The 67,075-nt window shown below is 42.8% G+C and overlaps 1 protein-coding gene, 1 long non-coding RNA gene and 1 other non-coding gene across 4 annotated transcripts; 1 reads left to right on the plus strand and 2 right to left on the minus strand.

Moving 5' to 3' along the window:
* Positions 1–10,563: 10,563 nt before the first annotated feature.
* Positions 10,564–10,645, minus strand: TRNAS-GCU. The gene has a single exon. It is a non-coding gene; the product is annotated as a tRNA-Ser (tRNA).
* A 299-nt stretch (positions 10,646–10,944) lies between these two features.
* KNL1 (kinetochore scaffold 1) lies at positions 10,945–57,661 on the plus strand. Of its 2 annotated transcripts, none has more exons than XM_039537651.1 (26): positions 10,945–11,093; positions 15,187–15,241; positions 18,285–18,324; positions 20,242–20,301; positions 22,668–22,729; positions 23,237–23,286; positions 23,819–23,858; positions 25,680–25,717; positions 26,064–26,116; positions 27,944–33,547; positions 35,583–35,730; positions 36,882–36,949; positions 37,082–37,180; positions 39,174–39,289; positions 41,769–41,859; positions 45,697–45,813; positions 46,739–46,826; positions 47,410–47,490; positions 47,933–47,972; positions 48,099–48,200; positions 48,672–48,772; positions 49,084–49,152; positions 49,315–49,424; positions 50,084–50,202; positions 55,383–55,505; positions 55,638–57,661. In XM_039537651.1, exons 2-26 carry the CDS (start codon positions 15,207–15,209, stop codon positions 55,750–55,752), a joined length of 7,569 nt encoding a protein of 2,522 aa, XP_039393585.1. In that variant the 5' UTR covers positions 10,945–11,093; positions 15,187–15,206; the 3' UTR covers positions 55,753–57,661. The 2 variants fall into 2 exon arrangements, with proteins under 2 accessions (XP_039393585.1, XP_039393584.1); XM_039537650.1 differs by having other exon boundaries at positions 10,948–11,144.
* Positions 39,457–41,620, minus strand: LOC120404716. Its single transcript, XR_005598131.1, has 3 exons — positions 41,138–41,620; positions 40,685–40,782; positions 39,457–39,599 (listed from the first exon to the last, which is right to left on the minus strand). It is a non-coding gene; the product is annotated as an uncharacterized LOC120404716 (long non-coding RNA).
* Positions 57,662–67,075: the final 9,414 nt, after the last annotated feature.

Genomic DNA, 67,075 nt, shown 5'->3' on the forward strand with positions numbered 1-67,075 from the left:
GTGCAGGAAATATGGTTCTGTATTGTAGTTTGAATGAATTATTACTCAGTTCTGTATTAATATGCCTAATAAGGAATCTATTTGTCAAAAAACAATCCCTGAATCTTTTTTGTTGTCTGTATTGTTAGACATACTTGCTGACAGGTATTTTGGAATAAATTACCAAAATAATTGAAACTGGTGTGATTATATTGTGCTATATTGACCTAAAATATCATGATTTTTGCAGAATTTTAAAATATTGTGCACATAATTTCTAATTTTTTGGTACAGAATTCCTCCACGAGTAACACAGCAATAGCCCCTGCTGGCAGCTCTGTTAAACTCTTCTGGGAGCTTTGCTTTACTACACCTGACCCAGAAAATGCATCAAGGGCTGGGAAGCAGGAAGATAACAGAAACTGAAGCCCTAAAATGTGTCCGAGATATATGTAGTCATATCTTGCTTACCTTACTAACTCATCAGCCTGCCAAGGTGCCCGTTTGCATAGATAAAGCTATCGTGAATTGGCTGAGAGATTATTTTCTCTCTCTAACTTCCATCAGAATTTTTAGTATGGTTAACAACTCTTCAAATCTACCATTACGGTATGCACCTAAAGGTACTGTAAACAGTTTCATAGATTCATAGACTTAAGGTCAGAAGGGACCATTATGGTCATCTAGTCTGACCTGCACAATGCAGGCCGCAGAATCTCACCCACCCACTCCTGTAACAAACCCCTAACCTATGTCTGAGTTACTGAAGTCTTCAAATTGTAGTTTAAAGACCTCAAGATGCAGAGAATCCTCCAGCAAGTGACCTGTACCCCATGCTGCAGAGGAAGGCGAAAAACCTCCAGGGCCTCTGCCAATCTTCCCTGGAGGAAAATTCCTTCCGGACCCCAAGTATGGCGATCAGTTAAATCCTGAGTATGTTTGGCAAGACTCACCAGGAAAGAATTCTCTGTAGTAACTCTATCCCACCCCATCTAACATCCCATCACAGGTCATTGGGCATATTTACCTGCTAATAATCAAAGATGAATTAATTGCCAAAATTAGGCTATCCCATCATACCATCCCCTCTATAAACTTATCAAGCTTAGTCTTGAAGCCAGATATGTCTTTTGCCCCCCACTATTCCCCTCTAATGGTTAGAAACCTTCATCTAATTTAAAGTCCAAACTTCCTAGTGTCCAGTTTATATCAATTTGTTCTTGGTACTAAGCTTAAATAATTCCTCTCCCTCCCTGATATTTATCCCTCTAATATATTTATAAAGAGCAATCATATCTCCCCTCAGCCTTCTTTTGGTTAGGCTAAACAAGCCAAGCTCTTTCAGTCTCCTTTCAAAAGACAAGTTTTCCATTCCTCGGATCATCCTAGTAGCCCTTCTCTGTACCTGTTCCAGTTTGAATTCATCCTTCTTAAACATGGGAAACCAGAACTGCACACAATATTCCAGATGAGGTCTCACCAGTGCCTTGTATAACGGAACTAACACCTCCTTATCTTTACTGGAAATACCTCGCCTGATGCATCCTAAAACCACATTAGCTTTTTTAACGGCCATATCACATTGGCGGCTCATAGTCATCCTGTGATCAACCAATACTCCAAGGTCCTTCTCCTCCTCTGTTACTTCCAACTGATGTGTCCCCAATTTATAACCAAAATTCTTATTGTTAATCCCTAAATGCATGACCTTGTGCTTTTCACTATTAAATTTCATCCTACTACTCCAGTTAACAAGGTCATCCAGATCTTCCTGTATGATATCCTGGTCCTTCTCTGTATTGGCAATACCTCCCAACTTTGTGTCATCCGCAAACTTTATTAGCACATTCCCACTTTTTGTGCCAAGGTCAGTAATAAAAAGATTAAATAAGATTGGTCCCAAAACCGATCCCTGAGGAACCGCACTAGTAACCTCCTTCCAGCCTGACAGTTCCCCTTTCAGTACTACCCGTTGTAGTCTCCCCTTTAACCAGTTCCTTATCCACCTTTCAGTTTTCAGTTGTAATTATGTGTTTAAGCCATGGAACAGAATTACCTCATGGGAGCCCTTCTGTTCCATTAACTGCATATTTCATCTAAAAAGAGATGTATTAGAACTGGAAAAAAATACAGAGAAGTGTTACCTGCACAAAATTCTGTTATGCGCACACTCTAGGGGCACCCACCTTTACCCAGGGCTTAAGGCAGAACCCTCTTAATTTAGGCTCGCACACCCCTTCCCCGTTCCTAGAGTTCAGGTGTAATCTTATGCTCTAGAGCACCCACTCTTACCTTGTTCCTTAGGGCTCAGGTGTAACCCTGTTACATAGGCACCCATCCTTACCCTTCCTTTGGCTCAGGGCATAACTTTACACTCTGCAGGTTTGCGGGGTCTTTTACTGGTAAAAGAGCCTTACACAGTAATATCCTACTTAATCTCTATTAACAGTTACCAAAACAAAATACTCACGCTAATGCTCACCACTCCCAATAAGGCAGATGAACTCTTCTTGACGGACAATTAGGATCAGGTCATCTGGGGACTCCAGCTTCTGCATGGTGTGGGTGGCAGGGTGTTGAAGTCTGGCAGCTCTGATCTTGGGGCTGTGTCCTGGAGTTGGTTCCAAAGACCATCCTTTTAGATCAGTTTATATAGTGAAACTTGAGTCTTGCTTAGCTGTACCTTAACCAGTCATTTTACTAAAATATTACTAAACAATTTTCTAACCAATCCTAACATACTGTACAACAGTGGTCCCCAACCTTTTTGTGGCCAGTAGCACATTCATGTTTTCAGAGGAGTGTGGCGGGCGCCAACAATTTTTCAAGGCTTATTTCGTATTTGTACATTAAATAATACAAAAAACATATTTAATATTACATAATATATGAATCCAGAGAGAAGATGGAGCGAAGCCGCAAGGACAGAGAACACCGGTGCCCGCAGCCCCGGAGTACTCTGTCCCCAGCAGGCGCCGGGGCCCTGGATTCTCTCCCCTGCTGGGCACTAGGTGGGTCCCGCGCCTGCCAGGGACCGAGAACACTGGCGCCCGCAGCCTGCAGCCCCAGAGTTCTCTGTCCCTGGCAGGCACGGGGCCACAGCTTCTCTCCAGCTTAAGCCACTGCCCCGCGCTTGCCAGGGACCGAGAACACTGGCGCCTGCAGCCCCAGAGTTCTCTGTCCCCGGCAGGCACGGGGCCGCAGCTTCTCTCTCCTGCTGGGCACTAGGCAGGCCCCGCACCTGCAGGGAACAGAGAACACTGTGCCCGGAGCTTGAGTTCTCTGTCCCCGGCAGGTGCAGAGCCGTGGCTTCTCTCCCCTGCTGGGCACTAGGTGGGCGCACATAAATGCCCTGGTGGGCGCCATGGTGCCCATGGGCACAGAGTTGGGGACCACTGCTGTACAACAATCCTGTAACCAATCATACCCCACCACCATAATTGATTTACACCTAGCAAAATTAATTATGTAACAGACAGAAACAATCAAACCAGACAGAGCTCATGCAAACAATAAAGAAATGAGGATTTTACAACCACAACAATAAAGTGTTTTCTTCTCAGTCAGAATGCTATCAAACTAAGTTTTCTGTAACCATCTCAAGATCTGTTTCTTTATCTGGTGATGGTGGGCGCTATTAGGACAGGATTGCCACCTTAACAGCCTGATATTACATTGTTTTAATGTAATTTTAGGTGGGATGTGACTTTCTGCTTCTTAGCTTGTGGCTGCTGCTCTCCTAATATGGCCACAGACAAAGGCCTTAGGCCTTACAATATGACTGCAGGAAAAGGCCTTTTCCTTACAGAAGGGCAACAACAATGATAAGGGTATGGAATAGCTTCCATAGAAGGAGAGATTAAAAAAACACTAGGATTGTTCAACTTGGAAAAGAGATGACGGGGGGGAGGAAATAGGATAGAGGTGTATAAAATCATGAATGGTATGGAGAAAGTGAGTAAGGAATAATACTCAACATAAAATAAGAACCAACAGGTTTCAAACAGACAGAAGGATGTACTTCATCACACAATGTACAGTCAACCTGTAGAAAGCATTGCCAGGGGATGTTGCTATAAAGGCCAAAAGTATAACTGAATTCAAAAGAGAATTAGATAAATTAATGGAGGATAGGTCCATCAATGGCTATTAGCCATGGTGATCAGGGATGCAACCCCATGCTCTCGATCTCCCTAAGCTCTGACGGCTATTGGATTGGAAGATAGGGAATGGATCACTTGATAAATTGCCCTGTTCTTTTTGCCCTCTGTGACGCATCTGGCACCTGCCACTGTCAGAGACAAGATACTGAGCTAGATGGCCCATTGGTCTCAGCCAGCATGGCCATTCTTACGTTCACTTTTGAAAAAGCAATCTAATGATAGATTGAAAGGACAGAAGGAGCCAATTTGCTTTCTTGGATACAATAATTTATATTTTAAAATTTGCTTCATTTCAGGATAGACTGGACTAGTTCCAATAAATAAGCATTTGGAACAACAAAAAATTGTCTCCATGTCATTTTATTAATGGGATTGGAATCAATTTGCCTGAGCCCCTGACCTTGCAAGCCTTACCCAAATGAACAACTTCACTGAGGTCAGTAGGACTACTTGTATGGGGCTACAGTGAAAATGCTACAGCAGCACTCTAGCTGCACTCTTGTAGCTCTTCAGCTCTTCACCGCAGGGACAGGAGGGTTTCTCCCATCGCTGGAGTTAATCCACCTCCCCAAGAGGTGGTGGCTAGGTTGAAGGAAGAATTCTTCTGTTGACCTAGCACTGACTTCACTGGCTGTGGATTTTTCATACTCCTAAGTGACATAGCTGGGTCAACTTACTTTTTTAGTGTAGACCTGGCAAAGGCTGCCTGGAGTGTAGGACTGCAAGAATAGACTCAGGAGGGGCTTGCTCTAGGAGCCTGCAGTGCCTGCAATAGCAGAAAGAAATTGCTTTCTAGGGACTTTGATCCCAGTACAGCTTAATTTTCATGGTTATTCGTAGGGGGCACTTTATGACCTTGGGCCAGCCAAGACACTCAGGAAAGTGACTAAACATTACTTCATTTTTTTTACAATACAAATAGACTAATTTGCAAGGGAAACATGACAGAAATGAACATCGTAAGTAACAAGTTTATAATCAACTCCCAAATCCCAAACTTCAGCAGGCTGATACTCCTTCCCTTAGCAGCTGTGTGGGCTTCCTTCCAGCCCACACAATTCTTGTCTCAGCAGGATGAGTATAGGAAGGCTGTTTTGCCACAGTGGGATAAATTAAAGACATCCTGAATACCAATCCCTCATTTTTAGTTTGGTCTCACCATTAAAGGCTTTTGTGTGTCTTTGCAAATCCTCCATCACAAATGTCACTGCCTTTCAGAGGCGTATGAAGTGCTTTCTAAAAAGCTATGAAGCCTGCACCCCCAACAGATGAATCTGTTGTCTTAAGTAACCGCTTTGAGTATTCCTAAGGATTCTGCTTTCCTTTGGTCATAAATATGTCCACTTGGTCTAGGTGAAGACAGCTTCTAGAAAAATAAGTAAACAGAGAGGTGGCAGAGTTTGCAGATGATACAAAACTATTCAGGATAGTTAAGTCCAAAGTTGCCTGTGAAGTTACAAAGGGATCTCACAAAACTAGGTGACTGGGCAACAAAATGGTATGAAATGCAATGCTGATAAACGCAAAGTAATGCACATTGTAAAACATAATCCCAACTACAGATACAAAATTATGGGGTTTACATTAGCTATTGCCACTTAAGAACAAGATCTTGGAGTCATTGTGGATAGTTCTCTGAAAACATCTGCTCAAGGTGCAGAGGCAATCAAAAAAGCTAACAATGTTAGGAGCAATTAGGAAATGGACAGATAAAACAGAAAATATAATGACACTATATAAATTCAAAGTATACCCACATCTTGAATACTGTGTACAGTTCTGATTGCCCCTTCTCAAAAATAAAGATATATTAGAAATTGAAAAGGTACAGAGAAGGGCTCCAAAACTGATTAAGGGTATGGAATAGCTTCTGTATGAGGAGAAATTAAAAAGACTGGGATTATTCAGCTTGGAAAAGAGATGACTGAGGGGGAGTATGACAGAGGTCTATAAAATCATGAATGGTGAGAAGTGTTATTTACCTCTTCATATAACACAAGAACCAGAGGTCACCCAATGAAATGAATAGGCAGCAGGTTTAAAACAAACAAAAGGAAGTACTTCTTCACACAGGCAACCTCTGGAAGTCATAGCCAGAGGATGTTGTGAAGGCAAAACTATATCTGGGTTCAAAAAAGAATTAGAAAAGCTCATGGAGGATAGGGCCACCAACAGCTATTAGCCAAGATGGTCAGGGATGCAACTCCATGCTCTGGATGTCCTTAAGCATCTGATTGCCAGATGCTTGGACTGGACAGCAAGGTTTGGATCACTTGATGATTGCCCTGTTTTACTCATTCCCTTTGAAGCATCTGGCATTGGATATTGTCAGAAGACAGGCTATTAGGTTAGATGGACCACTGGTCTGACTCAGTATGGCCATTCTTATGTACAGCTGATTTTTGCTGTGCTCTAATGTGTTTGCTTTATATCAGGTTTCAGTGTGCTTAGTTTAGAAAGTGCTTTGGAACCCTTCAGATGAAAAGTATTATTTACATGTTAATTATTATCACAAATTTGATCTCTCCCAGTTTAATATTTTCTAAACACTGGCTAAAGCAAATCCATAAGTTTATCTGATTTCCAAGACATTTTGCTCTTGAAAGATAACCAGTAAGGATTTGTTTTAATTGGATGTCCATGTTTTTATTTTTGTGTTTTGTTTTTGCTGCTTTATGATGTATAAAGACCACTGAATCAGTTTGTTTTCCTGCTTCTATTTTGCTGTGGAAATATCAAGACTGTTGTCTTTTTTGGTTTCCTGAAATGCCTCTGGGAGATCTCTGTGATATTTATTGCAAGCTCTCAAACATTCATTGAAGAGGTGTGGGAGGTTGAATCTTCTAGCAAAGACATCGTCAATCATCATTATCATCACCACCAAAGCAAATCCCAAAGGAACGTAGCCTCCTTGCAGATCGAGCACCACTCCAATCAATCTTTAGTTAGGTTCTTAAGGACAGTCTGGCTGGATATTCAGTCTTTGTCCATCCCTGGTAATCTTATCACGTCACCAAAGCTTTTGGTAACCATATAATCACTGTCCATGTGGCAACATTCCTTAGTGAATATGCTTTATAATTTGTTGATCTTCCATCCTAATATTATGTCTGTATCAAGAAAGCTGCTGAAACAAAATCAGTGCTGATGGAGGTGGTTGGTGGGTTTGCCTACAAATATTCTAATTTTTTATCTTGTCCTGCCACTTAATATGGAACAGTTTATAGAGATGATGAGAATAAAAAATGCCAATCAACTGTTCTTCAGCCTACCTTAGTGCACAAATTTCACTGCCATACAACATAACTGTGACTGTAGAGCTGCAGGTTCATAGCAAGCTTGTTGTCACAACATCACCAGAGAGGCTGCTGAAGAGCTCGAAACAAAGCAGCAGCAGCTGCTATACAAGTGTCCACCTCTCTCTAGCCTCCTTCAGCACTGTCTATGATGCTTCCCAAGTATTGTACAATTGCCACCTGCCGAGTGTTCCATCTGGACAGGTTAACAGTGAGCTGATTGTAATCTGGAGTTGGAGGGTGCTTGATGGTAATGGTCAGGGACTTAGTTTTGTCTAGATTAATAACCAAGGCAATATGTGCTGCTTTTCACCTGACCTGATCATTCAAAGAAAACCTTTCTCCAAAATATGAGTTACTAATATTAAACAGTTGTCAATAAATAAAATTGGAGTTTTAAAGAATCTGACTAAAAATCCCTTCCACTGTCAATTGCTCAGCTTTCATTCTCTTGATTTGTGCAATTTCACTGGCTTGTAGTCTTCCACTCTAGACAGGAGATAAACCTCTTAATACACAAAAACAGGGCAAAAAACCTTTTTGTTCTTTCTTTTTTTTTCCCCAGGGAACTTTGTTGGCCTTTAAAAATAAGAACTAGAACAGCGGATAAGTATTTCCCCCCCATCCCTTCCTCCTTTATTAATCACCTTTAAAGCATGTAGCTGGGAGGATAGGCATATGTGTTAGTGTGAAACACATAGACACAGGCAGGTCGGCTCCAGGTTTTCTGCTGCACCTAGCAGCAAAAAAAAAAAACAAAAAAAACCCGCAGTAGTGCGATCGCGCCACTCCACTCTTGGGCGGCAATTCGGTGGCAAGTCCTTCGCTCCGAGAGGGACTGAGGGACCTGCTGTCCAATTGCTGCCGAAGACCCGATGTGCTGCCCCAATAGTGGCCGGAGTGCTGCCCCTTGGTATTGGCTGCCCCAAGCACCTGCTTCTTTAGCTGGTGCCTGGAGCCGGCCCTGGATGCAGGAAATATTCATGAAAGTTCAGCTGTTACTTTCTACTATAAGGAAGCACAGATGTCCATCCACTATAACTAGGCTTGGCAGAATTCAAATTTTTAAATATAATTTTTATGGATAATATCTATGTTTATTTTTAAGCTTTTTTTTCTTCAATTTTTTATCAGTTTAAGTTTTCACAGCTGCAGGAAATTATGAGAGGTGTAACATAATGGGGTCAGTCAATAATTATTTAATGACAGTTGATGTTGAGAATCAAAAGTTAAAGCTTTACACCCATTAAAACAAACATTGTCAATGTCACATGTCAAAAATCTACAAAGTAAATATCTTTAAATCAAACTCTAATTTCCTAGACACTACTGTGCTAATAAATGATGGTCACATAAATACCACCCTATACCGGAAACCCACTGACCGCTATACTTACTTACATGCCTCCAGCTTCCATCCCGGACACACCGCACGATCCATTGTCTACAGCCAAGCTCTAAGATACAACCGTATTTGCTCCAATCCCTCAGACAGAGATAAACACCTATAAGATCTCTATCAAGCATTCTTAAACCTACAATACCCACCTGCTGAAGTGAAAAAACAGAGTGACAGAGCCAGAAGAGTACCCAGAAGCCACCTACTACAGGACAGGCCTAAAAAAGAAAATAACAGAACACCACTAGCCATCACCTACAGCCCCCAACTAAAACCTCTCCAGCGCATCATCAAAGATTTACAACCTATCCTTAGAGATGATCCCTCACTCTCACAGATCTTGGGAGACAAGCCAGTCCTCGCTTATAGACAGCCTCCCAACCTGAAGCAAATACTCACCAGCAACCGCACACCATACAACATAAACACTAACCCAGGAACCTATCCTTGCAACAAAGCCCGATGCCAGCTCTGTCCACATATCCATTCAAGTGACACCATCAGAGGACCTAATCACATCAGACACGCCATCAGGGGCTCGTACACCTGCACATCTACCAACGTGATATATGCCATCATGTGCCAGCAATGCCCCTCTGCCATGTACATTGGCCAAACCGGACAGTCTCTACGCAAAAGAATAAATGGACACAAATCTGACATCAGGAATCATAACATTAAAAAACCAGTGGGAGAACACTTCAACCTCTCTAACCACTCAGTGACAGACTTGAAGGTGGCAATTTTGCAACAAAAAAACTTCAAAAACAGACTCCAAAGAGAAACTGCTGAACTTGAATTAATATGCAAACTAGATACAATTAACTGTGGCCTAAACAAAGACTGGGAATGGTTGGGTCATTACACCAATTGAATCTATTTCCCTATGTTAAGTTCTCCTCACACCTTCTATGGGCCATCTTAATTATCACTTCAAAAAGTTTTTTCCTCCTGCTAAGGATAGCTCATCTCAATTGATTAGACTCTGCCTGTTGGTATGCATACTTCCACCTTTTCATGTTCTCTGTATCAGGGGCGGCTCTAGAAAATAGGCTGCCCCAGGCAGCGCGGTGTGCTGCGCCGCCCTTCCTCCGTCCCGCGGCGGGTCCCCTCTTCCCGCGGCTCCGGTTGAGCTCCCACGGCAGGTCCACCGGAGCCCCGGGACGAGCGGACCTGCCGCAGGCACGGCTGCGGACGGTTCGCGGCTCCGCTTGAGCTGCCGCAGTCATGCCTGCGGGAGGTCCAGCCGAGCCGCGGGACGAGCGCCCCCTCCGCAGTCATGCCTGCGGCAGGTCCGGTCGTCCGCGGCTCCGGTGGACCTCCCGCAGTCATGCCTGCGGCAGGTCCACCGGCCCAGCCTGCCGCCCCCTAGATTTGGCCGCCCTAGGCAGCAGCTTGGTTTGCTGGTGCCTAGAGCCGCCCCTGCTCTGTATGTATAAATATCCCCTGTCTGTGTGTTCCATTCTATGCATCCGAAGAAGTGAGCTGTAGCTCACGAAAGCTCATGCTTAAATAAATTTGTCAGTCTTTAAGGTGCCACAAGTACTCCTGTTTTTTTCCAATCACTATAGTCACCCAGCGCCCTGATAGGAGATTGTGGTTGCGATCAGTGAACCTGGCGGGTATGTTAGGTTCCCTGCTAAATAATCAAGCGCCCCTGCCCGCCAGCAATAATGTAAATCCAACCAGTTCATTTATTAATTAAACAGAACGAAAAAACACTTTCCGACGAGGATGGGATTCGAACCCACGCGTGCAGAGCACAATGGATTAGCAGTCCATCGCCTTAACCACTCGGCCACCTCGTCACAGAAAACTCTAGTCTCCCGTAGTCTATAAGAAAGGACTCTAGCCAGGCTTAGTTCGTTTTGGGGATCCCTGTACAACATACACATACAGAGGTTCCCACCACGACGAACAATCCTCCCCGCCGCGCTTTTTGCCCGGGAGGGGAGCCCTGAGATAGTTTAGGATGAAGCATTGCAATGCAGTATGTAGAGCTGACTAAGCGGAGGCTGCCATGTTGTACGGAAATTCGGTGGCCGCCATGTTGTACGGCAGAGGGTGTAGGGGCCACCATATTGTACTTTCGGAGTTCGGTTTTCCGGGAGCCCAGGGCGCATGCGCAAGAACAGGCGGTTAGGTTTGAATAGTGAAGCGGCGGCCCCGGCCGAGCCTAATGGGCGCAGCGGGAGTAAGCGGCGGCCCGGAGGCGTTGGTGCCTTGAGGGCTGGATTTGGAGCGGAGCCGCGGCGGGTGAGGAGTCCTTAATGGCGGCGGCCCCTGAGCGGGGCGGCGCGGAGAGAGGTGGGACTGGAGGGCGCGGGCCCGGCCCGGGGACGTGCAGGAAGGGCGGGTCACACGAGAGCTCCCCGACCCCCGCGGGGGACCCGCTCGGACACCGCCGCGCCGCCGCTCTGTGTAGGGCGGGAGGGTCTGTGACCCGGCGTGGGGGGGGGCGCTCGCTCCCTGGCTCCCGATGGGCCCCTCTCCCGGCCTGGGGCTGAGGGCGGATCGCCTCCCGCTCCTCTGCGTGTCGTGAGGTGACGGTAACTGTCCCATCGAACCGGCTCAGTCTTGCAAGAGGCGTTGGGAGCGGGAGTGAGGGGGAAGCCGAGACCTCGGGGTCCCGCACGTGCAGGTCTGTGCGGTGCAGCTGTCCGCACATGCGAAGCGGGTTCGGTTCTTAAAACGCTTCTTGCTTCTTTTCCATTGCGAACACGGCATCACCACTGATCGAAACCTGCTCTCAGCCAAGCAGCAGCAGTTTGCGGGGTCCCCAGTGCAGCCTGTCCCATTAGCAAGTGTTGGGGCTATTTGCATGCTAAGGTTCTTAAGCACAGAGAGTTGTTTTTTACAGCTATTTTGTGCCAATATTTTGTTCCTCCCCTTTCTTAGGCCACATCTACACTAGAAACTTTTGTTGGTATGCGTTCTTTCTAAGCAGAATTGTGTAGCAGCAGAATGTCAGTAGCAAGGCATAGAGTCTTTATTACAAAGGATATTTTCAGCAGTGAGGTGGAATAGGAGAGAATTCTAATGCTTTTAATGATAGCTAAAAATAGCAGTATAGTTGGGGTAGCATGAGTGGGAGCTCCCAGTACAAGCCCACCTGGACTCTCTGAGTACGTTATCGGGATGTTAGCTTGAACCATTGGCCATGCTTCCTTGGCTACAATGTTATTTTTAGCGTGCTAACTCCAGCAGAGCTAGCATGGGTATATCTAAGCCAGCTGGGAATCACAGCTCTCAGCTCAAATGTAGATGTACCTTCAGGTAAAGGAGTTGTAAAAGGCCATAAAGTGGTTCTTAAATTCTACACATGTGGTATTCTTTCTAGGGAGTTGGCTAAGTGTTTGAGTGTAGGCCAGGATCTGGCACCTGTTGAATCTTATACTGCCAAGGGCCAGTGTGAATTTGAACAATGCCTCAATATTCACAAGGAGGGTAAAGGGAAGGTGATGGGGGGAAACCACCCCCTTTTGTCCTTTAATAGTGTTATATGGAATCCTGTGGATGAGAGAGAATGGGTTGTAAAAGGAGGTGAAGAGCTTGTATGTTTCTGCAACTGTGGTGTTGGCAGACTAAAAGTTTGTGTGTTAACAGGAGTAGATGAAAGAGGGAAGAATTAAGGTTGCATAGGCAACCTTAACTTAACATTTCCTGGCTTGCAGATGTTTGAGGTGTGCTCAAGTCAGCATTCTGCAAAGGGATGACCTACTGCAAAGCAACCTTAACCCCATGTTAACATAGTTTTTCGCCACTGAATTTCCTACTTCTTTAAATGTGATAAACTATGTTGTTGATAGGAGTTAGTAGTTATTTAAGTAGTTGAACATATCATATCCTGCAATTAGCATACTAAGCCAGCTGCCCTCTCACCCCAAACATGCATCACCTGTGCCCCACCAGTCCAGCTTTGGCACACCTCTTGAGCCAGGCCAGTTTTATGTTTGAGAGAGAGATTCTCTGACCTCTGTCCAATAGATGTACCCCATATCAGAGAAACACTGAGATATCAGAGCTTGTAATATTTCTATGCCATACAGTACACATATGCAGTCAGCCATGGACCCAATCAATATACTTCCAACACGTATTAATAACTTTCATCCTGTGTTGGGATGTGCTGACAGGGCTGTGGGATGCAGGAAGCTTAGGGTGCACTGGCAGAGCTTTGAGGTGCAGGGGACTGGGGTGAATTGATAATGCAGGAGGTTGGCGGGCACTGGCAGAGCTGGAGTGCAGGAGAGTTGGGTTGTAGGCTGGTGGGGCTCCACTGGCATCTGGGGGAGCAGGGTGGTTGGAGTATACTGGCAAAGCTGTGGGGTGCAGCGTATTGGGGTGCACTGGAAGAGCTGGGGTGCTATACCTCCCTCATCTTAGCCGGCAGCCTCTCTCGCCTTCCCTAGTGTTCATCCCTATTTATCCCCCTCTCCTTGCTGAAGCTCCAAACCCCAACCTGTTATTCCCCCACTCCTTTGCCCCCTAATATCTTTCCCTTTCTGTCCCAAGAAGCATTCATATGTCTAATTTCCTCCCCCAAAATGAAACTGCCACCTGTGATTCACAAATTGCAACAACCTCCAGCTGCTCAGTCCCAAACTCCTTTTCTTTTAGTTGGGAACTTATGATTTACTTTTCCTTAGTTCTGTTAATTGAAGGGTGGGCTCACAGCCATTAAGAGGTCTGTCATTCATCCAGTCATTGGAAAAAATAATTCCAATTACACAAATATAATGACGGGGTCTAAATTAGCTGTTTCCACAAAAGAAGGACATCTTGGAATCATGGTGGATAGTTGTCTGAAAACTTCAGCTCAATGTGCATCAGTGGTCAAAAAGTTTAATAGAATGTTAGGAACTATTAGGAAAGATATAGAAAATAAGACAAAGTACAATGCCACTCTATAAATCCACGGTATGCCCACACCTTGAATACTGTGTCGAGTTCTGGTCACCTCATCTCAAAAAGGATGTGGGACTGGAAAATGTTCAGAGAAGAGCAACAAAGATGATCAGGGGTATGGAATGGCTTCCATACAAGGAGAGACTGAAAAAAATTAGGGCTGTTCAGCTTAGAAAAGGGATAATTGAGGGGATATATGATAGAGGTCTATAAAATCATGAATGGTGTGGAAAAAGTGAACAGAGAAATGTTATTTACCCTTTCTCACAATACAAAAACCAGAGGTCCCTTGATGAAATTAACAGGAGGTAGGTTTACTACAAGCAAGAGGAAATACTTTTTCACACAAAGCACAATTAACCTGTGGAACTTAGTGCTATGGGATGTTGTGATGGCCAAAAATATAACTGGGTGGGGGAAAAAAAAACTAGACAAGTTCCTGAAGGATAGGTGCATAAATGGCTATTAGCCAAGATGGTCAGGGATGTAGCCCCTTGCCTGGAGTGACCCTAACCTCTGACTGCCAGAAGTCAAGAGAGGAAGGTGGGGTGGATCTCCCCAAAATTGCCCTGTTCTGTACATTTCCCCTGAAACTCTGGTATTAGCCACTGTTGGAGACTGTATACTGGGCTAGATGGACCATTGGTCTGACTTGGTATGGTAGCTCTTAGGTTTTTATTAGTACCTCTCAGTTTTAACAGTACAAGGCAGCAAAAGAAAATCATTTGGTAATGGGGGCTTTAATTCAGGAACTTCTGGGTCAAATGACCCCAAATTTGGATCACTAACACTACCCTGTCCTCCCTGGAGGCACACCAAATTTCAAAGCAATCAGAGTTACAATTTGGATTCTAGAGCACTTACAGAAGTCAAGTTTTAAGCATTTATAATGCAAGGAATTGAACTCTTAGCTGTTTTTTTAGTATTGGCACATGCACAGTGTAAAAATGTACATTTTCTTAAATACCACTCTCAACTTGGGTCCCCCAAAGATTTAGTGAATGCCATACAATACCTTGGGCAAAACTTGACAGATGGGACCATTTTGATCCACATTGCATCAATAGTTTGACCTATAGCTCTGGCAAAACAAAAAAATCCTAGAAACTTTTCAACTTTTCTGTAACTCCTGGCTTAAAGGACTCCAACTTTTTGAATCCCTATCCCTGCCCTGCACCTCCTGAGGCATGCCAAACTTCAAAGAAATCCAGCTAAGCATGTTGATTTTAGAGCAGTGGTTCTCAAAGCCGGTATGCTGCTTGTTCAGGGAAAGCCCCTGGCGGCCGGGCCTGTTTGTTTGATTGTGGCTCCCACTGGCCACGGTTCACCGCTTCAGGCCAATGGGGACCAGGGAAGTGGCGCGGGCCGAGGCTTAATGTGATTTCCCTATTGCTTGACTCTTAGCAGTTTTTTGGATTTTAATGTTGTTTGTTTGTTACAGGAAAAGCACGCCCTTCAGAAATGGACAGGATTTATTCAGAATCAAATGAGGAAAAGTAAGTGGAAGCTTCCAGCTGAGAATTTTAAGGTTCCATACATTGTTTTGTTTTAGTGGATAAAGATGAATTATTTCCTGTCCTTGGCTCTACACACAGCAGCTGTCCCCAGAGTCACTAACATCTCCATTAAACCCAAAGGACAGAGGGAGCTTTGTTGGTACAATAAGGGGAAGTTCTACAAATATTTCATAGCGGTAGGTTTTTGAGATGTGTTAGGGTTCCCTCCCCACTCTGAACTCTGGGGTACAGATGTGGAGACCTGCATGAAAGACCCCCCTAAGCTTATTTCTACCAGCTTAGGTTAAAAACTTCCCCAAGGCACAAATCCTTCCTTATCCTTGGATAAGTACTGCTGCCACCACCAAGTGAGTTAGACAAAGATTCAGGAAAAGAACCACTTGGAGTTCCTGTTTCCCCAAAATATCCCCCCAAGCCCCTTCACCCCCTTTCCTGGGAAGGCTTGAGAGTGACCAAGGTGAGTACAGACCAGACCCTTGGTTTTTTAGGACACTAAAAACCCAAACAGATTCTTAAAAAACACAACTTCATTATAAAGAAAAAGTAAAAGAAGCACTTCTATAAAATCAGGATGGAAGGTAATTTACAGGATAATCAGATTCAAAACACAGAGGATTTCCCCTCTAGGCAAAACTTTAAAGTTACAAAAACAGGGGTAAACCTCCCTCTTAGCACAGGGAAAATTCACAAGCTAAAACAAATATAATCTAACACAGGGGTCGGCAACCTTTCAGAAGTGGTGAGCCGAGTCTTCATTTATTCACTCTCATTTAAGGTTTCGCGTGCCGGTAATACATTTTAATGTTTTTAGAAGGTTTCGCTCTATAAGTCTATAAACTATCGTTGTATGTAAACTAAACAAGTTTTTTAAAATGTTTAAGAAGCTTCATTTAAAATTAAATTAAAATGCAGAGCTTATCAGTTTAGTGCAGTGGTTCTTAACCTGGGGTGCACCCCCACCCCTGGGGCAGGGCCGGTGCAAGGATATTTTGCAACCTAGGCGAAACTTCCACCTTCCTTCCCCCTCACCCCCACTCCCCCGCACATCAGTTCATTGAGGGGCAAATCCCAATGAGCCTTTATAGACCCCAGGGGACAGCCATGCCCAGGGGCTGCTCCCAGACCAGGTTCCCCCCTCCCCGCCCCCTGAACTCCGATGGAAGGTGCACAGCCCCCTCGTCGAGCCCTTCCCACCCCACCCTGGTGGCCCCTGCCCCGAGTCCACGCACTGGTTTTGCCGGGCTTGGGCCGCTGCAGCAGCTCAGCAGGGAGGAGCCACCTTCCGGAGGCACCGGAGAGCCAGAGCGTCCTGCTTGCGGCAGCAGCGAGCCCCAGCCATGGAGGAGCCAGCATAGTGCAGGGGGGCAGCAGCCCTGCAAAGGTGGTGGCGCTGCTAGCGGGGAGCAGCTGTGCCCTCCTGCCCCTCCTGCCCAGGCTGCGGCCCGGCACCCCCCCGGGGGCTCCTGCAGTGGATGTATGCGGGCGCCAGCCCCCATGCATCCCCCAGATCTCCCCTCGCCTAGGGTTACCATATTTCAACAATCAAAAAAGAGGGGAGAGCCCTGCCCTAGCCCCGCACCATCCACTCCCTCCCACTTCCCAACCCGACTGCCTCCATCAGAACCCCGAACCCCACCCTGCTCCTTGTCCCCTGACTGCCCCCTCCTGGGACCCCTGCCCCTAACTGCCCCCCAGAACACCAGCCCCTACCTAAGCCTCCCTGCTCCTTGTCCCTTGACTGCCCCCTCCTAAGACCCCCCTACCCCACCCTAACTGCCCCCCTAGGACCTTACCCCCTACCTGTCCCCTGACTGCCCCAATCCTTATCCACAGCCCCGTCCCCAGACAGACCCCCGGGACTCCCATGCCCCATCCAACCACTCCCCGCCCCCTGACAGGACCCCCAGAACTCCCGACCCATCCAACCCTTCCCCTGCTCCCTGACTGCTCCCCGGGACTCCCCTTACCATGCCCATACCGGTCAGACGCTGGCTCCATGTGGAGGCAAAACAGAGTGCTGAGGCAGTGGGAGTGGGGGAGCTGCGGGAGGGACAGCGGCGGCTTACACTTCCGGGAGCTGCAGAACCCAAGCGCAGTGAGTGGGGAGCCAGGGGGTGCGCCTGCCTGGTCTGCGGCCCGGTGCTGCCCCCCAGGGGGCTCCTGCAGCGGATGCATGCGGGCGGCGGTCCCGTGCGCCCCCTTGGTTCCCCCCTTGCCGCACTCGGGCTTTGCGGCTCCTGGGAGCGTGAGCCGCCGCCCCTCCCGCAGCAGGCTCAGGGCCTCGTTTCCCTGGCGGCTCACACTCCTGGGAGCTACAGAACCCAAGCACGGTGAGGGGAGAGCCGGGGGGTGCACCTGTCGCCGGTCTGGGATCCTGGCCGCCTGGCCTGCTCAGCCTCCTGCCGGCCTGGGGTTCCATTCACTCAGCCAGCAGCAGGCTGAGCGGGGCCGGCGGTCGGGACCCTGGCTGGCAGCCACGTGCCAGGCAAAATCAGCTCGCGTGCCACAGGTTGCCAACCCCTGAGCTAATGCATTTCCTTACTTACTATTTCTGTAATATTAGCTGCTTAGTTCAGATATGGCTTAGGGAGATGTATTTTCCCTGCCCTGGTTCCTCGCTGACCCGGAGAACACAAAGGAACACAAAACAAAAACCTTCCCCCACAGATTTTAAAGTATCCTCTCCCCTTATTGTTTCTTTTGGTCAGGTGCCAATCAGGTTATTTGAGCTTCTTAACCCTTTACAGGTAAAGGAGGGATTAACCCTTTACAGGTAAAGGTGTCATCAGAAAAAAAAAAAAAAAGAGAGAGAGGGGTGGGGGGAACAGCACTATATTTTCCAGAACTTCTTTTCTGCTCTGTAGTATTGGGATCAGCTCTGCCAAGAGGGCTTGGATTGAATTATTTTCTAAACATAAAAATAATGAAATCCTGCCCATTTTAGAAACTTGTTAAAGATAGTGTCATTGAAGAATGACATCCCTTGTGTGGGTTTACACACTAACAGATTTTCTTTTCTCAGTGATCATACAGAACGCATCAGAAGGCAAAGGCGTTCCTCGGTGAGTGTGACTTTGAATAAGTTTTATCAGTATTGGAAGCTGGTATAGATGAGCCTGTTTTTCTCCCTAGCATACGGAAAATCTTCAGAGTCAAAAAAGAGTGAGTCAGCTGGGTTTGCCTCCACATCTCTTTCTGGTGGTCATTCTAGTTGCTTTTATAGTGCAGTGTGGCCACTTACTCAGTAAGCATCTACTTTAAGATGTCATTCCTGCCAATGTAAGTCGCACACTACATCAATTTAATAACTCCACTTCTGTGAAAGTGGAGTGCTTAAGTTGATGTAATTAAGTCAATGCAGTGCCCGTGTAGACCAGGGATTGGCAACCTTTGGCACGCGGCCCATCAGGGAAATCCGCTGTCGGGCCGGGACAGTTTGTTTACCTGCAGTATCCACAGGTTTGGCTGATCGCAGCTCCCATTGGCCGTGGTTTGCTGTTCCAGGCCAATAGGGGCTGCGGGAAGCAGTGGCTAGCCCATCCCACGGCCCACACCGGTTCCTGCAGCTCCCATTAACCTGGAATGACGAACCGCAGCCAGTGGGAGCTGCGATAGGCCGAACTTGCAGACCCTGCAGGTAAACAAACCCTCTCGGCCAGTCAGCGGATTTCTCTGAGGGGCTACATGCCAAAGGTTGCTGATCCCTGGTGTAAGCACTGTGCTGCTTACATCGCCCTTTGCCACCAGGGGCTGACAGCCAGAGCCCACTGCTGCCCTCCCAGTGAGGAATTGGGGGTGGTGGGGAGGAGAGCCGGAACCTCACCTCCGCTTTCCAGTGATGATTTGAGGGGAGGGGGGGAGGAGAGCCTGAGCCGGGGTGGCCTCCCAATGAGGGATTGAGGAGGGGTAAGAGGGGAAGGAGAGTTGGACCCCTGCTGCTACTTCTTGGTGAGGGATTTGTGTGTGTGGGGAAGGACAGCCTGAGCTTTATCTGTCTCCCGGTGAGGAATTTGGGGAGGGTGGAGGGAGAGTCTGAGCCCAGGTGGTGGGGCTCAGGCTGTCAGTGGCCCCACACTGTCAGTTAAATCTGTGGAAGTGCTCCTGATGAGGACGCACACTGCTGACAAAGGAGCATAGTGTGGACATTAAAAATCAAATTAATTATTGTAGTGGCTGTATGTTGACTTAATTTTGTAGTGTAGATATGTCCTCAGTGTTCTCCACAGCATATTGAAATAGCCGTTCGGTGGATATACTGGTAGACAACTGTTTAATGGTCCATATGTTGCATCGTGGAAGAGGATGGAAGCATTGCTATTAACAAGTGACGTCACACAGTTTGACACGGTTTCTGTGGAAAGATTTATAATTTAAGAAAAAACCTACATGGGCTCATCTAGTATCTTTCTGACAAAAGTGAAAGAACTCATTATTGAAAGGGACAGCCTTATGTACCTTATTGTCTAATAGAAGAATTGGAAGTGCTTAAAACAGTGAAATGAAACATATGCTCAGAAATTCAGAATGAGCTCTGCCTGAGATGTACATCTTGTATGATTGCTTTAAAAATTCTTAAGAGGTTTTAAGAGTTGCTGCACTCTCATCTTCCTTTGGTCATTAACATCTCTTTAAAAAAATCTTATCTTCTGCACCAGTGTGTAATACCAAATTAACCTTACTGTCTCATCCATTTTCTAATGTCTCCATCCTGCACACTACTTTTCTCAGATGGAGTTCTGTACTGTCTTGCTTTTTGGAAACTGTCATTTGTGGTAGGTGAAGTTGTAGATATCAGGAAGCAGCAGCAAAATGTTTGCTTGATTAGCATTCTGATCATAGTAGAGTAGAGGAGAGAGATGGTCTGTATTGGAACATGTTACTCATTTGCTAGCTTTCCTGAATGCCTGATCTTTTGTAGGAGAGCAATTGTTGAAGCTGCAGAAATCATCTTCTCAACTATTATAAATATTTCTTTTTAGATTTTAAAAGCTCCGCGGAGTCCTCTCAAGGACCTTGGGAGTGGGAATGAATTCACTCAGGTAGGCATTATGCCTTTACTTGTCAATATTTTTAATGACTGCAGTCTGTTCCGAACAAATGTCATTGATTGAGTCACCTCACTGGTATAGCTGCACATGTAGAAACTCTTGTTATAACTGTTCAAGAATATGAATGCTTCAGTTGCTAAAATTCTGTGGACTTCCTGTAACATTTATCTGATATTTTGTAGGCTAACTAAAGTGTTTATTCCAGTCAGTTTTTTATTTTTTTGTGTTTAGTTAACAAAAAGCAAACTTACTTAAAGTAAAAGGAGAGGGAAGAGAACAATAATTAACAATTAGTAGATATTACTTGCTTTTGTTACAGTCCATAAGACTTACAGTTTTAAGGCTGATTAGTGTTTATAGACTATTGTGGCAGTTAAAATGATTTTACATATGTAAAGCTAAAATTAACTTATTAAAAACAAGGCAGGTTAACAAACATTAATATTTTCATTTTACACAGATTAACTTTTAGTACATGATTTAGTTCAAGTATATGTCTGCCTCCCCCATAGTACGTATAGAGGTAGTCCCAGCCATTCTGCAAGTTTGTAATGCACTCCTTTAAGTCTGTGCTCTAGGATATACATGGACTACACTGTTCATTACACTATGATAAATATGGATGTGGAAAATTTAACTTACTCACCAGAAAGCGTTTGCTGTGTATTTGTGATTTTCATTGATCACAGAATCTAAATTTTCAATTGTTTGCTTGTCCCATTTTTCACTGAGGAATACAAGAAAGATATACAGGATACCAGTATTTGACCTTTGAGCTTTTGAATGTGGCTAGTTAGTTTCTGTTTTGTACTTTTATGGTCTGTTTACTTAATCACTATGTTGGCCATTTTTCTTTGTTTCTTCAACTCCTGTGTACCCCAACAGTCTCCTCCTGTATTATGTAGAGTAGGGTTTTCAACATGTGGTCCGCGGACTCCTGTGGGTCTTCAGACTATGTTTAAGAGGTCTGCAAACAGTTGTTGTTACCATAGAACAGTGGTTTTCAACCTTTAGTTCATGAGCCTCTGGTGGTCCACAGACTGTCTAAGATTTCGAAAGGGGGTACATACCTCCATTTAAAATTTTTTAGGGGTCTGCAAATGAAAAAGGGCAAGGCACAGAGGCACTGTTGATCAGGCTGTTTATCTTCATATTTAGTCAGTGGCAAGAGCGATTACAATGAGTCTTAATGAATGTCATTCAGCATATGTTTACTGTAAGTGAACAAAAGGTGGATGTTTTCCAACAGTATATGCAAATAAGGCCTGAGATACTTACATATAGTACATATGCCAAATCTGGTTCCAGTGTGAAGAACAGCTCACAATCCACCATGTTAGGGATCTTCCCAACAACAGATGTCTCCTTAAACTATCAAGGTTTTTGTTAAGAGAGATGTTGATCAATGTAACTCCATCATTTCTTAGCAGTTTGACTTTACTCACAATTGCTCACGTTGCTGGCACTGTTGTCGATTTTTGAAATGCATTTAGAAGAATTCCACAGAATTAGTCTTGTTGCACGTATATATAGACCCTGTCATGTAAGTCTTCTGTATATTCCCTTAAATAACTGATCCTCAACCTTGCTGAGATTCAGAGCCGCTGGATCTGTGAATGGAGTCAGAGAGCCATAGAGCTGTGAAGTCCTAACATTCCATTGCACTGTTTACCCTGTGACAACAGTGACGCAATACGAACAGTGCTATTGCAAGACACTCTGTTGTGGTTATTTTGTGATTCTTTGATACGTCTCTTCCCACAGTAGTGAGGATGGTGAATCTTTGTTTCTTCCCATCCTTCTTGGCTACTTGGTAGGATTGAGAGAAATTCTGTAAATCCCTTGCTCAGCACCATGTGCATTTTCTAGTGTGTCAGGCAGTATGAGAAACACTCCTGTCAGTAGTGCTCTACTTACTGTGCCTGAGAGATGACTGATTTTTGAGAGGAAGACTCCACAATAGCTGGTTGCTCTAGGGTGGGGACCTGTAGGTTAGGGAAAGGGAAGTCTGAGAAAAGCTGTAGATGGAATTACTGTTCTTCTAGCTAAATTAGGCCTGGCTATATTGAAATCTGAAACTGTGCATCAGATATATCACAGTAGCATGGAGAATAGTTTAGTGCAGAAGATGTACTTTAAGGGCTGCATCCTTAAATCTAATTGGTTCTCTACTGCATAACTTTGTGGATTATATGTGAACTCCAGTTGTTGTGCTCTGATGAGCTGTTAAAGATGATAGTAAATGCATTCCATGTATTGTGCACCCATCTTTTCCAAGGAATGGTTTGCTGGCTTATATGGAATAAGATTAACAGTCATCTGTAAATCATATTGTTGTGTCCTCTCTCTATCTTTAGGATTATGACACTGAGAAGCGTCGGAAGAACTCTCGCCGTGTCAGCTTTGCAGATACCATAAAGTATGTTTAATCTGAAGGTTGCTGATCTACAGATTGTTTATGTATAAATGTACATCCCAGGCAGTGAGCTGGTGGCCAGTGAAACTGATAGGTTTGCATAAATGCATGAGAATTCAAGTGAAGGAACTGAATATTATTGGTGGCGGGAGTAAATTGAAAGTCAGACACCTCAGGAATTTGAAGAGATCCGTAACCCATTCTGCCTGTCTCGAAAAGAAGGCAAAAGGAAAGATTTTATAACTAGAATGTTTTGGTTGTGTCATTAATTCACTTTTGTGGCTTTCATTTTAAGTCCAATAATTTCCCATGGGAAGTTAGAGTAATTTCAGGAAGTTCTTGTCTTTCTGAGCACTTGTTTTCAGGTATTTTGTAGAACATACAATATAGAGAAGGGCTGAAACCAAAAGTGATTTTTTTTTCCTACTTGGTTTTAAACAGAACATCTTTTGCTCCAGTAGAGATAATTTTGTGTAGCTTATACAATGGCTATTCTGTTCTTTGTTTCAGAGTTTTCCAGACAGATCTTCAAATTAATGTGGTAGAGCCAGAAAATACAGGTAAAGACTCATTTCTCTTTCAATTACAGGGTCTACAGATCTGTTGGCCAGTGGGTTTTCAGCATGCATGCAGCTACGTAAGCAGAACTAGACCTATCAGTCACTGATAGGGAGGGGCGGGGCCAGCTGTCAGTGACTGACAGGTCTGATTCAGCCTATGTAGCTGCATGCAGGCTGAGAGCCCATTAGTTAACAGTTTTGTAGATCATGTAACTAAGAGAAGAAACTTTTGATAGATCAAAATAAACGATCCTATTTTATATATTTAGCCATTTGTATTCAATTTCTAGAGACCCAGCAGAATATCCTTCTATCTACTCCCAGCTCACAAAAGTTTGTGTAGCAAGTACCTGAAAAGAGTTAACAGAACATCAAGCTGTTCTGTTCCTCTGGTTTTCTGACTATGAGAGGGCACAACAAAAGTCAGAAAGTGTAGAACACCTTTTTCCTGAAGTTAATTCCTATCTCTGAATGTCTTGATGTTGCTTTTCATATTGTTGCTTTAATATTTGTATTCTCATTTTATTTTTAGAGAGAGCAGCAAATATAAGGAATCAAATCCTGTTTAACCAGTAAGTTTGGAAAATTGCTTTTTTTCACACCTTAAGAGCTCTGCTCTGAGGGAGGAAAATTCCTTGCATGACGCAACCATCAAAATTAATGTTTCTCTCAAAAACAAAATTAAACATGGCATACTCTTATTTTAAAAATTAGTTTAGGAGGTTTAGCTTGGTTATGGAAACGATAATCTTAAAGAAAGCACATGTTCAGTTCAGCCACTCAGAATAATAAGGCTGTATGGGTCATGGTATTCACCACTAGTCATAGCTCCCAAAGAATCTAGAAAAGTTTCTTCTTCAAGCTTTCTGCTGCTAGTGATGTTTAGTTCTATGAAGATAGTGGAAGTCTTTAGAAAATAACAAAGCCTAGATTTTTCCCAAAGATTTTTAAAGGATGGACAGACCTTTATGTTTCAAAAGCTTCCAATCCCTATGCAGTACCACAGTGGTGGTATTTGCACTTTAAAAGACAATTAATGGGACAGGGAAGATAGTTTGGATCATATCTATACTAGATAAAAATATGTTTAACATGTTAGCTCTTTGAGGTGAACCCTATTGAGTTTACTAATTCATGCTAAAAATACACCTCTTTTCATAGTGAAGACAAGCCCATGGAATCTGGGCTCTAAGGCCTTGTCTAGATGAGGGGGAATGTGGTGGTGTTTTTAAAAAAATTAGTGTGATTTTGATTAAAGCGTGTAAAACATATTGATGCACCTCGTCAATGTAGAGTTTGATGCCTTTAAAACATTTTAGTTGGTGAGGGAGGAGCTTAGGATTGGCTACAAACAACTAACATTTTTAAAGGAGTCAAGCCCTATCTAGGTGCTAACATGACCTATGAAGGAAGGTTGAAAGAATTGGGTTTGTTTAGTTTGGAAAAGAGAAGACTGAGAGGGGACATGATAGCAGTTTTCAGGTGTCTAAAAGGGTGTCATAAGGAGATGGGAGAAAACTTGTTCATCTTAGCCTCTAAGGATAGAACAAGAAGCAAGGGGCTTAAACTGCAGCAAGGGAGGTTTAGGTTGGACATTAGGAAAAAGTTCCTAACTGTCAGGGTGGTTAAACACTGGAATAAATTGCCTAGGGAGGTTGTGGAATCTCCATCTCTGGAGATATTTAAGAGTAGGTTAGATAAATGTCCATCAGGGATGGTCTAGACAGTATTTGGTCCTGCCATGAGGGCAGGGGACTGCACTTGATGACCTCTCGAGGTCCCTTCCAGTCCTAGAGTCTATGAATCTATGCTTTAAACCAACCCTCTTCCCACTTCTCCCCGCCCCCCATTTTTCCTTCATTGTGCAAAAGTCTATCAGTCCTGAAAGAGCAGTAAAGGACTCCGAAAAGAGGGGGCATCAGAAGTCACACTGAGAGGAGTTCACTTGTTACTCCCCTTTCCCTGAGATGAAATGACTGGAGCCTTTTAGTTTACAGAAGATTGAACTGAAACTACCTTATAGCTCGTTGGGATCAGAAGGGGATAACCTAAAGCAGAAGGTCTGGGCTTAGAATGAGGAATTAATTTCAGCCCTTCTCTCTTCCTCAGTGGCAAGTAATAATTCACCAGTACGCAAAATATTTGGGATGGGCAGTATCATCTTTACATGTAATGTTGCAATAATTTCTTGGGTTAAGGGCTCTCTTCAGCCTTATTGGACTGCAACTTTGTATATTACAGGTCTACTCACAGCATCTGTTACCTGCTGTTCAATACCTGAACACTGTTCCATGCCTACTGCTCACTTCTTGTTATACTACTGAAATAAGAGCCCTGTGTTTTGAAATCTTTTAGTAAACTGTTTGTGTAAAACTACTTTTTTTTTTTTTTAGAAATGAAGGACCTGAAACCGTTCAGTGCGAGATTACTGGTAAGTTTGAAAGTAGATTTCTTTATTAACAAGTTACTTTTGGCCAAAATTGCTTATTGTGAAAAAGGATGTGAGCAGTCCTGGAACAGTCTGTCTGTTAATGAAGAGAACTGTTGTGTAACTGGAGTTTTTACCCCATAAACTGCTTGGCAAGCGTCCTGCTGTAGGACCTCAGCTACTTCCTCACAAGAGATTGATGAAAACTTATTTCAGGGTATATTTGTCTTAGTTGGCTGTATTTTTGTTCAGTCCACACACAGTTACTGATATATGTAGAGTAAGTTCACAGATCCCCATTTCCTATGATCCCAAACTCAATGGATGCAATACTTTTTTCTCTTAAAAGGAATGGACACTTTGCTTCATGCCCCAATCCAGACACCGGTGCAGCAGACTGAGGTATGTGAATACTTTCACTCTTTCATGCTGAGAATATTTGGGTCCAAAATGTATTGCATTCATTTGTGTAGGAAGTTGTGATCTCAGGGTATGCAGAAGAGACTTTTGTGCCAACTGCCTTTTCATAGCTAGGAGAGCTCACCCATGCTTCTGTCATCTAGTGATCTTCTTTTGAAGATGGAGGCAAGAATAGATACATTAACCCATTATCTCTATGGCCACTGCATTGTTCCAGAAAGATAGTAAACAGTTGGTGTTTGAGCATGTCTCTGTAGATTTCCCTACTGACTCAGGCAGTGAAAAGCCCAACCTTGCAGCTAATCTTATTGTAATCATGGTCAGGTAAATCATTGAGCTTGTGTGTTGTTACACTTCACTCATGCATCCTGGGAGGATGTAATCCAGTGTTGTGGAACATGCTCGTGCTTCTTTTTTTTCCAGGCAGACATTTGCCAAGATACTTGCTGCTGTTGCAATGCCATTTGACTTTTTCTAGACTAGGGTTTAATGACGTGTTATCTAATATAAGCTAACTAAAATGTTCTAAAGTCTGGTGTAGACAAGGCAGTGTATACCTTAACACATGCTAAACTGGTCAAGTTAAAACCTAGGCTCCCAATTGTTTTAGAAAAGCCCAAACAGATTATACTTCTTCTAGCATACTGCTTATTGCTTGCATTGCATAAAAGAATTGTACTTTAAATAAAGTGTGTATAGAATATTTTTCCTTGATCTGCGCTTTATAAAATATGAGGATCCTGATCAATTGTGGATCATTATTGGTCAGTTTTCTTTCACTACGTTTGGTTGTCTAATCTTTTCTTCATTATCTTCTTGGTTGTGGGAAGAAGAGTTATATAACTTCCAGACCCCGTTGCTGATATGAGCATACATATGCCAGCAACAAGGCAGGGCTTTTGACTGCAGCCAGGAAGAAAGGATTAGGCCACAACATATGACTGGAAAGAAAAATGTAACATTTTTGATCCATAACTGACCCAACTTTATGAATAAGGATCAGTGATCCAGCTATAATCTAAGCAAGATAGATCCAACGTATCAGAAGTTTATATTTCACTGTAAAATTCCGAAGTAAACTCTTACTCTAAAATGTTACATAGCATTATGCTGTAATTATGGAATCCTGTCCCTTTCCTTGAAGGTGTGTAAGCTTTCATTTTTAGCTACAGCTGTGTCTGTACTTACTGCTCAACAGGGCTACCCGGGGGGGCGGTGGGGAGGGCAAGTGGGGCAATTTGCCCCAGGCTCTGGGCCCCTCAGGGGCCCCCATGAGAGTTTTTCGTGGCCTCTGGAGCGGGATCCTTCACTCACTCCAGGGGCCCCAGAAAACTCTCACGGGGCCCGGGCCCCCAGAGCTTCTTCCACTCCGGGTCTTTGGTGGTAATTTCGGTGGCGGGGGGTCCTTCCACACTGGGACCCGTCGCCGAAGTGCCCCGAAGACCTGCGGCAGGGGGTCCTTCCGCTGCAGGACCCGCCGCCGAAGAGCTGGGTCTTCGGCGGTAATTCGGTGGCGGGAACCCCCGCTGCGGGTCTTCAGGGCACTTCGGCGGCGGGTCCCAGAGCGGAAGGACCCCCCGCCGCCGAATTACCGCCGAAGCCGGGGGCCCCCGCCGCCGAGGACCCCAGGCCCTCTGAATCCTCTGGGCGGCCCTGCTGCTCACCCAGAAGGTCAGATACAAGTGTATTTTTAAATAAATAAATAAAACTGGCCTTTATGCCACATTAATTGAGCCTTGTATTAACCAGATTAATTGATTTAGCACTTCTTGTAAATGTCAGTAACTTTCATTTCCTGTCCTTCATTAGTGGCATGATACAGACAACAATCAAATGAATAGAAACAACAGAACACTTATCTTTTTGGATGAAAACGAAATGGATATGACAGCTAGTCACACTGCAGTGATCACACGTAACCTTAAAAGCAATGAAGAAATTGACAAACCTAGGAAAATAGACATCAAATCATTTTTAGCTGGGTTAACATCTAAAAATGAAGGGCCAGAAATGAACAAGGAATTTCGTTTTTTCTGTGATCCTACAGATGCAAATTATGCATGTCCGTCTCTTCAACAGAAGCCAGACTTTGACCCAGTAAAGAAAATAGATTTCAGTGAATTCTTGACAAGCCTGAAGTCAAGTGAAATGTTTGCCAGCCCTACTCTTGAAGGACCTGACAAGGAGAACCTGTTTTTTGTCCCTTCACAACTTCCAGAAAGTAATGCATTTCCTCCAGTGGAGTGTGTACATTCCCATGCACAAGAGAACACCGGCAATGTGACTAGAATCTTCAGAGGACAAGATGATGGAATGGATATTACGAAGTGTCATGTATCTAACATTAATACCATGTTCCCCAATACTTGTGAAGCCTTATCAAAGCAATTAGAATGTGGTGATGTAACTGTGGCTTGTGGAGATATGGATATGACTGCCAGCCAAACTGTAAAAATGTCCCTTTCCAAAAATAACACATTCAACATTGAGAAACACAGTCAGACCATCAGAATGGATTTATCATCCAGTTTTGTGTCTGACCATTCTAGATTAAAGAGAACATCTAACAATCAAATGATTGTTCCACAGGACCCCCAAAGGTGTGTTGAAAAGAAAACTGTAAGTGTAGAAGATGAGGAGGGTATTACTCAAAACCATACTATCTTGATAGACAGTTACAAAGCATCACAGACCTCTAATCAAGGTTGCAGAACAAGGACTGTGGTTCCTGGATGTGTTTCTTGTGAGCCCGTCTTCCATGGTGATAAAACCATTGTCTTTTCCAGCTGTAATGATATGGAAGTTACTGGGAACTGTACAGTTGTAAACTGTAATGAAACTTCCAAGGCAACTGGCAAGTCTTGTTATGAAGCTTTTCAAAACCCAGGAAATGCCATCTCTTTGCTAATGGAAAAAACAGTTTCAAGAGATGACGACATGGACATTACAAAATGTCAAATAACTTCAGATAATCAAGTTCTCAGGCAATGTACAAAGAATGCACACACAATATCTTCTGTGCCAGATAATGGAAGTGAAAAAGGGATCCAAAATCACAGAGCTGCTTCTGAGACTCTGGGGCTAGATTCAAATGCAAATCCTGGTTCTTGGACTTCTAAGGGCACATTTCGACACAGCACAGTGACCTCTCTGCTCATTTCATGGCCAACTGACAAAACAATAGTCTTCTCAGGGGAAGATATGGACTTGACTAGAAGTTATATTGCCAAGGATGTTGAAAAGGACATTGCAAGTCAACTTCCTCCTGTCTCTGCTGGTATGTCCACTTCTGTGAAATTCAAACCTCAAAGTTTTGGTAACAAATCTAGCTCTTCTAATTTAAATGAGCAGGAAGAAATGGAAATAACTAAATGTCATGCTGTAGTCATTGACAATCAAAACACTGGAATAACTACAAGCCAACAACATATGCAGCCTAAAACTATTCCAGGAGAGAACTGGAACAAAGAAGTGAATGAAGCTGTAAGTCTTCTAAACCTTGACAAGGAAAACCCTCTTTCAGGAATGAGTGATCACATGGATATTAAAAGAAGCCATCCCAATCCCAAAACCATTATTTTTTCATCACAAGAGCAAGAGATGGAAGTCCCTAAAAGCCACACCATTGCCAGCAATAACTGTGTGCTGAAACCTTTACAAAGGCAAAACTGTGAAATAGCTCAACAATTGAGGAAAAGTCTAGTCAACCCTTCACTTGCCTATACTAATGACAAAACTGTTGTTTTTCCAGATGATCAAAGTATGGATATAACCAGAAATCATACTGCTGCTCTTGACTTTGCTCCTATTCTAGTAGCACAAGAATATGAGAGTACACATATTCAGAACAGTGTAATATCTAAACCAAAACAACTACAAAATAAGACCCTCTTATTTTCTGGTGGTTCTGATATAGATATTACTAGAAGTCAGACTGCAGCAATAGAATGTGGGAGTCTCACAATAAACTCAAATCAAAAGGATGACACTCCTGGAAATAACCAAATTCCAGCCCTTGTTGCTCCAAGGTTTTCTTTCACTTCCAGTGATGAAGCCCTTCCCTCTGATATTAAAGGAAATGTGCATTTTGGGAAGACAGCGGGAATACACATTGACTCAAAAAATTCCAAATTGGAACAGCAAAGCCATACTATGGTAGCATTAAACAAGGTACTGTCAAACACTGCAAATTCTGAGAGACTTTCTTCAACTAGTAAAGCAGCTTCACTTTCTTCAAAACAGGACTTCACTAAAACAGCCAGAACATCGATGCCAGATATCAAAAATTCACAGATGGCGTCTCTTTTGGAAAAGTCAGTTGTTTTTTTCTCTGAGGAAAATATGGATTTGACTGGTAGCTGTGTAGTAAATGTTCCTGATACCGTTTTAACAGAAAGAAAAGACAATACATTATTTCCAAAGAAAAAGGACTTGACCTCATGCCCTACCATTATAGCTGCAGATAGTCTGCAGCAACAAGGATGTGACCAATGCCCCTTAAAGCCATTGTCTCTTTCAAATGAGAAGACTGTCATATTTTCAGTGGATGATGATATGGAGATGACTAAAAGTCACACCATGGCAACAGACCATAAAATTTACCTACAAGGCAAGAGGTCAAGTAATGTAATACCCTTAATCCCTGCAGATAAAACTGTTGTATTTACCTACAGTGATGACATGGAAATAACTAGACCCAACACTGTTGTAATTGATAAACCCATAGAAAAGGCTGCATCCCAGACTGTGCCTGAAGTAGGTAAAGGGACTGGAAGGAAAAGTCTGATTGGATCAACCAGTGAAAAGACTGTTGTGTTTTCACTGGGTGACGAGAATGACATGGAGATGACCAAAAGTCACACCATGGCAACAGACGACAAAATTTACCTACAAGGCAAGAGTTCAGGTAATGTAATACCCTTAATCCCTGCAGATAAAACTGTTGTATTTACCTACAGTGATGACATGGAAATAACTAGACCCAACACTGTTGTAATTGATAAACACATGGAAAAGGCTGCATCCCAGACTGTGCCTGAAGTAGGTAAAGGGACTGGAAGGAAAAGTCTGATTGGATCAACCAGTGAAAAGACTGTTGTGTTTTCACTGGGTGACGAGAATGACATGGAGATGACCAAAAGTCACACCATGGCAACAGACGACAAAATTTACCTACAAGGCAAGAGTTCAGGTAATGTAATACCCTTAATCCCTGCAGATAAAACTGTTTTATTTACATACAATGATGACATGGAAATAACTAGACCCAACACTGTTGTAATTGATAAAACCATGGAAAAGGCTGCATCCCAGACTGTGCCTGAAGTAGGTAAAGGGACTGGAAGGAAAAGTCTGATTGGATCAACCAGTGAAAAGACTGTTGTGTTTTCACTGGGTGGTGAGAATGACACGGAGATCACAAACAGCCATACAGCACCAATAAACCGTGAAATTGCCCCACAAGGTGAGAGAGCACCTCAAACCCAGTCTGTAGTTCATGGAGATAAAATGGTGTTTGTATTTAATCAGGCTGATATGGAAATAACTGAATCTCACACTATTGATAAAACTATGGAAAGAGTCATGCATGTGGATAGATTAAAACCAGATAAGTGGATTGGACAGGAAGCTTTTTCAAATAGCAAAACAGTTGTGTTTGCGATGGGTGATGACATGGAGACTACTAAAATCCATACAATGTCCTTAGATGATAAAATTGCCCTACAAGGTGAGCAGACCACCCGCATTGGTCCTGTTCTTCCTGTTAATGAAACCACTGTGTTTACGTGTAACCAGGATAAGATGGATATCACTGCATCTCACACTGTTGCTATTAATAGTAATAATCTTAAAGGATCTGAGAACCAAGAAATGTCAAGTAAAAGCCACCACCAGCAGAATTTATATAGAACATCGGCCCCTATCTGTGGAGAGAAAATGCGTTTTATGCATGCAGAAGATTTGGGTAATGGATGCCACTCAGATTTTAGGGACAAACATGGACCGGATTTCCCTGCTTTATCAGTTTTAGTATTTCCCTATAAAAAGGAAGAAACAGATACATTGAAAATCCACAACGTTGCCATGGAAAAGTCCATTGGTCCTGTTACTCTGTCACTTCCTGAAGTCACTTTGGATATTGTTCAGGAACCACAGAATGTTATTAACCTTCCCAAGGGCAACTCAAGTTCTGTATACTGCCAGGATCTGAGAAAACAAGTAAAACCTAAATCAAAGAGAGTATCTTTCAAGCTTCCAGAGAACCAAATAGAATCCCCGACTTACAAGATTGAAAGTCAAAGAAAAGTTGCTGAGAATAACCTCCTGGATTGTGATGAAGAAAATTGTAATGGTGTGTCCCAGGTTCAAATTCCAGTCCAGCAGTCTCACTTATCTAAAGAGATCACTGATAGTTTGAACAGGGGTGCAGTTAATGTGTTGGATACTGGAAGTATAGACTTGAAAGATGATCCAGGGAAGTTGACTTCATCTGGACATGAACGCAGGCCCACAGAGTTAGACATTGATGGATCAGACACTGTTCTACTTTCTTACAAAGAGACTAAGGAAAATGAGGGAGTATCTACTGAATGGGAAAAACTTACAACAGATTCCCAAAAAGACTCTGAACAGACTAAGCAGTTCTCCCAAGTCAATGACATTCCTGCAGAACAAGTAGATCCCAGCCTTGTGTCTGAATTATCAGGTATTGTTAATATTTGTTCAAGGCTAAAAAATTGTAGAAGGAAGTCTGAAGTTGTCCCAGTCTCTCAAACTGCTGCTGTGTCTAATCTTGCTGAAACTTTTCCCAAGTTGGCAACACAGCCAGAAGATCCTTTGAGTTTAGGAAAAGATGTTGAAAATATGTCTAATAATGCATTTTATATCAAAGAACAGGAAAATATATATCTTGAAACTGGAGATGCTCCTTTAGACACAACACATACAGATAAATGTCAAGTGAGAAAGCTACCCCTAGGTATCTTCCCGCCTAAATTGCCAAACAAAAGAAATTCCACTGTTCCAAGTGTAGAAGACCTCAATGCCAAATCAGTGGGCGGAGTAGAAGCTCAGGTTCCAGAAATAAATTTAGTCACCAGCAAAACCTCTGACAACATCTATCCCATTGGAAGGCAGAACTTGAGCCCTTCTCAGTATATAGATGAGGAATTGCTTCCTACATGCCCAGAGGAAATGGATTTAGTTGACTTTGTAAGTTATGAGCCCCTTGATGGAACCTATAATGAGATGAACAAAAAAGAGATCTTTCACAATCAAAGCTATCCATTAGAGGAGCAAGAAACTTTCAGCAACCAGAAGAGAGCTTGGGAACAAGAGGAAGAGGAACTCCAGAAAGGAAAGAAGATCAAGAGGGCTGAGAGCTGGGATGGTGATACCACAAAAGAACAGCGGGTGAGCCTAATCACTCAGTGATCAGAATGTGGTCAATTGTCCCAGGGCTTTGATTTCATTCTGCCTAAATTATAGGAATGTGAATTAAAAAGTTTCTTAGTGTAGTCTTTACTCTTGGGTTTCTCTCAATCACCAGTTTATTAATGTTTATGGTTCTCTGCCTTTCCCCACTGTCTTTCCTGTCTTTTGCCTTAGCCACAAAATAAATTGATGTGTCGAACTCCCTACTGAAGTGAGAGGAATTTGGGATAACAGAGAGAGTACTGATTTTCATGCCAGTTTTAAAGCACCCACCCGTAATAGTTTCATGCTAATTCTTTCTTTGGTATGTGTTTATAGTCATCAAACCATTTGACAGGGTCACATTACTTCGTTAGCTTTTCCCTACAGACCCAAACTTAGCAATATTTGTGTTTCTAGTAAGAAAGATGGAGCAGGATGTTGTTGATACTTAGAATTATGACCTGTTCTCCAGTAGAATATTTAACTTCATTCCTGCCAAATGCACAGGCAACCTTAATTATAGCATTTTTCAGTGCTTGAATTTGCAACCTTAATAATGTTCTTAGTTCTTTGTGTGTAATAGAGATTTAGCTTAAACTGATTCCTTATCCTGGCTTAAATTGAATTTGCTGTGTCCATACAGGATTTTGCACAGATTTAATTAAATTGGTTTAAAATCATACCTTGAGTTAAACCACAATGCAACTTTGAATGTAAACAAGGAATAAGTTATTGTCCTTGCCCTGAATAGCTTTATCTGAGATAAGGCTCAACAAGTGAGGGACAAACAGCAGGAAGAAGGGATAGGGAGAACAAGGATAACAGTAATGAGGTCATGTGGTTATATAGACTGGTTGTAAGTCATGCCTTTGTTTGGCTTTGTTTAATCCCTTAGCTTTTTCTGTTTCTTTATTTGTAATTCCTGTGCCTACTTTTATTTTTATAACTTTGCCTGGCTCTTTTCTAAAGTTGTATTTTTTAATTCCTTAGACTATTTCTATAATGAGAGCAGGTGGGAGGCATGAAACAGAGCAGACAAACAACAAAATAGTTAGCATTACCAACTGCATACAAAACAAGGTGCAACTGACTGGTTGTTCTTGGAGGAGTGACGTTCTGGAGTGAGACTGAACTGGGCTTTTACTTCACAAAGAGTAGTGAGAATGTCCAAAAGCTGAAAAGGTGACTGCAGCCCCAGCTGCCAGAAGAGCTGGGAGTTAGACAGGTGGCTGGTATGGCCTTATGGTGGAATGCCTTACTATTTAGTACATATAAATAGGACCCTACCAAATTCACGGCCATGAAAAATGCATCACGAACTGTGAAATCTGGTCTTTTGTGTGCTTTTACCCTATACTATACAGATTTCACGGTGGAGACCAATGATTCTCAAATTGGGGGTCCTGACCCAAAAGGGAGTTGCAGAGGGTCACAAGGTTATTTTTTGGGGGGCAGGGGGTGTCACAGTATTGCCAACCTTACTTCTGCTCTACCTTCAGAGCTGGGCAGCTGGAGACTGGCAGTTGTTGGCCGAGTGCCCACCTCTGAAGGCAGCGCCTTGCAGCAGCAGCACAGAAGTAAGGGTGGCAACACCATACCATGCCATCTTTACTTCTGCACTGCCTGCTGGCAGCAGATCTGCCTTCAGACTTGGGCACCCTGCCAGCAGCCACTGCTCTACAGTTGCCCAGCTCTGAAGGCAGTGCTGCCACCAGCAGCAGCATAGAAGTAAGGGTAGCAATACCGCAACCCCCCTACAATAACCTTGCGGACCCCCCCCCAACTCCTTTTTGGGTCAAGACCCCTATATTTCCAACACCATGAAATTTCAGATTTAAATAGCTGAAATCAGGAAATTTATGATTTTCAAAATCATATGACTGAAATTGACCAAAATGGACCGTGAATTTGGTAGGGCCCTACATATAATATGCTGACGCTAAACATGATTTGCTATGGAAAGTCAGAAGTTAGCCATTATATAGCAAGTGTCCTAATAAATATCTGTTTTCCTAACACTGTTTGATTTCAGGCTACCTCCAGCATCATTTTGTCTCATACCCAAGCAGAAACTCGAGAGGGTGAAAATCCTCCAAGTCTATCAGCTAAAAGCCTGGAGAGGACCAACTCTAGCAACAGCAGCTGTCTGGATTCTCTTAAAGCTGACATAGATCTTAGTAGTAAGACTCTCTTGGCAGTATTCACCTAAAACTGTTAACTTATTTCAGTTTTAATCAACTTAGTAGATAAGGGTCTCTTACCAGCATTTATTTTCTCTGGGAATGCTGCATGTCGTGTAAGCTCTGTATGGTAATGTGTATTAATCTTTTTCAGTTAAGATAGCTCTTTGATTCTGTGAATGAGTACAAATTGTAATGGCATTTTTCCTAAGAAGTGATTTAGAAAAAGCAGATTCTTGTTACTAGTTGAAGGAAGGCCTGCAATAATTTTTCTCTGTCCTCACCAGAAATGGTGGTTATATTCATAATAGAGAGGCTCAGGTGTCACAGATCAATTGAAATGACACAAGGGGAACATGTACTAGAGAGAACTGAAGAAAATATAGATAAGTTTATTTCATTTGATTATTCAGCCAAATAAGATTTGAAAGTTGGAAATATACTCTGAACAGAAAATCCAATTAACATGTAACTTAAAAACAAAAACATCCTTGAAATTTGAGAATGTTGGAGTTAAGATTCATAAGCAACTTAACTCTGATCCCGTAACCCTTTTTACCACATGCCTAATAAGTGATGTGAATAATATTCAAATTGTATTAGGATATATTCTAAAACATAAACATTAGAAACTTCATATCATTAACTACTAATGAACTTTCCTATTACCTCAGATTTCCCCAACAGTATTTCTTTTGCTGCCAAGCCCTGGTCTACATTATAAACTTATGTCAGTATAACTACATTACTGAGGGGTGTGGAAAATCCACAGCCCTGAGCGACATAGTTATACCGGCCTGTAACTCCCAGTATAGACAGCACTATGTCGACGGGAGGGCTTCTCCTGTCAACATAACTACTGCCTCTCAGGGAAGTGGAGTACCTATGTCGATGGGAGAAGCTCTGCCTTTGGCGTAGGTAGTGTCTGCACTAAGCCCTACAGCAGTGCATCTGTATTGCTGTTGTACCATACATGTAGACAAGCCCTGCGTAAGCATATTTTTTAGGCAGAAAAAGCATTGTTCATATGATTTGAAGGTCAAACTCTGAATTATATGAAAATTGTTCTTGTAATCTGAACTGGTATGGACCTACAGTCATGACTTCATCAAGTTTTATTTTTGAACCACAGCAGTCTGCTTTCTCTCTAGTGCAGCGAAGCAGTCAGATGGAGTCTCAGCTTCTCATGGACAGTATTTGCGAACAGAATTTATTTGAGGTATGTAGATATCTAAAAGGCTTTTAATTTTTTTCCTAATAAGAAACATGTTGCCTGTCTTCTCTTTGGATATCTTTTGGATGCACCCTTGCTAATGAGCATACTCTAATTAGCACTTTATTTACTCTGTAGAAATTTCAGGATGGTGTTATCACAGTAGGGGAGTTTTTTACGCTTCTCCAGGTCCATATTCTAATTCAGAAACCCCGGCAGAGTCATCTTCCAGCCAATGTGAGTATCTAACCTCTCAAATGCATACTCATCACTGCCACTTAAAATGTGTTTCTCGGTCTTTATTTCAATTATTTTATAGAATCTGACTAAAGACAGCTAAAGAAGTTGAGTTGTAAAGATCTTTGTTATCAGGCCCACAGACTAACCAGCCCCTTTCCCTTTTCCCCAGTTTACTTCTGAATAAATATGGAGAGTTTATTTTCCAGCCCTGTAGATCAGGTCACCTCAGAATTATTACACACTAAGGGCTTACCTACATGAACACTTAGTTTGTGGCATGCCAGGGTGTGAATCTACCCCCACTAGCCTGCGCGCTAAGTATCTGTGTGGGCACTTCTGACTTGCACTAGCAGTTCTTTTGTGTGCATTGATCTACTCCCGATCCTGTACTCTGCTTTGAAACTGGCTTTGTAAATATATTCTAGAGTGCAGCTTTTGTTTGGTAAAATGGCAATGGTTACATTGGGGCTGGTCTAGTAGTCCAATTTCTGTTTCTGATCTCTTCCTTGTGCCAGTAGGAACTGCTCGTTGTGCCAGAGATAATACACACAGCACTCCTGGAAAGTGGGAACATTTAGCTTCTTACAACAGCAATCTCTGTCTAGTTTAGGAGTAGCTTTGGCAGGATATTTTATTGTATTTTATTATATTACTCCTGAGGGCATTCTGCGCCAAAAAAATAAAAATTATGTGCACAATATTTAAAAATTCTGCAAGTTTTATTTGTCAATAAATAAATGCAGAGGCTCCAGCACAGCAGTGTGGGGAGCACAGGCCACTGGCTGCACAAAGGTGGAAGGTCACCCTGCTGCCTCTCCACCCCGAGGACACGGACTCAGCAGTGAGGCTGCACCCGACCCTGACACAGCACAAGACCTGAGTCTGCCCCAGAAACACCCTGGGGCCATGCCCCTCTGCACCAGGTGTGGGGCAGGTAGGCTCAACTAGGCAGGATCCAAGTGTGGAGGGGCTCAATGTGGGGGGGATCCACATGTGGGGTGAGAAGATTCTGTGTGGGACAATCTGAGTACAGGCAGCTCAGTGGGGGGGTCTAGGTGTGGGGGGATCTGGATGCGCAGGGGCAATGGGACTCTGTAGGGGCTTCCAGGTGAAGGTTGTTGGGGCTCAGCCAGAGTGGTCTGGGTGTGCGGGTCTCAGGAGAGGTATTTGGGTGCTGGGGGAGTTTGGCTTGGTGGGGTTAGAGTCTGGGTGCAGCTAGTTGGGGGTCTGGATGTGAGGGCTCTGCGCGGATACAAAATTTGTATCCGCATCCAATCCACGATCCGCAAAAATGGTCTGTGGATATCTGCATCCACGTATGCGTATATCTGCTGATATAAAGCGGATATACACAGATTTGCAGGACTCTAGCCATTTCACTAGTGAATGAACAGTCAACAAAACCAGAAGCTTCCTTCGTCCATCCTTGCTTCATAAGTTAGAACAGCCTACATAAATTCTTGTCTATGAATAAAATTTTCAAAAGCATCCAGTGACTTAAGCACTTAGGAGTCTGTCTGATTGAAAGTCAATTGGACTTGGTCTTCTAAGTCACATGAGTGCTTTTGAAAATTGTATCCTACATGGTTTACTATAGCAATTTTCCTGAACTGTAACCTGTGTACAGATACTCTAGGGCTGACCTTTAAGAATAAAAATACTTGGCACTCATATAGCATGCTTCATCCCTTGATCTCAAAGTGCTTCACAAAGGTGAGTAAATTCGAGGTACAGAAGTGATGAGTCTTACCTTAAGATGCATAGTAAATCTGGTACAGGATGGAATAGAACTAGAACTTCTAACTCCTAGTGCTCTGCCCTTTCCACTAGGCCATGCTGCCCCCCCAGGAACTTTCTCTGCAATAAAATTTCTGCTAAATAACTATCTCAATCCTAGTACTACTTTCTGGATGTGGATTTGACTTGAAGTTGGTGTTTCTGAAATGCACTGTTTTGGATTTTTCAGTTTCACTCCTCTTTCCCTCTCTAGTATGCAGTGAACACAGCTCCTACTCCAGAAGACCTGATTTTCAGCCAGTACATTTATCGCCCCAAGCTGCAGATTTATGAAGAAGATTGCCAGGTTCTTTCTCAGATGATAGAAGAGTAAGAGAGGGGTTGTTTTTTTTTGTCATTCACGGGGAATATTAGTTTTTTGTTTGTTTGTTTGTTAACCCATCATCTTAGATTTGGCTGCATGCAGGATGACCTGAAGGGAGTAATTCCATTATTTTCCAATGAACAGGTGGAAAAAGTTCAAGACTGTAGTAAGCCTGTTTAATTTTAAACAAGTAATCATTTAAACCTATGTATTAAAGCTGAATGTGGGAAAGTCTTGGTAGGACTTGTGGGTCTGGAGGTGGGTAGAGACAAATCTGCCAACAGTGATTTTAAGTTGTTCTTTATCTCATTAGACCTGTAAATGTAACTTAATGTTAGCAAAGGTAAACATTTTTGGACACTTTTATCAAAGCCAATAAAAGATAGCAAACAGAAGAAAGAGCATGATGGATTACAATCTGCCATTATCTGTTCTAATTCTCCAGAATTTATCAAGTTTAAATACAGACAGTATGATATCTTAAGTTTTCTTGTTCATGATTGATTCTAGTACACCTCTACCCTGATATAAGGCGGGTTCGCATACAAGGCGGTAAAGCTCTGATGGGCCAGGCTGGGGCCGAGGGGTTTGATAAGGGGCAGAGGGTCTCAGGGGCGGTCGGGGGCTCTCCCCCCGCCCCAGGGTCTGGGGGGCAGGAGCTGTGGGAGGGCACTTTTGGGGGCCCAGGGGATTAGCAGGAGGCCGGGAGCAGCCCACTCTGCTTCCCTCACCCCGGCCCCAGCCATGCCCCTCATGGGAGGGGGCTTAGGGGAAGGGATCCCCCCCCCCCCCTGCACTCGCAGCAGCGGGAAGCAGAGCAGACCGGCCCCAGCCCGCTCCACTTCGCCAGCTCCCAGCTGCAGCGCTCCGCTTCCCGCCGCAGGTGAGTATAGGGGGCGTCCTTTCCCCAACCTCCCCGCACTCACCGGCGGCAGGAAGCGGAGCAGCCCAGCCCCGCCCAGCCAGCTCCACTCCGCCAGCTCCCAGCCGTGGCACTCCACTTCCTGCCGGGCAGGTGAGTGCAGGGCCTTTCTCCAGCCACCCCCTAGCGACACGGCTGGGGCCGGGGCAAGGAAAGCGGAGCAGGCTGGGGCCGCGTTACTCCACTTCCCGCCGCAGGTGAGTGCGGAGAGGTTGGGGAAAGGACACCCCCCATACTCACCTGCGGCGGGAAGCAGAGCGTTGAGGCTGGGAGCTGGCGGAGTGGAGCAGGCTTGGGCTGGTCTGCTCCGCTTCCCGCCGCTGCCAGTGAGTGCCAGTCAGGGGGGTGGATAGGGGTCGGAGCAGTCAGGGGACAGGAGGATTGGATAGGGGGTGGGGTCCTGGGGGTGTCTCTGGAGGGGGCAGTCAGGGAACAAGGAACGGGGGGCCAAAGCAAGTTCGATATAATGTGGTCTCACCTATAACACGGTGAGATTTTTTGTCTCTCGAGGACCGCATTCTATCGGGATAGAAGTGTATCTGATTCTTTAGTCTCGCTGCAGTTAAACTGCTAAAACTAAACATAGGAAATAGAATGTAAAAGCTCTCCTAAAAACTTAACAACCATAACACCAATTGCATTTCCTCCTCCTTTGTTCCCTGAATAACTCTGCCCTGCATGCTCAGCCTTCCCTCAAAAAAAACCCAACCAAACAAAAAAGACAGCTGGGGAAAACATGAGCTTTGCATCATATTCTATAGGTTACCAAATCTGGGCTTGTGCAGATCTGAGATGGAAATAAATTCCAGGTTGCCTCTTGTTTAAACTAATGGATTGTTAGATTGTCCATGGCAGTAAAGCTAACACAGTATCTCACAGGGAGAGGCAGTCTCTCAAGTAATTAAGGAAAAAGCCACTTGGGAATTTATACCTCAAAAACACCACCTTGAACTTCACCTGGAACACAACTAGTAACCAATGGAGATATCGGAGCAGCAGATATTTAATGTGCTTTCAGCATGAAAGCAAGCTGCAACTTTCAAATTCAGCTTCTAGATTTCAGTGCAATAATCCAGCCTCAAGGTGACAAAAGTCTTGATAACCATAGCATGGTCCATATAAAAAAAAAAGGTACAGCCTTTATGCCACAGGCCAAGGATAAAAAAAAAAATCACTCTTGGCAAATTTTTACATGGATATCCAATAAAATCTCCAAGTTGTGAATAAAACAGTAGGCTTATCCTGTTAATTGGGGTAGGTTCTGATATAATGTGAATCACTTCTGGATGCCTTGCTTATCCTGTAAACATTATGGATGAAATCTTGGCCCCACTGAAGTCAAAGGTAAAACTCCATTGACTTCAGGGGGGCCAGGATTTCATCCTAAATTACCTTGACCTTATCCATGCCCCAATCTTAGATACCAAATAAGTCATTGCACTGCACCAGCCAGTTCAGATATGGAAATAAGTTGAATTATGACATCATATGTGCTGGCTTACATATATGCTGTCTTACATGGCTACAACAAGACCCTTCTCTGACCTTTTTTCATATTTCAGTTTAAAGTTGTGTGCAGGTGTCCAGGATAAACTTTTGGTGGATGTGAATAAGAGCCTCTGGGAGGTGATGAGGACCTTCTCTGACAAAGAGGTAATGCCAACTGTTGCAGTCTTATTGCATGTAGGTATAAAAGCTTGAATGGTGACTGGACATGACTAGCTAATTGTGGGACAAAAGGCAAATTATTATTATAGATCCAAAACTGGCTAAGAGACAGGAAATAAAGTTCTGGAATAGACAATGGTCAATTTTCATCATGGCAAAAAGTTAACAGTAGAATGTCTCAGGATTGTGTATTAGGTCTTGTGCTTAGTATATTAACAATCTGGAAAAGGGGAATGAGTTGTAAGGTAGCAAAATTTCATAGGTCTAAGGCCAGAAAGGGACCATTTGGATTATCGTGTCTCACTTCTTGTCTAACAGGCTGTAGAACTTCCCCAAAGTAATCCCGAGAGTATAGCTTTTAGAAAAATATCCAATCTTGATTTAAAAATTGTTAACGATGGAGAATCCACAGGACCCTTGGTAAATTGTTCTAATGGTTAATTAGAACAACGGTTAAAAAATTACCCCATATTTCCAGTCTGAATTTGTCTAGTTTCAATCTTCAATTTGATGGTGATACAAAGTTATTTGGGTTAGTTGAGTTAAGAGAAGAGTTAGGAATTTCAGAGGGACCTAACCAAGCGAGGAGAATAGACTACACAATGGCAGATGATGACCAGTGTTGATAAATGCAAAGTAATGCACATTGGATGGAAAAATTTGAACTACTCATATACCTTTCTGGATTCTAAATTAATTCATCAACTCATGAAAAGAATCGTCATGTCACTGTAGATCACGCAATGAAGAATTCTGCTCAGTGCACCCCTACAGTCAGAAGAGCAAACAAGATGTTAGGATGTGTAATGAATGTTATGGATAAGGCTGTGTCTGTCACAGAAGTCACTGATTCCATGAGTTTCTGTGACCTCCGTGATTTTTGCAGCGGCTGGTGCTGGCTCAGAGGCTGCCCGAGCCAGGCAGCCTCTGGGCCAGCAGCAGCAGCAGTTTGAGTGTGTGGGAGGGGGCTCAGGGTTGTGGCAGGGGGTTGGGGTGCGGGGTGGCGCTTACCTGGGGGAGGGGCACCCTGGCTTCCACCAGCATGTCCCTGCAGCTCCTAGGTGGAGGGGCCAGAGGGCTCCGCGCACAGAGCAGTGCGCGGAGCCTCCCAGGTTGCCCCTCCCCTAGGAGCTGCAGGGACATGCTGGTTGAAGCCAAGTAGGGAGCCTGCCAGCCCCACCAAACCCCGTTCCCCTCCCCAGCACGAGCAGGGGTCACGGGCCATACGCTGCCGCCTGTCTCCCCCTCCGCACCAGCACCAGCGGGGGTACTGGGCCATCTGCTCCCTCAGCACCCACGGCCTCCTGGCCCAAGTTTTAGTTAGGGGTATATAGTAAAAGTCATGGACAGGTCACGGGCCATGAATTTTTGTTTACCGCCTGTGACCTGTCCATGACTTTTACTAAAAATACCCATTACTAAAGCATAGCCTGAGTTATAGATAATACAGAAAATATTATGCCATTATATAAATCAGTGGGCCTCCTTCCATCTGGAATGCTGTATTCAGCATTGGTTAGCCCATCTCAAAAAAGGGTATTAGAGTTGGCAAGGGTTTGGAGAAGGACAATGAGAATGATTTGGGGCATGGAAAAATTCTTATATGAAGAAATTGAAAACATTTGGATGTGAAAAAAAGGGGACACACTAAAAGTATACACAGTAATTAATAGTATCGAGAAAGTAGATCAGGAGCTTCACTGTCTCAATACAAGAACAAGGGGACATTCAATGAAATTAGAACATGGTAAATTCAAAAGTGAATAAAGCAATACTTTTTCACACAGTTCATAATTAAACTGTGGAACTCATTGTCACAGGATGTCATTGAGGTCAAAAACTTAGCAGGATTCAAAGATGGATTGGACATCGTTATGGATAACAACTCTTGGATATTTTTGTTATAGTTAATGTTAACAAACGTTGCAAGGGATACTAAGCCAATCTCTATTAGGGATTAGAATGAAACCTTCATGTGGAAGTAGATTGTCACGCATCTGCGTGTCTAGAGTGTGGATGGTGTGTGTCTTTCACCTTCCCCTGAAGCTTCTCGTGTTGGCCACTATTGGAGCCAAGATATTGGACTAGATGAACCACAAATGTGATCCAGTATGGCAATACCATATATATATATATATATGAATGTATGTGCTGAAAGCCCCTCTTTTCTGGTTATTTGACATAAGTGTCCAATGCTATTGGTGTTTTGATACTTTGTGTGCTCCTCTACTTTTGAATAAGGGATTTCCAACTTGCTAAGTCTTTGCAAAGAATAAAGTACTAAATTATACTGAGCCTAATTAGCATTATGGAACTTCCTGACCCAAATTTTTGATTCCTGGTGTGTAGAGCCCTGTGTGGATACAAAATTTTTATCCACATCGGATCCACAAACATGGTCCCTGCCCCAAAGAGGATTGTGATGGACTTCCCTGGGATGCAACCTGGGACTTGGGTACCGCTGAGCCCTGTGGCATACCAGCCTGGGCCCCCTCTCGCGCTGTGAGGCAGAGACAAGCTGAAATCCTCTCCAGACCTTATACTTACACAGCCATACACAAGAAGGGACACCCCAAGATGCAGTTACATGAATGTTTCTCCTAGCCACTCATGAACCAAGAATAGAGAGGCTACAGCCAGTCCACAGCCTAGGACCCCAGAGCTGTACCATCTTGCCCTGGTCAAAAGCCTGACCAGTGTAAGTTTATTTCCCAGTCCACCCCTCAGTATGGAAAGAAAAATGCACCAGCCCCTGTTCCTGAGCAGATTTACCTCTGCACTTCTAACAACAAACTCTTTTAGTAAAAATATAAAACAAATTTATTAATTACTGAAATATTTTAAGTGATTATAAGTAATAGTGTATAGACCTAAGAAATAAAATTGCAATCTAAATTTATTAAACTAGACAAGATTTGAAAAAAGCAGTGTCTTACCTTGATGGTACCAACAGTCCACCAATCTTCCACACACAGGCAGTGCTTTCTTCTTTCTTGCCTGGGACCCCCATCCCCAGATCAGTCTTTCTTCCTTAGGTGTTTCCAGGTTGTGTGTTGTAGGGGGATTGAGGCCAATGGTGATGTCACTTCCCCCTTTTATAGCTTTTTCCATGTGGAGGGAACATCATTGTTCCAAGCAAAGCCCCTAGCCCAGTTAGTGGAAAAATATAGACACAGGATGAAGTTTAATATCACATGATCTAGTCACATGCCCTTGTGTGCTTCAATGAGTCATAGCAGCTATTATCCGTATATTGGCTCAAGCGTCCACAGGAAAGCTCATCAGGTGAGGCTAAGCTTTTCCCATGGCCCATTGTTTTTGTTGCTGGGCGATTACCTTGAATAGACCCTTCACAATTTGCTGGTTAGACTGGGTGTAAATTAACTTATGGGAGTTACCCAGGAGCAAGCACATTTGAAATACAGATGCATAGTCAATATTCATAACTCCAGATACAAAAATGATACATGCATACAAATAGGATAATCATATGCAGCAAACCACAACTTTTCCATTGACACCTCACATGACATATTTTGTACCAGATGCCTCATAATTGTATCACAATCATATCATAATCCTATCACAATGGTGAATATGGCATGCAGAGTTTCACAAGGATATCTGCAGATTTGCAGGGCTCTGGATATAAAACTTGGATCCGCATCCATCTGTGATCCACAAACATGGTCCATGGATATTTGCAGGGCTCTACTTGTGACTCATATATGCTGCTACTAGACAGTTGAATCAGTCCCAAAGACTAACATTATGTAACTTTCTAATTCACCTTGCCTATGTTGTTGTTCCCATCCATTGCAGCTGAAGAACTTTGGAACAGAGTTGAATAAAATGAAATCCTGTTTCACCAAGAAGAGTAAAGTCCTGGCTCACAAGGGGAAAGTGAAATTGTATGACAATTTGGTGCAGGACACACAGGTATTAGGGTTGGAGAAGGGAAGAGGGTGGTAGAAGGCCATTAGGGATTCCTGATTTATTCATTTAATTTATATTTAAAATGTGTAAGGTGAGTTCTGACTATCAAGTTATGCACATAACCTATGTAAATATGCATCCTGTTACTGTTAATCTCCTACTTACTCCCTCATATTGTTGCATCTTATTTTAAATTTGATTGTGAACACTTTAGGGCAGGGGTAATATCTTTCTATCCACTTACACAGTGGGGACCTTGCTCCTGATTCAGACCTGTGGATGCTACACACTACAAAATATAAAAGGGGAGGGAGAGTAGCAACGACATGGGCACTGCTATCTTCTTTCAGTGTGATCATGTTGCCTTACAAGTAATGAGAGAGTGGGATATCGGCATAGGCTACCAGTCAGAGAAATAAATGGAGCATTTGTCCCATTGTGAAGGACATCTCAGAATTTGCTTATTTCTTAAAGGGTCAAACAGGTTAGCATTTGCTCAAAAAATATCTTCTCAGTTAGCACCCTGCATCATCTCTCCTCTTCTTGAGAAAAGTGATTGAAAGATGATGGCAAAGCAGCTCTGGTGTCATCTGAAATCCTGTGATTATCTTTAAAAGCAACAAAGAATCCTGTGGCACCTTATAGACTAACAGACGTTTTGCAGCATAAGCTATCGTGGGTGAATACCCACTTCTTCGGATGCAAGTGGGTATTCACCCACGAATGTGGTTATCTTAACTGCTGTCTATCTGGTTTTAGGTCTAAGTATGATAGATTGCATTGGTTTCATTGGTCCATCTCCTGGCAAGCAGAGATCAGTGTGAGAGTCCTAGCAAACACAGAACTATTATTTAAATGCAGCCATAGATTTATGCGAAAATATATTACTAAACAAAAATGAAACATAGTTGTCCAATTTTACCCTTAGATCCAATGGGAGAAACTACAGTCAAGAATAGCAAAAGTGGATGAATTCCTCAGGGAGATGGATAGTTGTCTTTTAGCTCTGGAAACAGGTAAGTGTTTCAGATCCCAATTCAAGAATTTTCATTTACTGGAGTGTAAACACCTCTTAACTTATTTGGAACAGCTACTATTCAAATGATCACTTACAAGCAGAAACTAGAGAAGGGGTGTTTAAGCATTACAACTCCTGTTCTATGAGTAACTTGTCTGTATGAGGCTGGTTAGATAGGCCTGTGATTGTAGATTTGGCTTAGGGGAACCCTGTAAGTAGGACATGGAGACTAAGTGACCAGTTTTTGTTTTTTTTCTAATATATTTCAGTGCTCAAGACAAATGTGTGCCATGAGTTTCAAAACTACTATAATGGGATAGGATTTTTTACCCATCATCCACTGCTACCTGTAATTTTCTGTGTAAATTGTAGAACTACAGGCTTCTTGTCATATGTGTTCATATTGTCATTTTTGACAAAATAAAACTGCAGCTCATTATTATAATAGCTGAAGACAACTGAAACCTAAACATTGAGTCTGACATTGATACAAAGAGAGGCTGCATTCCTGCAGGAGTCACTGCTGTGCCTCAGAATAGTGTGGTGGGTAGAGAGTGGCTTCTAACGCTTCTTTCCTTTAGTTACTAAGTTGGAAGAATGTGAAGCAGATATCAGTGATCCAGTGGCAGAGTGGGAGTCCAAAGTGAGAAACTCTGAGAAAGGTAATGGGGCCAGCTGAGGTGCATTTCTATTAATGAACTCTGGGGGTGGAAAGATTTGTGGCCCAGAGTAGGAGATATGTACCTCCAGGCTAGTGCGAAAGCAAACACTGAAAGTGGGCATCTTACCACCACAGTTGTCTTCTCTGGGTTGGGAGATGGCTATCCACATAAACCATCCTTTCTGCATTTTATTGCCTTTTTTCTAGAAAATCAGAACTTGGAATACAATGAGCTGAGAAGATCATGAGCTGGCTACAATGCATTGTTCTCCAAGTGCTGAATAATTGCCCATTTCTACTGATATCCTAGCAAGGATAATTACCATCACCCTGGGATCTCTCCTGATGTTGAGAACCAGGGCTGCACAGCCAGTCAGGGTTTTTTTTTCATGCTTCTCATACTGCTTGCAGATCTCTTTCATAGCTTTTTTTAAATTTCTTAGAGCTTGAAAACCTCAAAGCCCAAGAAGAAGAGCTTCAAAGGTAGAATTTTATACAATGATTCTTTTACCTTTATTTAAAGCCTGCATGCACACTCAGGTTCTAGAGATTGTGTCAGGGTGCTTTGTCTTCCCAGGAGCATCTGATTTTGTTGCTATATTTCTATAGGGATCTGTCAAATCTGGAGGTTCAGAAGAAGCAGGGGTTTTCTGAGATAAACTATCTGCAGAATAAAGCAAGTGATTGTGAGGAGCTCCTCGACAAATACAAGTAAGGGAAGGAAAGGGTCTTCACCTTTGATTTTTATCCCAGAGATCAACCAGTTCCCTCTCCTCACATTGGTAGTGCTAATGTATTTTTAATTGATGCTATATTTAGGAGCCTGTCTCCTGGCAATATAGGATTAGCAGTAAAGCTTCTGTGAGTTTAGTGCATAGTAGGATGAACTGATTTTATATACATAAGGGACATTGCAAAATCTCTTCCTATAGCAGTTTCATCCCCTTCCAAAATGAGTATTTTTGTTTTAATGTTTAGTGTTACCTCTTAATAGAATACAAACTTTTCAATATTTCCTGGAAGGTCATGCTACTGTTTCCATCTGACTTGATGATCCAGAGGGACAAAAAAGTGCTAGCTACCATTAGCACATTTATGTGGTGGTAGATGTTGTATGTACATCTAGTACTTTTATCTTTTTCCACTTTTTCTTTGGTTGTAACTCAGGTTTTTCTTCTTTAGCTTCACTGAATGGGAGATCAGTGAATGGAGCGATCAACAGGCAGTGTTTACCTTCCTTTATGATTCTATAGAACTGACTATCACATTTGGACCACCAGTGGGTGAGTGGCAAATTTTGTCAGGACCTTTTTCTGGTTTACAAACCAAAAAGTTTACATAATATAAATCCGTCGGATCAGGCTGACATCTTTAGACCTTATACTAGTAGAAGAAGGCAAACATACTAGAGTGGAAGCACTCAAACTGTGAGTTTAAGGTAGTTATGGATTGGAGTCCAGGCCTGATTTTTTTTTAACAAAAGGATTAAATTATACAACCTAGATGTCTGCTCCTGGAGAGAGATTTCTGAGGCGTTAGGAAGTGCGCACAGTCTGGAAATACACACTTACGGTTTGTTTTTGGTCTCTCACAGATGGTGCGGTTTTCAATGAAAATCCCTGCAGAAAGATTGTTGATATGAGCTTTGAATCTCTGTTGGATGGTAAGGCTCTGAAGTGGCTTGCTGCTCTGGTCCTTGGGTTTGCCTATTTATGGGAAGGTATCTTCACACTTGCACTTTATCTGCAAGTGCATTGCCTGACAGTCCCAAAAAGATTATTGATTACAAATATAAACAGTTCTGAAAAATAATTCTTTCTTACAGAAGAAAAAGCTCCACTCTCATCATGTCTAGTCCAAAGGCTCATCTTCCAGTTTATTGAAAGTCAGGGTTCCTGGCAGACAAAATGCACAACAATGCACCACTTGCCCCAGGTAATGTTCCAAGAAGCTAAACTACAGAGCCCTGAGAAGATGATCATGGAATCTGATCTGTTCACCAGAATAAGGATGATATTCTTTAACAATGATTTCTTAAAATAAAGTTCAGCCTTGAATTAATGAATATTCTGCTGCTTAAGTGTTTGCCATAAGGAAAGTAATTCTAAAGCTGTAGTTTCAATCAATCATAAATCATACAGTAAAGTATGTGGTTCTGCTCTGAATGGTGACTCTGTATAAGTGTAGATTTCTCAATCAATAGATCTGTTCTCTGATTGATGTCTGCTTGCTTTACGATTGGAATAAGTTTTACTACTACTATTAGCACTACAGAGCCAGCACAACTATCCAGGACAGAAATTCTATTCTGGTTCCTACATAATTAATAGAATAGTGGTTTTAATTGCATAACCAAATTTGGCCTTCCCACAAGGATGCAGAGGTATATTTGAGGGCAGAATTTGGGCAGCAGAATTTTTATCTGTGGTAATACTTGACCAGTTTCATTTTTAGATCCCAGACTGAGTGTAGAGCTAGCAGTTAAGATTATGGGTTTTTTAATGTACTTTCTAGAATAGAATTGCAATTTAAAATGTTATGTAGCTTTCAAGAGTGAACTCTAATGTGATTACTTTTTCTGATTGTCCACTTAGATGCTGCATGAGGTCTCATTAGTGGTGAATCGCTGTCGACTCTTAGGAGAAGAGATTGAGTTTCTGAACAGATGGGGTGGAAAGTTTAATCTTCTGAAGATAGAAGTGGATAATACAAAGTGAGTGATTAAAGATCAAACCTACTCCAATTCAACCCCCCAAAAAGTGCTGTTAGTGACTACTCACAAACAGAAGACTTTGAAACACATTTTCCGTCTAACTTTAATAATGGAAGCCAGCTGACGTCAAAAACTTAATTGTTTTTGTTTGTTGTTGGTGGTTTTTTTAACAAATTCAGCAAATTTTTAAAAAAACAAAACTCTAACTTCAGAATAGCAGAAAATGAACAGTTCATGGATTCTGTCAGCTTCCTTATTGACATATCTTTCATCACTTGCTACCTGCCACTTTGACACATACCTCTATCCAAAGCATTAGATCAGGGTGCAGCAACGTACAGGGAGTCAGGACCAAGAGTAGTTCTCCAAGTAGATGTAGCTGTGTATTCCTCTTAGGTGTGTGCGCACCCAGCACACTGAAGCTGGAGAATTTTGCCTAGCAGTACCAATAGAGGGGCAGTGCTCATACTGTGTGGCCACAGCCCCTCCCTGGCTATATGGGGCAGCGTCACCCCGAAACCTGCCCCTCCCGCCCCCCCAGTTCCTTCTTTCCACTTGTCGCTGGAGTTGGACTTCTGTGTGGTCTTAACCTCTCACTATTTTAGTGTTTTTTCTAGTTGTATATAGTTAGTTAGTACCCTTAGTGGTAGTTACATTAGTGTTAGCTGTATTTAGATAAGTACTCCTTTCTGATGCCCTTACCAGGGTTTAAACATTGTCTGTCATGTCGGGGAGCGATCATTTGGATGTGGAGTTTGCTGTGTTTGGGTGAGGCCCACATCAAGGAGCAGTGTTCGATCTGTAAATCAATCACAAAATGAACTCAAGTGGCTAAGGGCCTTTGCCTAAAACAGCACCTGCTTGAAGAAGTCAACAAAGCCCTTGTTGGATCAGAGGTCGTCCTCGGGTTCTGAGAGTGCTGCCACTTTGTGCCCTGGAGCAGGTGTCTCTCCGAAGAGACAGAGGAACCGTTCCCTGTGGAGTGTGCCAACAAAAAGGTCGCATAAGACCAATCAAGACTACTCTAGATCTTGTGGGGACTGTTTTGCCTCTTCCAGGAAGAGCACAGAGTTAGTGCGAACCTCCCTACCGCTCCCCAGGACTGAGTAGGGAGGTTAGAGACCCTGTTAGATTGTTTCCATGTCGGTAGCCTGCCAGGTGGCTGCAGACCTCCTTTGCCTTTCTGTCACAACCTCTCCTTTGGTCCTGGACTTTGCCACGGCTAAGTCATTTTTAGCCTCATTGGCTGGATAGGCCACTGAACCCTTAGGTCTCTCCGATGTTCCCCTTCCACAGTCTGTGGAACTGGGGAAGTACCAGGCTCAATGCAAGAGACCTTGGCACTGGGAAACTCCTTGGCACTGTTGCAGTTGGCGCTGCAGATGTTACTGTGGTGGCACTCATCACCTTCCGCTTCAGCACCGTCAGTCACCTCGGTACCAGGGCCGATGTTGGGGTCAACTCTGCTTCCACCACCAGAAACAACAGAGGTGTACTCAGTACCAGCGATACCATTTCCACCGTCGGTGTCAGTTTCCTCTTCGGTGTGGGCTACAGATGAGTCAGACTGGTTGCTCGCATCCTCAGGGCTGGCTCCACCTTTATCCCCTTAAGCTCAGTACTCATCAGCATCCAGATTGGGATCTTCCTCCTATTCTCCCACTTTCCATTGCCTGACTCACAGCGGGGGCCATTTATGGAACTCTGTTGCTATCAGAATTTGTGCTTGTCTTGCAGTCAAGAAGCCTATTGGCCACCAATGCCTTTACCCATACCTGTGGAATCTGTGGATGCTCCTCATCTCGCCCTAAGGCGAGGTCACCGGGCAGGTCTGTGGCGGTGAGCATCAGTCCACCACAGGCCCAGTTACTGGTAAACCTTCCCATCACCTCCAGTCTCGTCCATCCAGGTCCATTGGTCCTGGAGCAGGATCTGGCTCTGGCACAGTTAACCACTTCCTCTTTATCCCTAAACAATTCTGCATTGCCAAGCTCTTCCTCTCCTTCAGTACCAGAGGATGTCAAGGCATACCAGGACCTCCCTCAGTATTCAGGAGAAGTTCCTCTAGAAGAATACCCATATGTTGTTGGATATCCTGCAGCCATCTGTCCCTGTGAGTCTCACCCTCCCTACTAACAATGCACTCCTAGAGCCTGCTACGGTTCTCTGGAGTACTCTGGATTCAGTACTGCCTAATGTGAAACCCATGGAGAAATTCTACTTCATTCCAGTGCAGGGATTTGAGGAGTTTTAGTCCCACAATGCCCCAAACTCCATGGTTGTAACTGCAGTGAACAATAGAGCCCAGCAGGGCAGGTTTATTTCCACTCCCAACAACAAGAACTCTAAATGGATCGTCCTGATGGGCAGGAAGATTTACACCTTCTCTTCCTTGCAGATGTGCATTGCTGACCAGAAGGTATTGCTGTCCAAATACGATTTTGTGAACTGGATGGCTATGTCTAAGTTTGCAGACTAGCTGCCCGAAGCCTTGAGGAAGGACTTCCAGGCATTTATCACTGAGGGATGTTTGGTGACTAAGACTTTGTTGCAGTCTGCACTGGATATGGTGGATAGTTCAGCCAGAGTGATGGCCTCGGCAGTGACTGTGAGAAAAGCATCTTAGCTGCAGAATTTGGGCATTGCTCCCAACATGCAACAGGCCATAGAGGATTTGCCCTTCGATGGATGAGTGCTTTTTTTTACAAGATGAATGAGACTCTGCACTCTAGAGCTACCCTACAGTTCTTGGTGGTGTACATGCCGGCAGTGGAGAGGCACCATTGCTGTGGTCAATAGCAGCAGCAGTATCATCAACAGCATGCATTTGGGCAGCCTTTCTCTCCCCCAGGACAGTGGGACCTCCCCAGAGAGGGGCATAGGTCCCAGAGGAGGAGGCATTCAGGTCTGGGGGTTGGCCAATCCCATACACCTTCACCCGGCACCTCCTGAGCATCTGTTTTGACTCCTTGGTCCAGAGCAGTGTTCCAGTGGTCACTCCCTTCTTCCCGTCCCCTTTGTTGGGGACTGGCTGACTCACTTTCACGATGCTTGGGGTTTGCCCTCCAGAGACAGCTGGGTCCTAAGCACCATCAGATTGGGCTACACCATCCATTTCCTTTCCACCTCTTCCCTGACCCTCCCTCCCCATTCCTCTTTAAGGACCCATCTCACAACATACTGCTCCTTGAGCAGGTTCGCTAGCTACAGGCTTTAAGAGCGGTAGAAGATGTTCTGCCAGAACACTGGGGTCAGGGCTTCTAATCTCAGTCTTTCTGGTGTCCAGATCCAAGGAAGAAATAAGACCTATTCTTGACCTTCACGGCCTCACAAATATATCAGATACATGAGGTTCTGAATGGTCACTCTATTAACTAGTCTCCCTGTGTTGTCTCAGAATGTCTGGTTTGCTGCTCCAGACCTTCAGTACATGATTCATGTGGTGATTTTGCCGAGCCATAGGATATTCCTTTGGTTCATCGTAGCGGAGCACCATTTTCAGTATACGGTGCTTCCCGTTGGCTTCTCTTTCGCCCCTGGAGTTTTTACCAGCTGCATGGTCATGATGATGGTGTACCTCAGGAAATAAAAATAAACATCTTCCTGTACCTGGATGACTGGTTACTGAGAGGCAGGTCCAGAGAGGAAGTCCTTTCCCACGTCGAAGCTACATTGCGTTTGCTTGACTGTCTGGGTCTCATCCTAAATACCAGTAAGTCAACTTTGGTTCTCGCTCAGAAAATCGAGTTCATTGGGGCTCTATGAGTTTGAGAGCATTTTTGCCTATTGAGAGCTTTCAGGTGATTTGCCACCTTTGCCTCAATCTGTAGTCTCAGTCTTCGACAACAGTTCGGACATTTGCAGGGCTGCTATATGGGCATCCATACATACATTTACGAATCATTATGCCATTACCTCATCTTCCAGGGTATAAGCAAGCTTTGGTAGGGCTGTCTTGTAATCTTTGTTTGGGTAGGCTATAAGCCCTGCCTCCTTGGGTGGGTACTGCTTGTGAGTCACCTAAGTGGAATATACGGCTGCATCTACTCGAAGAAGAAATGGTTACTTACTGTAACTTTGGTTCTTTGAGATGTGATGCAGACGTGTATTCCGTGACCCACTTCTGTCCCCTCTGCATCAGAGTCTACTCTCTGCATGTTTGGTGTGAAGGAGCTGAGGGGGGTTGAGGCACCCCACCTCATATGGCCAAAGTTGGGGCTGTGGCCACAAGACACAAGCACTCCCCATTTACAGTACTGCTAGGCAAAATTCTCTGGCTTTGGTGCGCTGGGTGCGCACACATCTAAGTGAAATACACAGCTGCATCACATCTCAAAGAGTCACAGTTACAGTAAGCAACTGTCTCTTTCTTACAGTTGGTCTTCAGGGGGAAAAAAATCAAAACAGCAAAGCAAAGACATCTTAAGTTTGCTTCAGCCAGGTAGAAATACACAGTGCTTAACTTAAAGTTCATATAAAGCACAATAATCCTTCATTTTACCCAGTTCCCACTTTCCCGTGGTGCTTCCTTGTCCTGTGGCATGGCTGGGCTGAGCTGGACAAGTACTTATTCTTCACTGCAGGATCCCTCTTCCAGATTCCCACTGCCTCTTTGTATCCCTGTTCTAGTTAACCTTTTCTCTGTGTTCCTTAATGTGGGGTATATACACATCATCACAGGCTGGGGTTTTTTGGTAATATCCCTCGCTAATATCCTGTGTCCCTCATCACGACATGACATAACAAAAGAAAAGGCAGAACTCTTTAGTGAGGTCAACAAAACAAATGTGCAGTTACAGATTTGGAGAAATTAGGTTTGTTTGTTTTTTATGTATTGAAGAAATCCAGAAAAGGAATCTTTCCTCTCCCTTCCTGCCCTAGTCTTTCCAGAACAATTCTGCCCTAAGACAAAATGGAACATATTAACCTTTACGGAGATTGGTTTCTTCTGAGGGGAACTTGGGCCTTATTACGTAAAATGGGAAGATTGCTTCAACCTTGCCTACTGCTACACGATAAACAAATTCTATTGATGCGCTTCAAGAATATAAAGTGAGGCTGTGTATAATGTCTGTGTTAAGACACTAGGCTTTCACATTTGGAGACACAATTTCAAAGGAAGCTGTATTATAGGAAGCCATGACTTAACCCTCTGCATGTACATTTTGTTTTCCATGCAGAGTGAAGCTCTTGTTCTCCACTTCCACGGTTTTTGCAAAGTTTGAGGTGATATTCTCCTTATCTGCCAACTACCCATCAGCCCAACTCCCTTTCACTGTCCAAAAACGGATTGGGAGCCTTGGGTGAGTAGCACAAGCATAAGAATAAAGGACTTTGGGCATACTTTTCACTTCAAAGCAGGGAACAGGAAGTTAAACGCTAATAAATATACTGTCAGAAGTTTATCTGAGATAATTTCTTTTTGTCTTTCCCAGCCATGATGAAATTTCTGCTGTTCTGTCCAATGTGCCACTGGGCACCAACTACCTGATGAGAATGGTCAAAATGATTCATCATAACTTGCTGCAAGGTTCCCTGATTGTTCACTAAATCCACTCAGGTCAATACAGTTCTGAAGCTGGATGTCTGTCCTCTTCAAACTTACAAGAGTTGCCAGCTTCTTTTAGTGCTGTGAGAATCTGATTTAGCAACTGACTGTGAATTGTCCAATATTTAAACCACTGAAATGAAATCTCAGTAAGCCTATTACCAAACACCTCTCCTATACCAAAGCATGCGGAGGGAATGCAGAAATCTCTGTAGAGCCAAGGAGGAATTTCAGATGGCTTCCATTAACTTGTCCCACTTTTCTCATATTTGTTTTCCTCTTCCCCAACCCTTCTAGCCACTGCTGGTTGTGGTTTCCCTTTTGTTACACTGCCACATAAAAGAAATTCTAGCTCCTATAACCACCAGAATTAGCCTGATAATTTATCTCTGGTTTGTTATTACCCAGGGCTATTGTCTATCTTCGAAGGCTTGCATGACTGGAAGTTACTATCACTAACTAGCCCAGATTTTAAGTTTGATTATATCAGCTGACTGGAATGTCTCTCAGATCACAGAAACTATAATTCTGGTTTCTGCTGCTTGACAAAATTATAACTTATGAAATTCACAAGTGGCATGCACAGTTAGAAGTTTCTCTTTAAGGTTACAGATCCCTGTTTCTAACCATTGATTTTGCAGTGCAACAGAACCCAAAGTCACATGGATCAAGTTGTGAACTTTCCCTTGTGGAATTTGGTTCTAATCATTCTGCATGTAGATCCTTTTCTATTGCTACGGTGTTAAGCTATTTGATGCACTTACTTAGGCTAGGTTCCCTATTTCTCAAAGGGGTAAGAAGGCTAAATTTGTAAATCTGCTTTTGCTTAATGTGTTCAACAGGTGACATGGTAGGAGATGTTCAAAAGGGCTGGATCTAGCAGGCACACTTCTAGCACTGACCATTTAATTACTGTCTTGCTTGAGGCAGCTGTTTCCTTAGAAAAAAGCTCTGTGATGATTTTCATTAAATAGATGGACTTTTCTCTGCCTAAACAGAGTCCCAAATAGTGTTTGCTCTCTTTTTATCTGCAGTATTAGTACAAATGGTTATAATAGAAACAACAAATCCAGCTAAACAAATTCCAACTATCTGAATATGTCTTGTGATGTACACTATGGTCTCAGAAACAAGCAGCTCTCTTAGCTGTATTTCAGTCAAATTGATCATGTTTTGCTTAATTATTTTATAATTAAGTTTCTAAAGAACCTTTTAGTAATTTTAATGAAACTGACACTACTAGACTTTTTGCTTTACCTTTAAGGATACTTTATGGCAAAACTTTTTTAAAATTTCATCATAAATTCATGTTTCTTCCAAATACAATCTCCTTTACCTGTTCTCCTTTTGTGACCTCAGTGGAATTAGGATCCTTGTTTAGCAAACCATCCATATCATTGCTTCCTTTAACTCTTTGTACTGATCCTGGTAATAGATAAACTAGTAAATTCTAAACATTTGCTGAATGCCCTAGAGAAGTTGGTGTATAATTTGCCACAGAAATCACTAACTGACATCCTGTCTGTCCCCAAGTTTCCTATCGATTGCATGAGCTGTAATGTTCTAGGAGCCTTAAGGAACAATCAGTGCACTATATTTCAAAACTAAGAGATCTGAGTAATACCTTTGACATACTCTGGACTGTTTTATTAGTCTTAATAGTAAAATACATTCTTCAGATTGTCAGGACTGACATGGTCATGTCCTGGGTAAACAGACCCTGTTCCTATGGTGTTGAAGCATCTAGCACTTCTCAACTCTCCATTCTATAGGTGCCTGACCGTTTCTATCTGTCTGTAAAATATAATAATTTTAAAATGCATTGATATATTTTTATGACGTTCTCTGGTTTTTACAATTTTTCCTTCTACAGAAGGTAGTGAAAAGCTCATTAAACATTTGTATCGTTAATACTTTCTTTCTCTTCTTTACTATGAAATAATTTAGAAGTTAAATGGATATTATCAACTCATATCAGATTTCAATCTGAAAATTTATCTGATAGCTTCGGAGTAACTTTTGTCATTACCTGTAAATTATTACAGCAATATACTCTCTTTTGTTTGTAAATGTGACAGTATTTGTGTGTGTGTTGCACTGTTTCTCCTTATATAGTCTTAATTTCCTCCTTATATAGTCTTAATTTCCTCCGTTGTCTGTGCATGACTTTCACAAAACAACAGGAGAAAAAATATATATAAAAATACCCTAGGAAAATGACCACAAACTGGCAGAAGACTCTTGAGACTCTTGCAGTACTGGAAACTACTTTTAATGCATTTAAAAATATATATTTAAATTGATGAAGTATTGATCTTTTTAACCAGCAGAGGGTGCTCCTGCAATACTTCATAAAGTGCTATGCTGCATGGTGGTAAACAAATTCTCTGAGAGACATCAAAGAAAAACTAAGCCAAGAACATCAGGGGACTACAAGGACGGGGGTGGAATGTGATGAATTGTCTGATCAGAGCTGTCTTTGAAGCTGCTCTGGTTGGAGACCTAGAGGGTAGGGGAAATAAAAGAGAGAATGTAAGCACAGCAGAAATGAAGCAGCTCTAGTCTTGCATATAATATTTATTCATAATATGTGTACACATGAACTCCTCCAAGGGTTTTAGAAATTGACGTTCACAGCATATTGTCATTCAAAGAGTGATTTCCCCCAGTTTTCCTCTTCAGTTTCAGACTTGACTTACGACTCTAAATGTCACAAGGTACTAGTTACTTCCATAGAAGTAATATACCTACTAGAATTAATTTGCAAAGGTAAATTCAATTAGAACCTAATTTCTAAAGTTTTAACAATTATTCTGCATTGTTCAGTCAGGGAACTCCATGAATAACTCTGTAAAGTATCTGATCATTTGCGTCAGCAATTGGATCCTCTGAAAGTGTTGAGCTGGGTTTAGAACCCAACACCTCTGAATTCCAGGCCTGTACCACTTTTTTCAAAAGCCTGGGTGGGATTAGGTTTTGCGTAAAAGGAGAGAGATGACTTCCATATGAGTAATCTACAAATGACAGTATTTGCTCCTTTTAAATTCTGTTTTATAATAAGGATACAGTGCTATCTGTAGAAAAGGCTGGTGATGCAAAAGCGGGAACATGAGTCAGAACTACCCTGTTTTAATATAAACTAGGGCTGTCAAGCGATTAAAAAAAATAATCGCAATTAATTGCATTTTTAAACAATAATAGAATACTATTTAAGTATTTTTGGATGTTTTCTACATTTTCAAATATATTGATTTCAATTAGAACACATAATACAAAGTGTATACTGCTCACTTTATATTTATTGTTATTACAGATATTTGCACTGTAAAAAACAAAATAAATAGTATTTTTCAATTCACCTAATACATGTACTTTATCATGAAAGTTGAACTTACAAATGTAAAATTATGTAAAAAAAAAACTGCATTAAAAAATAATAATGTAAAACTTTAGAGCCTACAAGTCCACCCAGTCCTAGTTCTTGTTCAGCCAATCGCTCAGACAAACAAGTTTCTTTACATTTGCAGGAGATAATGCTGCCCACTTCTTGTTCACAATGTCACCTGAAAGCGTTTGCATGGCACTTTTGTAGCTGGGATCACAAGATATGAATCTTTAGTGCATCTGGCATGTAAATATGTCCCTTCATGCTTCAACCACCATTCCAGAGGACATGCGTTCATGCTGATGACTGGTTCTGCTCGATAACAATCCAAAGCAGTGTGGACTGGCATATGTTAATTTTCATCATGAGAGTCAGATGCCACAAGCAGAAGATTGATTTTCTTTTTTGGTGGTTCGGGTTCTGTAGTTTCCGTAGGTTCTGAAGTGTTGCTATTTTAAGACTTCAGAAAGCATGCTCCACACCTCATCCCTCTCAGATTTTGGAAGGCACTTCAGATTCTTAAACCTTGGGTCGAGTGCTGTAGCTATCTTTAGAAATCTCACATTGGTACTTTCTTTGCGTTTTGTCAAATCTGCAGCGAAAGTGTTCTTAAAATGAACATGTGCTGAGTCATCATCCAAGACTTCTAGAACATGAAATATACGGCAGAATGCTGGTAAAACAGTGCTGGAGACATACAATTCTCCCCCAAGGAGCCACAAATTTAATTAACACACTTTTTTTAACGAGCATCATCAGCATGGAAGCATGTCCTCTGGAATGATGGCTGAAGCATGAAGAGCCATATGAATGTTTAGCATATCTGGCACATACATACCTTGCAATGCCATCTACAAAAGTCCCATGCAAATACCTGTTCTCACTTTCTGGTGACGTAAATAAAAAGTGGGCAGCATTATGTCCCATAAATGTAAACAAACTTGTTTGTCTTAGCGATTGGCTGAACAAGAAGTAGGACTGAGTGGACTTGTAGGCTCTGAAGTTTTGTTTTTGAGTGCAGTTATGTAAACAAACAAAATCTACATTTGTAAGTTGCACTTTCATGATAGAGATTGTGCTACAGTACTTGTATGAGGTGAATTGAAAAATACTATTCCTTTTGTTTATCATTTTTACAGTGCAAATATTTGCAATAAAAAATATAAAATGAGCACTGTACACTTTGTATTCTGTGTTGTAATTGAAATCAATATATTTGGAAATGTAGAAAAATATCCAAAAATATTTAATGCATTTCAATTGGTATTCTATTGTGTAACAGTGTGATTAAAACTACAAATAATCGTGATGAATGTTTTAAATTGCAATTAATTTTTTGAGTTAATTGCGTGAATTAACTGCAATTACTCGACAGCCCTAATATAAACAATAAATTTAAATCTTGACTTGACTGTGGTGTTCTGTCTGGATAGTTTTTATAGGTATCAGTGATAAAACATGGTAATTGTACTTATTGTATTAATCTGATTTAATTTAAAACACCTGTTTTTGACTGTAAATATTAAGTGATGTACAGGCATCTAAAATCACCAATTACAAAACAATCATTTGTGTAAAATAAACAGTGTATGTTTCAGGAGGGGTTCAAATTTGATTAATGGCTTGTTTACACAGGGAATTATTCCAGAATAGCTATTCCTGATTAACTCTCTGTGTAGAAGTTTTTATTCCAGAATAAATCCAAAATAGCTATTTCACTTTAAATTCACACCTTCCCTTAATCTGAATTAATTTCCCAGTATAGACAAGCCCCAAATTCACAGTGTCATGAGAAGGAAATCTTTCTGAGGAAACATAGGGTATCTGTTTCTCTCCAGTTACTGATTTGGGACTGATTTCTGTGTAGCGGTAAGTGCATAAGCCACTGAACGCTCATGGTGTCCATTCTTCATGTTCAGTCTTTACATCTTGCTTGAGTAAATCAAATCTGATGCTAGATTAAATTCTCCAAATAGCTGCAGAAGGATTAACTGGGATGAGGATGAAGGTCACTTTGCCCTGTATTATAAATATTGCATTTCTTATGCCCTCAACTTTAATTTTCATAGGAAACGTCTAAAACTCTGGCCATAGGATAGATGCACTGGTTGAAAGAAGGTGCGTGCTGCTGCTCCCCATTCAAGTCTCTGCCCTCAGTCATGTACACCAGGGAGTGCCCCAATGTAGTATGCCAAGTGATTAACCTACTCATCGAAGCTAATGAGGGAATGAAAAGGAAATTCTTGAGTTGGGATTAGATTTACATCTATCCCCAGAGCAGATGATCTAGTAAAAATAGGACGTAGAATAAAGCCTGATCTTGCCTGTGCTTCTGCCTTGTTGGGCACAAGTGTCTCTAGCACTTGAGAAACCATGTTCTTTTTAAAGAGCTCCATGTGCTATTGTACTTGTAAAATAACTAAAAAAAAAATTCAAATTTTAACTTTCTGAAATACACACTAACTTTTTTTACATTACCTGCAAATATGGAAGCTACTAATATTTAGCTTCAATGTAAATTCCATTGTTTTTTAGGAACTCTATGAGGAAAAAGCCTCTTCTCAGGCTCCTGAATTGGAAATAGGGTCTCTAAATATGCTTCTCTGGGTTATGCTTTCAAAGTTACTTCCGTTTAACTCAGAATGACCTGTTTAGTATCAAGGACTTCATTACATCTAATGGCTTAGACTTTTGCACTTACAGTACACAATTCATTTAATTTTATTCAGATAAACTGATAATCCTGTGTAGCACTTTCTCAGCCAGGCTCCCAAAGTTGTGGACATTTTTTATGATTCCTCCAGTCCAGCCGATGCAGTGCAGTTGCTGGTCTGGATAGATATTTGTAGTTAGTTCTCATTATACTTGTACCTTATTTTTCTAATCAAACCTATAAAGTCCCCTCTGTCATCAGAACTATAAGTTAATGTGAAAAACGGGGTTGCTGCTGTCCACTTTTCAGACTGGTGTGGCTCTAAGCCATATGAAGCTCCTGTCTGAGGCTCCAAGCGCACGTGAGCAGTAAACGGCCCCTAACCTTTCCAGCCCAGTGAGGGTGGAGGGTATGAGTGGTTCCAGGAGTTGGATTACAACTGCCAATAATTTCCTGCTCTTTCAGCTCAGTGCTGTGAGGTCAGCAAAGTTCAGTAATGAATCCAAGGCTACAACACCTCTGTTAACCCTTTGGCTTCCTCTTGTGCTGGGGATTTCTCCACAATGAGAGAAAATCAGGCTTTATGAGATAACTAGTTCCCTTTTTCCTGTCTCCCTCCTGCACAGCCCACAGTTCTCAAACTAAAGCTCTCCTCAGAATTTGTAACCCAGTTTTGGCAGAGGACCTTTTATATAAAGAGATCATTCTACAGGCTTTATTTAAATTTAGTTGGGAGTGGGGAAACGGAATAGGTACTGACAGTGATGAGAAAGCGATGGTAGCATGATCAAAAATGTACACTGGAAATGGGTTTTGATTCTACATACTATAATCTGTGTGTTGTTTAAGGTCGATCATTTGGAAAGTATTGCTCTTTTCAGGACTTGCTTTTTATGAAGTTAGACATTTACCATTGTGACGGGTTAGATCACAGAAACCCTCTTGGGAGCTGCCACCTGATGTGCCAAGACTACTTCTACCCATGCTTTCCCTGCCAGCTCGGGACCCCAGCACCCTGTCTTGCTGAGCCAGACAAGCCCATCTGCTCCAACACAGACCCAACGTCTGAATTACTTGCCCCAACACTGCAGGTTTACCTGAAAGCAGCTAACAGAAGTGTTCCTGTCTCTAACACTCAGATGCCCACTCCCAATGGGGTCTCAACCCAAATAAATCCGTTTTACTCAAATTGTTCACCCTCTATAACCCTGATAGAGAGAGATGCACAGTTGTTTGCTCCCCCAGGTATTAATACATACTCTGAGTTAATAAGTAAAAAGTAATTTTATTAGATACAGAAAGTAGGATCTAAGTGGTTCCTAGTAGTAATGGATAGAACAAAGTAAGTCACCAAGCAAAATAAAATAAAAATGCGCAAATCTATGTCTAATCAAACTGAATACAGATAAGATCCTCATCAGTTCCAGAATGCTCCCTTTTACAGACTAATCTCCTTTTAGCCTGGGTCCAGCAATCACTCACACCCCTTGCACACTGTCCTTTGTTCCAGTTTCTTTCAAGTATCCTGGGGCGTGGAGAGGCTTTCTCTTTAGCCAGCTGAAGACAAAATGGAAGGGTCTCCCAGGGGTTTAAATAGACTTTCTCTTGTGGTTGGAGACCCCCTCCTTACTCTTATGCAAAGTCCATACATGACTCTCAGTTTTTACAGGTAGCATCCATTGTTTACATGCTACCTTGAATGTCCTCAAGTAGACTTCTTATGTGGATTGGAGCATTCCAAGATCCATTGTCCTTTAAAAAGAACAGGAGTACTTGTGGCACCTTAAAGACTAACAAATTTATTTTAGCATGAGCTTTCGTGAGCTACAGCTCACTTCTTCGGATTTGTCCTTTAAGTGTTTCTTGATTAAGTACTTAATTTCAACATTCCTTTCTTCAGGAACTGACCAAATGCTCTAGTACACAGCCAACATTCATAACTTTGAATACAAAAATGATACATGCATACAAATAGGATTTATACATTCAGTAGATCATAACCTTTGAGAGATGTTACATGGCATATGTAGCATAAAACACATTCTAAGCATATTTCCATAAAGCCTTATGGAAGGTACTGTCACAACCATCATATGGTAGCTGCTGCCAAATATAAAGTAAGCAAAAGAATTAGACCATTGAAAAATAATTATAATAATAATAATGATTAGCTACATGTGGCACATTACAAATAAGTTAAAGGTCTCTGCCTTCAGATACTTATGAGCTACATTGGAAGGACGTGATGCAAATAAAAGGTAAGAAAGTGGTATTAAGTGTGTGGGGAGGAGAGAACATTGTTCTCTACCTAAGATTCACCATGTTCCCCCCAACTTGATACCATGTTGATTTATGAGGGGGTGGCTCATTAAATGTTATGACTTTTAAAACCTGAATGTGAGTGCTGTGTATAGTACTACTTAATATACTTAATCCTAAAATGCTCTCTCCAGTATTTTACTACTGAATATGATACAGGCTGTCCGCCTTTAAAATCTTCTCTATCCTCTCTGTGGATGGCTGTTACCGTAGCACATGTCCACATACCTGGTAGTTTGCCAGTACTAAAAGACAGATTAAACAAACATCTTAATGAAAAGCATGAAGACTTAGAAGTATCTATAAACAATGCTATTCTGCTTAGGCAATGCTTTGTCTATGTTGTTAGGACAATTTCCTGTCAGTGTCTATAGTGATAGCATGCCATTACATTTTGTCCTAATTATCTTCCTTTTCCTTGTTGATCAGTAGCAGATGAATGCTAGGATACCATAAAAATCTTGGTCATTCTAAGGCATGCACCAATGAAATGTAGATATTAGAATAATAGAATATTAGGGTTGGAAGAGACCTCAGGAGGTCATTTAGTCCAATCCCCTGCTCAAAGCAGGACCACATCAACTAAATCATCCCAGCCAAGGCTTTGTCACGCCAGGCCTTAAAAACCTCTTAAAGATGGAGTTTCCACCACCTCCCTAGGTAACCCATTCCAGTGCTTCACCACCCTCCTTGTGAAATAGTTTTTCCTAATATCCAACCTAGACCTCCCACACTGCAACTTGAGACCATTGCTGCTTCTGTCATCTGCCACCACTGAGACCAGCCTAGCTCTATCTTCTTTGGAACCCCCCTACAGGTAGTTGAAGACTGCTATCAAATCCCCCCCACACACTCTTCTCCAGACTAAATAACCCCAGTTCTTTGAGTGCTTGCTCATATCCATTCCAATTAGGTGTGCGTGCACCGCGTGCATGATCATCAGAGAATTTTTGCCCTAGCAACACCCGGTGGGTCGGCTGTGAAGCCCCATGGAGTGGCACCTTTATGGTGCTGGATATATGCCCCAGCCGACCCAGTGCCCCCTCAGTTCCTTCCTACCTGTGACGGTCGTCAGAACTGTGGACCGCGGCTTCGTTGTTCTCCACTCTCCCTAGTGTTTCTTCTTCTGTAGTGGCTAATTGTTATAGTTATTGTAGTTATAGTTAGAGCAGTGGGTTGAGCCTCAGGCCCAAGGCTCCGGGCTTTAAGCCTTGTTCAGCCTGTGCTAAGCCTATGCCAATGGGCAACCCCCACGACTCCTGCCTGAAGTGTCTGGGGGAGTCCCACCAGGCAGACAAGTGCAAAATTTGCAAGGGGTTCCAGCCCCAAACCAAGAAGAAGTGGGACTGTAGATTGAAGCAGCTCCTAATGGATACCAGCTGCCAACTAGACATCGACCCGTTGATCACTATCCATTGAACCCGACAATCTAGCCAGCTTTCTATCCACCTTATAGTCCATTCATCCAATCCATACTTTTTTAACTTGCTGGCAAGAATACTGTGGGAGACCGTATCAAAAGCAGGTTCCTGTTTAACCACACCCCTGCCTTGACATGTCTTGTTACTTTCATGAAAATTATTTTATATAAATCATGAATAAAGTGACAGTGGCATCTTATCAGATTCTCTGTTAGTGTGGAACTTGTTGGCAACTGGAGGCTCCTTTTACCTGACTTATGTTATAGACTGTATCAAGTATGCTGAAAGGACAGCAGAGGTGGGGTGGAGGGAAAAGCAACCAAACTGGGACAAACTGGAATGGCATTACTTGTGATCCTGTGCACCAGGACACAAGGCCACTCATTCAAATTTGGTCTGGCCACCCCTCCATGCCAGCAGGGAAGGGGCTCTGCCTTTATTCTGCCCAGCTCTAGTCAGGGGACAAGGGCTGGGGTTACCCCCTGCTCCCATTGCATCCCTCCCAAGCTTAGGTTTTCAAAAGTGGGGGAGGTCAATGGCCTTTTGTCCCCATCCCCCCCATCTCTGACACCTAGGACCATTATATGTTCCCACGAACAGTTAATGCAGTGACTCCATATCTCACCAACACAAACAATAGAAAGTAGGGCAATAATCTGTTAATTCTTTGAGTAGTGTCTCTATGAATGCTTCACTTCAGGTTCGTGTGCACCTCACATACCTTCAATTGGAGATTTTTATTAGCAGAGCCCATTTGGCCTGCACATGCACTGCTGAGATCCTTGTGCCCTGCACCAGGGCTATATCAGGCTGTGCGGGCAAACCACCCTCAGTTCCTTCTCAACTGCCTTGGCCTGAGACGGAGCTTAGCATGTCCACATGGTGTGCACTTTAGCTGCTTGCTGACTTAAACTAAGTTAGAACTGTTTTAGTTTAGCTGGTTGGTTAGTAGTAGTTACTGGTTATTTGAGAGGTTTTATTTCCTCTGGACAAATCCTCCCAGTGAGGTGCACTCCCAGTTCAACAGAGTTTAAAGGTTGCCTCTCGTATAGAGAGTCAGTGATGGACACTAAGTGTGACTGCTGCCAAGGAGAGTCGCTTGTCTCACAGAAGTATAACTCCTGTTTAGCCCTCATATCTATGGCATGGAAGAACTGGGAAATCAAGCACTAACTGTTAATGATGGAGTGCTCCCTTTGTCCCGCTTCGGAGCCAGATCAGGAGAACCCCCAGTATATCAGTCTCCAGAGGTTTCTAGCGCCCCTTCAATTTCAGTGCAACACTCTTAGAAGGGGGAAAGCCTAGACACTTCATCTAAAGATCCTAAAAGAGCTCCTCTCTTAAGGAAACCACCTCAAAAAGACCTCGCTCTCCAAGCAGGGCAACAACCTCAGAGACTTCGTCCCCAAGGCTCAATACCATAGAGGTAAAGGGCTCCTCCAGTACCAGTGAGCCAAGAAAATCCTGTAGCTCTTTTAAGAGTAAGCATGGCTCCAGTACCATCTACCAGAAATAGTCAGAGTAAACATGGAAGATTGGTACCATCA

Source organism: Mauremys reevesii, linkage group 4 (assembly GCF_016161935.1).
Source record: "Mauremys reevesii isolate NIE-2019 linkage group 4, ASM1616193v1, whole genome shotgun sequence".
Taxonomy (NCBI): Eukaryota; Metazoa; Chordata; order Testudines; family Geoemydidae; genus Mauremys; species Mauremys reevesii.

Excerpts from the sequence above, each read along its gene's own strand:
- KNL1 (XM_039537650.1), top strand. The coding sequence starts at position 11,108 with ATGGCGGCGGCCCCTGAGCGGGGCGGCGCGGAGAGAG. Across the intron at positions 18,325-20,241 it reads GAAGGCAAAGGCGTTCCTCG|ATTTTAAAAGCTCCGCGGAG; the intron begins GTGAGTGTGACT and ends ATTTCTTTTTAG. Across the intron at positions 35,731-36,881 it reads AGCTGACATAGATCTTAGTA|TGCAGCGAAGCAGTCAGATG; the intron begins GTAAGACTCTCT and ends CTTTCTCTCTAG.